Source organism: Nelumbo nucifera, chromosome 5 (genome assembly GCF_055504915.1).
Source record: "Nelumbo nucifera cultivar China Antique chromosome 5, China Antique-T2T, whole genome shotgun sequence".
In the NCBI taxonomy this organism is placed as follows: domain Eukaryota; kingdom Viridiplantae; phylum Streptophyta; class Magnoliopsida; order Proteales; family Nelumbonaceae; genus Nelumbo; species Nelumbo nucifera.
Window position 1 is genome coordinate 36,052,795 of NC_142653.1, and position 71,910 is coordinate 36,124,704.

A 71,910-nucleotide genomic window follows, 5' to 3' on the forward strand; every position below is an offset into this window, starting at 1 on the left:
TAATTACACAGAAATACGCCAAATATAACATGAATTAATTATGTATTTTTATTCATTTACAATAAATGCATATGTACATCAATCTGATTGGAGCTAAGGGCATACAACTATCTAACATATGATTCTAGTGGATAGAGATGAGGTTGTATATAAGCAATTGGGCGTGGCATGATAGGAACCATATCCCTAGATTGATAGATAGTGTGGACATTTCTGATGATCAAGGCGCCAATTCAACAATGAGTACTCATGAATCATATGGGAAGGAAAAGAAAAAATATTGTTAGCACTTAGCACTTGAAGAGGTGGTACGTAGACAATTGACCAAGAGATTCATCATTGCTGCAACTAAATTCTATAATTTTATTATTTTTTTGGCACTGTTTTAAGTACTAATATTATGAAATCAAAGTTGCAAAATGAGTTTGAAAGAAATTAATAATTTTGTTGAGCATGAGTATATAATTATTATTATTGTTATTATTATTATTATTATTATTATTATTATTATTATTATTATTATTATTTTTATTATTATTATTATTTTCTTTTGAGCAAAAAATTAAACAAAGGATAACATGTTAAATGTTTTGGAGAGGAAGTGAAGATGTATAGAAGAAAAATGTTCTGCAATTTTAGCTTTAGCAGAAACTAGGTTTAGCTTAATTTACATTTGAACAATATTTGGCATATACTAATGGTTTCTGATGAGGGCGGATTTTGCTCTCCAATGACATTGTGACACATGACACCTCAGAACAATTAGCTGACACCTGGAAGCACTTGGGCAACAACTTGCCAAGTTAATGGTGTCTAGCCTGGCGGTCTGGCATAGGCGCGATCTGGTGGTCTGGCACATGCGCCGACTTGGCGACTTGCAAGACGTGCTCGCCGACGAATTCGGCATACATATCCAAACACTCCCACGATCATTGGAAGTTGGCCCACGTGCCGAACGATTTGGAGGGTGGTCAACGTGCATGGCGGTTACCTCCAGGAATCTCGAACCAGTTAGACACGACCTCTCGGAAATCTCGGGGGCGGTAAAGAGCCACAAAGCGCATCAATTAAGCTCGGCACCTGGTCAACCCGGCACCTCACAGGCAGCCCAGCACCTCCCAGGCAGCCCAGCACCTCCCAGGCAGCTTGGCACCTGGTCAGCTCGACACCTCACAGGTAGCTCGGCACCTCACAAGCAGCTTGCCACCTAGTCAGCTCGGAACCTTATAGGCAGTTCGACACTATAGTTAGCTCGCCACCTAGCCTGCCCAGCTCGACTCAGCTCAGAAGCCAAAGTTCACTTCGGCCTGAGCCATCGGCTGCTTAGAAGCAGACCAAATGACGAGGTATTTAGCAAAAAAGTCGATACTTAACGAAAAATTGATTCATCACTTTCCAATATAGAAATTAGATATACAATTATTAATTACAGCATTTAATAGTTATATTCTATAGCCATTCACAAGACTTTTTTTTTATTTCTTGAATAATTATAATAATTAACTTAAGAGAATTTACTATCATCGAATTATGGTGCATTTCAAATATTTACTGCAGGTTAAATCAAAATTTCAAGCAATCACATTAAAACTGCAATAGTATGTCTTACCATGTTAAGAATTCGCTAGTGAAAGTGATTTTGATGCATGCTTTATACACAAAAACTTAAAAACTGAATAGTTTGAATTATTTTTAATAGTTCTATCTAGGGTTACAACATGGGCGGGTAAAATGGGCTTTTGTCAAAATTTAAATGAACTTGACACAGGCCTGAGCCCAAAGAAGTGTAAAATGTTAACTTGGGCCAGCAAGTTGCACCTCTAATTCCATCCTATTAACATGTTGGGAATGTTATTAAAGAAATCTATTCTCCAATCTCCATTTTTCTTGGAGATAACAACGAATTATATTTACTCAAAAAGGGGAGTACAAAGAATAATACACTGAAAGTGCAAGCGAAAAGCACAACAAAAAACTCGAAGAGATATACTGCAACATAAGTGCAGTCTTTGTATTCCCGCTTGTGGTAAAGAATCTGATGTTGTGTTCATCTATTGGAGTCTTAACAAAAGAGGCCCTTAGTGCAATTACAACGTCTCTAGATTCATCCAAAAAGAAGTCGCCAAGGGCCTCTCTCTTCATTTAATGGATTTTTAGATTTATGAGGGTTTCAGCAAAATTTTTTTCCTGAATAAATGATACCCATCTTCTAAATAGATAAGTGTGGGGAGGGGAGAGGGAACCATCATTGACTTTTATCTTTTAAGTGACTTTCATCCCATTTAATCTTCAAGGTGGGAACCATTGATTGGTGAATTTAGGTCATTGCCGCGATGAGCACAGAAGAATGTGGGCCTAAGGATAGATGCCAATGGGTTAGGTTAAACATTAAACCCTGCTTGACCCCATCTTATATGGTTGGGTTAGGGTCAAGCATATTAAGCTTTAGGGTCAGGTTTGGGTTTTGATTCTTTGACCCAAGTCTAATTGGGTTTTGGCTGATCCATCCCAGTCATGATACCCCTGTATATAAACATAGTATTCTTTATATGTTGATTCTCGTTTATATTAAGTGAAACAATGCTAATGGGAGATCACATTGGCGCCCCACAGAACCGTGTCCCATGGGCGCCGGCCCCACAGCATATCTGAATCGTGAGTTGACTGAACTCTGCTAATGGTGGGGTCAAAGTGTTGGAAGCCAAAAGTTTAAAGAGTCTCTATCACAAAACAAAGTTCTGGGGCCAGTGAATGCATGGCATTAAAATAATTCTTTTTTGGATAAATTACAGACAGGTCAAACTTATTATGTCAGATCTGATTCTATATGGTTTTGTTCCGATTAGTAATCGGATTAATAATTGGATCTGGACTGGTTCTTTTTATCCAAATAATTCAGTCCCAAAATAATTATATAATTAATAATAAATAAAGATTTGTAATTTTTATTATATTTTATGTCAATAATAAATTTCATAAATAGGATACAAGATGCTTATGGTTAAAAACACATCTTATTAACATATAAACAACTTACTATTTTACTTTCAATATTATTAAGTTTTTATTATCAAAATAATGTTCTAAATTGTTATTATCATTCGCAATTATAGGTGTCTATTATCATTCGCAATCATTCTATCTAATTGGTTCTGGGTATGGTCCCGTTTAAAAATAGGAATGGAATTGGTATACACTATCCCAAACCAAACCTGATCCATAACAGCTCTAACAGCCACTTTACTTAGGGGGCAATGACACGTAGGTAGGGTTATCAATGGGCAGAATATTGGCCCAATCCAACCCGGTCCAATATGATTTTATTACAAATGGACTGTCCAATCCAATGCGATGAATAATTTAAATTATTCTGAAAAAATTCAATTTAATATCTGGACCATTCAATCTTTTCAATTTTTTTTAATCTAGAATGGGTCCAACCCAAGAACCCAGGTTTTTCTATTCACTTTTTCAATATATCGACACTTTACTTACCGTAAATTACAGCCACACATCTCACAATTCAAGATGGCGATGTGTGGCTGCAATGCGCGATGAATAGAGGGCGGACATCCATATGCTTTATCTTCTGTTATATTAGTTCAATCTGGCAATTCAGTATAAATCTATTATAGATGGATCAGGTCCAATCCAATCCTCCAATGAGTACTTTAGAGTTTGGACCATTAAATCTGGACCAGTCCAATTCAATAGTCTTATTACACCATCAAACCCGTTAAAATTGATTTTGATTCGGATGGAATCCAATCCAAACTTGATTTTGAACTAAAGTCAACAGGATTGAGTGACTTTTATTACATTTTTGTTTTAATTAAAAATACAATAATTTTTCGTTAATTGTAAACATCTACCATACTAAGAACCAACTGGTTAACATAGTAGTGGGGGGAGAGACTGGAGAGAGTACTAATTAAAATGGTAAATCCTTGCTCATCCAGATTATATGCATTCAGTTAATGGACAAAACCATGTCAAAGAAATCTATTGAATGAAAAAAAAAAAAAGGAAAAGAAGAACCCTGGATTGATCAAGTCGTCGGTCGTTGTATAAAACTAAGGTGGTGTTCGTTCGCCAATATACGTGGCAACGTTTTTCATATTTTGCTGATGTGGCAATTATTTTTGTGCAATAAAGCAAAGGTAAAAAAATCATACAATAAACAAACCATACGACCAAGTCACCTATGAATTAAGTGCTTTAAGTTCAACGGGGTCAGGCTTCATATTGGTCAAGCTCTTGGTCATTCTGGTGGCTCCCTTAGCCTGGTTTTGATTCCATTCTATAATGGTTAATCAGGGAATGCCCAGTCATTGTCAACTTTGCACAGCTGAGCACAATTTTATATAATTACCATCTGTTCGGTCAAATGTCTGAAAGGATAATCAAATAGCGATGCACGACTTGACTTTTGTTGCCGCCCTTCAAAAGTTTCTTCATTCTTCCATCCTTCTGCAAGCATGGAGATTGAAGAAGTTTCGACGACTGAGAGCGTCTATGGTGTGCCAATAACAGTTGGACCCCTCGGTGACAATTATGCCAGGAAAATGTTTCAAGCCCTGGTAAGAAATCCATCTGTTCGAAGATATGCATCAGACACCGATGATGCTGTCAGCCAAACGCAGCCCATTAAGATGCTTCAGATGGGCGTGGATAGAAATGCCCCCGCTCAGGCAAAATTCGCATGGTTGCGCTCACAGTTGGTAGGAGGTGATGCGGAATTCGACACCCCATACGGAAAACGTCTCCTTACCTATGCTGACCACACTGCTTCTGGGAGGGGTCTTCTCTACATTGAAGATTACATCATGAATGATGTTCTTCCTTTCTACGGTATGTTTTTTGCTTCATTTTTGTCTCTCTTTTCTCCTTTTAATTTGCTTCCTAGTATTGTTGATCTTCGCAAATTGGAATGCAACTGTTTTATTTATTTTTTTGTTTACTTTGTTATAATTAATGTTTTGTTGCTTGCAAGACTAATACGTATTCATCAATTATATATATGTGCAGGAAATACTCACACAAGTGACAGTTTCGTGGGATACAAAACAACCAAGTTGGTACATGAGGCAATGCAATATATCAAGAGTTGCTTGGGAGGCCGAACTGATGATGCACTCATCTTCTGTGGCTCTGGCACCACAGCCGCAATCAAGCGTCTCCAAGAGGTGATGGGAATTGCAGTTCCGTCAATCATGAGAGAGAGAATGCTGAAGATCCTGAAGAATGAGGAGAGATGGGTGGTATTCGTTGGCCCATTCGAGCACCACTCCAATGTCTTATCATGGCGCCAGAGCTTAGCGGAGGTGATCGAGATTGGGATTAATGAAGAAGGGTTGCTAGATATGGAAGCTCTGAAACATCTACTTGAGACTTATAAATCCTCCAATCGTCCTATGTTGGGTTCATTCTCAGCTTGTAGTAATGTCACCGGCGTGTACTCAGACACTCGTGCCATTGCTCGGCTCCTTCACCAACATGGTGCCTTTGCATGCTTTGACTTCGCTGCTAGGTATGTGTTTGTGCTCATTTGTTGGGTCCCCATTTGTCACCTTGTTCTTAGACTTTTAGTATTGATGTTCATATATATAAATTGGTGCAGCGGTCCATATGTGGAGATCGAGATGCGATCAGGAGAGCTGGATGGCTATGATGCTCTCTTTCTTAGCCCACATAAGTTCCTTGGTGGGCCTGGAACTCCTGGTCTTCTCCTGATGAGCACGGCCTTGTATCAGTTGAGATTTTCTCCCCCATCAACTTGCGGAGGAGGGACTGTCAGCTTTGTCAATGGCTTCTCTGAAAGGGTAAGTGGAATTACTTGATCACACCGCACCCAGTCAGTTCCTTGTATATAATTTGGTTTCATTTGGTAATATACGAACATGGCTTAGATAATATACGAACATGATGTGTAGGATACCTTATATTACGAGGACATAGAAGAGAGAGAAGACGCCGGGACCCCACCCATCATCCAAAAGATCCGAGCAGCCCTAGCTTTCTGGGTGAAGGAGTATATTGGTTACACTGTGATTGAAGAACAGGAACATGTATATGTAAATGCAGCCCTCAGAAGGCTTCTCCCAAATCCAAACATATGGGTTTTAGGAAATACAAAAGCCAAGAGACTATCAATCATCTCTTTCCTTATTTTAACCACTTCAAATTCTCCGTCAGACGAGGGTGAAGAGGGCAGAAGGATCAGAGACAGAGGACTTAATATGTGGAGGGAGTCGGGGAACAGGAAAGATAAGCCTCTACATGGGCCTTTCGTGGCTAAGCTACTCAACGATCTCTTTGGCATACAGGCTAGAGGTGGGTGTTCTTGTGCCGGCCCTTACGGTCACCTTTTGCTTGATGTCAAGGAGTCTCTCTCGCTTGCCTTCCGATCTGCCATCCAGAAGGTAATTTGCTTATAAATGCTACTATACAGTTAAGAATTACAGTCCTAATGAGCCTACTTCTGCCCACATATATTTATCTCAGCTAAAGTATTTCACAAAGGAGATTAAACTTGCTGTCTTTGTCATTATTTTGCAGGGCTATGCTGGAGTAAAACCTGGATGGACGAGAGTGAGCTTCCCCTACTACATGTCCATGGAAGAGTTTGAGTTCATCTTAGCTGCCATGGAATTCATAGCTTTATATGGCCAACGCTTCCTTCCGCTCTATCATTTCAATTGGAAAACTGGCAACTGGACCTTCAAAAAGAAAGCATTCATGGATATTCAAACAGGGGAGGAGCGTGAGCTCGACTTCAGCAAATTGTCGTTGAACAATAGGAAGGCTTCTGGGTTGGTTAATAAGTATGCATCATACTTAGAGGCTGCTAAGCAGATAGCAAGTTCGCTACCCAAGTTCCCTGCCCCACGTAAGGTGCCAAAAGACATAGATCCGAGTCTCGTTCATTTCAGGGCCTAGATCCTCTATAGTGTCTTTTTTTTTTCTACGTATTTTTCTATTCTTTTATTCCTTTTGTGGGGTGTATAATATACTGGAGTTTGTGGAGCTGGCCCTAGAGCCATAGACTATACATAGTCAAGAGAAAAATAAGAAGAGATTACATCCCGTAATCCCAAGACCGAGAAGAACATGGAAGACAATATATATAGTAATGAAGGATTACATCTTGTAATCCTCTTGTTCATGGGTAAATCTCATATCATATCCAATTAAACTAGGTGATAGAGGGGAATGTGTCTTTTATTTCTTCCTATTTATTTTGTACTCGTAGTTTGAATAAAATATAATAAAATTCAATTGTATCACACATGGGTTTTAATGTGGTATAAAGTAGATTTATTTCACTTTATTATTTTATTGTTTCCATTTATCTCTTTACTGGGAATTTCAACTACTTGTTTGACTTGTGTTGGCCAATCTATACGAATGAAAGTTTTACCAAAAAAAAGAAGAATGAAAGTTGTTTTATCACCCATTTCACCATCTTGGGTAGGAATATAAACTGATGGAATTTGAGTATTTACCTATACCTAGATGCATTTAATCCTTTAATATTCTGATTTGAATTGAATATACACATGGGATTTGCATCTCTCATAACATTAACCAACTGTAATAAAAAAACCAGAATATTATCTATTATTACTTAATAAATTGACCTATAGAAACGATACTTTTATTATGTCATAAAATATGAGTTAACATAGCTTATATTACTCGAACTCATTAATAAAAATACAACATCCAAACCAACTCTACAAATAAATTCATATTTTGTAATATGTGTATACATAAATCACATAAATGGATCGATGTATATATGAACCATTTTAACTATATTTTTCCACTATTCTAAACACAACTTTATTTAAATTAATTAAGGATACGATTATAATGCCTGAAAGACATGATACTGGAAAGGATGGTTTTCATCAAATTCATGGGGGTTGTGATTGTTTAGAGCCTATCCGACATCATAGACTTTCTCATTAACTAAGTGCTTAATTTGTTACTTTATCTGATAATTTCTACGTGTAAATAGATTTTCCCATTGCTTATTTGTATTAGTGCAAATAAAATTACACTAAAATCAAATTCATCCTTAGCCCAAATCTTAGAAACAGACCTGAATTGACCATAAATCCGACAGAACCCGCTCGACTTAGACTTACACCCTAAACTGCATATTATAGCCGAATAAGCAATGGCTTTAATTTCGTGCGCTAGCGCTCAAGCGCGCAAAGGCGGAGTGCACTCAAGCATACAAATGGACCACGTCATTCTCGAGAAGTTCTGATAAAAGCATTGACTTTTTGCAGGGAAATTATCCTATTGACGAGGAGGACAATATTATCGAATTTTACATATAAACATATTTTACGTAGTAGTTCACATATTAATAGTTTAATTGGAAGAAAATTGCAATACAGAAAATAAAAGCCTGCATAGTTATTGTGATTTGTGACATAAAAATTAAGCCGAGAGTTGCAAAATTTATGAAACAAAGTTGGTTCATTTTTGGGAAAAAATAATTCATAACCCTATATATTTGCTTCACCTAACCGGTGGGGGTGGAAGTTTTACATGCGTGAGGGTCTCTTTCTGTGTAAGGCTTTTTATCTCCACGGGAGGGTTTTTCCCCGCGTGAAGGTCTCATTTTTTGTGGGAGGGTTTCTCTTTTACATCTATGGATGTGAGTTTTCATTTATTCCTCTTCATATTGGTGTTTGTTGGAGAGGTTCTTCAACAGATATGAAAGACGATGGCTTTGATCTAGGTCTATGGAGTAGACTTGGGATCTATGGATCTATTCATTCTAATTTTTATTTTCCCTCTGCCTTTTTTCTTATTTTTGTTGGGCCTTGGTCGAATTTGTGTGTGGTGTGCCTTTGGGGTCTGCCATGGGTATCCATTTGTTTTGTAACGATGTTATCGTTCCTAGCAAGTGTCTTTCTGGTGATCTTCAATTTCTCTCCGGTGACATTCATGCTCCAACTGTTTCGGTTTCGACAATGACATGGATGGGTGGTTTTTTTGCACATTTTACGTCCCTATAGTTACAAGTTACAACTTCTTTTGTGCACTTTTGGCTTTTTGTGGGGCCCATTCCTTGAATGTTTGGACGGTGGAGCATTAGGGAGAGTTTTGTAACAAGAGGCGATCTTGGGCCTCTCTCGCTTTCACGTTTTCAATATTGCCATGGATTGGGTGCCATGGTACTATTTTCTTTATATCCCTTGAGAGTTTTGCCTAGTTGATCCAAACCCATTTGGTAGGGAGACACTTGTTGGCTTCATTAAAATTGAAGGCATTTAGCCGACCTTTTTGGCATTTCTTAAATTTGCATCAGTTGTAGAGATTTCTCAAGTCGTTTTTCTCCTAGTGCTCGTGGTTACCTGCTTTTGTCTCACATGCTTAACATGCTTTTTTTGTTGTATTTTTCATCGTTGATACTTTTTCTACTTTGTAACCTGAGCATTTATGAATGAATTTGCTTTTAAGTGTCAAAAAAAAATCCATAACCCTATATAAAACAAATATATTCAAAATTTATCTTCTCATATTTCATCTACTTTATCTAAAACCAAAGGTTTCCATATTTTGACTACATTAATTATATTGGAAATATTTAATTAATTTCGAACCAATGCAATAAAAATTCTTTTTGAAATATGAATGATATATTCAACAGTTGGGTGCTCTGGAGTAAGACTAGGAGTGTCAATGGACTGGTTTTTGGTTAAAACCTCAAACAAATCAAAATCATTTTGAACAGATTGAATGGACCAATAAGATATATTATACTGGACCAGTCGAGATTTAGTTGTCTAGAGTATTAATTGGATTGGATAGGACTTGGAACATCCATAATAATTTATATTGGATTGGGTCAGATACTCGAATTGAACCAATATCTAATCCATTGATAAAAAAAATTAAGAACAGAGGTGTCAATAAACCAGGTTTGGATTGGAACCAATTTAAATTAAAATCAATTTGAACAGATTGAATGGTCCAAGCAGTGAATTAAATCAGTGCAAAATGATCAAAAGTATTCATCAGATTAGATCGAACCTGATCTATCTGTAATGGATTCATATTGGACCAAATCGGATTGAATAAAATCCAGTTCAATTGACACCCCTAATCTGGACTAAAAATATATTATCCAGTTGTATGAATTATCAATCCATCATTAACAACCAGTCTCGTTTAAAGTCATTAGTCATCATTGGGATGCAACAAAAAGAAAGTAAATGAAAGATGAAACAGTCATCACAAGACCATGTCACCAGTAAATGAAGAAGCAGTTCTACTTCTCCCTTGGTCAGGCCTTAATAGTCAAGCCCTGTGGTCATTCGGAATTTCCAACTGAACCCCGAAATGTCTTTGGCTTGCTTGTATTTACAAGGAACGGAACGAGAGAGTCGGGGACGACTCCTCTACGCGGTCAGTAATCAGATTGTGACCTGTAGGGTAATTTTTAAATAGCACAGAGTGAGCACACAGTTCTACTGATTAGTTAAACTTAAACCACTATCAGTTCGTTGTGATTTCTTACATCTCATAATATGCGGTTTGATTCTCCTTCCCTCAAGCCAAACCCATCCCATCGCTGGAAGAACACATCTTTCTATGATCGTTTTCAATGGCTTATCCCTTCAGTCTTCTCACAAGCATACAAGTTGAATAACTGAACATAGAAGACATTTACGGTAATGAGATTAAATAGGGGTGCTCCGAACCATGGGGTGCTTTTTTGAACCGAATTGGTATTATCGGTTTTTAGAAAATCGGTAACTCAAATCGAATCGAAGCCAGTCGATTAATTGATTGACCGATTTGATTAACCGTTGGTTTAGTTTGTTAGTTAGTTGGTTTTTTAATTTTTATAATATTTATTATAAAAATATATAATAAAAAATTATAAATATATAAAAAATATTATATTTTAAATAATAAATAATATATAATACATTATAAATATGTATATTTACATATATAATGCATATTTATTAATTTATAATATATAAAATATATAAATATATAAATATATATAATATATAATATACATAAATATATACAAAATATATAGAAATATATGTATATCAGTCGGTTCGATTAATCACCGATTTTTTATATTGATTAACCAAAATTGAACCGGTACCTTTGATTTTTTAAAAATACCGAACCAACCGATTTGATTAACCAATTTTTCGGTTCGATTTTGGTCAGTTCAGTATTTCAATTTTTTTGCTCACCCCTAAGATTAACCCTTGAATCTTTGGTGATGAGTTATATTAGCATAATTTCCCTACCACTCTTACTAATGATGTGGGGATTTACTTTCATTAGCTTTTAATCGTCAGAGTTTATTTTTGAATCAGTTGAATCTGTTGCACCATCTGTTCTAAAGGGTACTCTCGTCACTTACACAAAATGAAACCTTGTAAAACCTACTCAAAGAGAGCTAAATAAAATTTTAGTTTTATGGATCTTAAGGTTATAAGCGGATTGGATTCAGATAGAAGAATCCCGTGACACCTACATCCGATTTGATTATTAAACCTTTGGATTAAAATCTGATCTGAAAACCAATATGTTCGATTATTCCCATTTAAACCACATCCAAGTTATTGTGCTAAAAATGACAAAAGAAAAATTATAAATTAAAACATAGTTAATTTTGATTTATACATGCATATATATACATAAAATAATAATATTTAATCAGATTTAGATTTTAATCAATTAAATTCGTATCCAATTAATTATTAAGCAAATGCAAATCTGATCTGGAATAATCGGATTCGTTATTGAATTGGGAATTGGGCTTTCAGAGTCCATTAACTATCTATCCTCCGGGTAATTTGGTGGAAAGCAAAAAAGACTTGCTTTTCGATGTTCCTTCGTCTCAATTTGGAAGGAGTAGAAATACAAATATGTAGAGTGTAAAATCTTGCATTTTGTATTATTTTGTATGCATTTGCACTGTACATATTTGTATTTCTACTTCTTTCAAACTGTGCCTTCGTGGCAAAACATAACAACCTATTTGGTATACAAGCTCTAAGCTGGTGCGCTTCTGTTATGGGCACCCTCTGCTAGGCGTTAAGGACCTTTTGATCTGCCATCCATAAGGTATCTAGCTTGTCAATGGCTGACAATCTTCAGTTGGCACGAATGGACAGAGTTCAAGTTGAGGCCAACACAGACATCAGCATTCCGCGTCTTTTCTGCACTGGCCCAAAATAATCTGGGCTTTACATTGGCCTTAAGAACAAATTCTAGCCTGTAATTAGAAGCCCAGTAGCAATTTATCGCCTCATCTTCACTGACTTAAGCCCATTTTTATTACAATATATCCAGGGGTCCAGGACTATCCACAACTACACAAGCCTATAGTCAATTGTAAATTGGGCCCATTTTTGAGACCACATAGATGGTTTTTAAAACATTGCTAGAGTATTGCAGTATGGTGTCCTTCAGACAAAAGGATAAACAGCTAAATACTTTTGGACCTTCACACCTTGTCTATCCACAATATATACAAATTACAAAAAATGTACCAATGCAATCATATTTTAAGCTGAATTTTGATTTGGTTAATCTCTTATGTGGGACACATCCAATGGGTAGGTTCCAAACTTCCAATCCTCAAAAACACTGATGGAAGATCCCTTAGTCGCGAGACTCTTGATCAGGTGCACCCTATCCCTACGATTAACGGTGTCAATGGATTGGTTAAAATCAATTTGGACTGATTGAATGGATCAACAAGATATATTGAATTGAACCAGTGCAGACTTAATGGTCCAAATATTTATTGCATTGGATTGGACCGGATCTATTTGTAATGAATTTATATTGGCTTGGATTGGATTGAGCAAATATCTAGTCCATTGAGAGAAGATGAAAATATAGGTGTCAATAGACCAGAGGTTAGAATCAATCTAAATTAAAACAAAATTGAACAGATTGAACCGTCCAAAATGGTTTAAATATTCATTACATTGCATTTGGACACGGTCCATTTGTAATGGACTCACATTTCGGATTGAACTAAACCCAATCTAATTGACACCCCTACCTACCATACCTGGACCTGGATAGAGGTTCTACGGTTTAAGTTGGGTTGCGCCCATGTTAGTAGTGAGCTTTGGCATCCCCTTACTTGGACGGTTGGACTCAGCCTAGCGCGGGGGCCCAGTGTTAGGGTTAGGCATGGGTTGCCCCTTAACCCAATCTAATCTTTCCAACTTGATACCATCCTAATTCTAGTAGAAATACTAAAATAGATACTCTGGGTTTATTGTCTTATGGACAATTGTGTTTGCAAATGATTCCAGACTAGCTCAACTGATTCTTTGGGAATTTTTAAATGAGCAAGTTATTGTTTTCTAAACTGGGCTCAATTTGGTCTAAGCTTAGATTCGAAATTGTGGGCCTTCGTATATGGGCTTTTATGTTACTTACAACTGGTGGGATGAATGTACCAAATATGATGAGCCAGGCTAAACCCAAGAGGCAAATACAACTTATACAAGAGCTTGGGCCAAGTTTGACCTCAACTTACGGTTTATACTTTGTAATTTTGATTGTATTTACAGTGAAAATACGTATATTTTTTATATTTTTCAAAGGTAGTGTGATATGTTCCGGTTGCAACATGTGCTATATATACAAGGGTCGGTATGATTAAGGTCCCTCATTTATAAGCTACGTTATTTATGTGGCTCATTTCGGCTCAAAATTTGCTACAATCTTACAACACTATTGGGCTCGTGCATTCAAGGCCAACTGGCCAATTGAATACATTTTAGCTCTTTTGACGTGTCTTTCTGTGTGGTCTTTCGGTTGTTTATAAGTTAGAAAAACTGATTTTTGGTCTATTCCCATTTGATTCATGGAGAATCTAGTCGCCAAAAGATGGTGCACCGAAAAGGCACAAAAAGCCCATTTCGGGCTGATTTCTGGAAGCTTCAAATGAAGCTTCCCACATCTTTAACATTTTAATTTTGTGCAGAAAAATGCGGGCAGCACACGAAAAGACACGCATCTACCAAATTGTCTTTGGGCTGCCCAGATCTTATGTCAAAAGCTCAATACATCTTTTAACTGTCAGAACTACAAAAAAATCTTCTAAAAAATACGCATGACCATGGTGAGATATTGTGAATCTCTGAAGCAGGAGATTCAGTGCGAATTGCGAAACACTTGCAGAGTATATATAGAGTTTTTGCTTGCAGAAGATCTCGTCCCCTAGCTGAATGGCTAATGCCAAATTGTGGCTGGGTGTCTCATGTTTTTTCTCATGGGTTTCACCATATCCATGGCAAAGTTGTTTTACTTTTACAGCATTCCTCTGTGTGCAAACTTGAAACCCTTGAAGAGATTTTATGAAGAGAAATAGATCAACGAAAGTAAGATTTATTTTCTTAATAGATGGTGACAATTAAGCCACATAAACATGTACATAAGATAAGCATGCAGATAAACGGTGAGTGATGACTATAGGACAACAACTTACTACGTGAAAAGTAAAGAGGAAATTGCTTGATAGGGATTTGGACGTGACAAACCATTAGGTCCTTTAAGGGATTTGGCCATGTCCCCCGCCGTAACCTGACCCATAGCCGGACCCATATCCAGAGCCACTGCCGTGGCCAGCACCATTTCCGGAACCCCCGCCCCCTCCTCCTCCATTGCCTCCACCGCTGCCATACCCTCCACCATTGGCTCCTCCCCCGGCACCATAACCACTGCCACCTCCAGAACCATAACCACTGCCGCTGCCAGATCCATGTCCACCTCCACCACCAGCACCACCACCACTTCCATACCCGCCTCCTGAAGCTACTCCGGATCCATAACCAGAGCCACTACCACTCCCAGAGCCATAACCAGAGCCACTACCAGACCCTGACCCAGAGCCACCTCCACCTCCACCACCCCCACCGCTTCCATAACCTCCCCCTTGTGCCCCACTATGACCACCTCCGCTCCCGGAACCATTGCCTGAGCCATAGCCAGACCCACCACCTAAACCTTCCCCACCACCACCACCAACACCACTACCACCACCTCCTCCCTTACCGTGTATTACGGTCCTTGCAGAAGAGGAGAGCCCAATACTAAGTAAAACTATGAAAGCAACCGCTACAACTTTTGATTTGACCATCTTCTACTCAGATAGAATAGCTTGGAATTGGATTTAAGCAAATGATGCGAGAGCTGAATGCATAAGACGTTTCAGGTATGTTTGGGTATTTATAAACAGCATTGTGGAGGCAACCATTCGTGGTGGGTTGGTAGGAAATGGCGGTGGGTGTGTATTCGATCCCAAATTCCCCTTGTTTGAGACTTTGTTGGTGTGGTTACAGATGCATCTGGTGACAACTGATGACTCACTTCGTGCACTCGGATGCCACTTTGTTATCTTCTGGCTTCTGCCATGAAGTCAAAAGAACACAGAAAGAAAGAAAGAAAGAACGATAATAATAAATAAAGGATAAAAATCCTGAAAAGAATGGAACAAAGAAAACGAGTCACTGCTGCTTCCAGTTCAGGATGATTTGATTTGCCTCCACTAGATTAAAAGCTGTGGTCGTTTTAATTTCTAGATTAAGTCTGAAACTCTGAAACTGATTTGATCTGCACACTTCATTTTCATATTGGCCGGATTATTGACTTACAAACACCCACAAGCGGTATGGCTATTATTTAATGCCTTAAAGCTAGTTAGTGACATTCGCTCTCACTCTCTTTCGGAAGGCATGAATAATTCAAAATCGGGCAAAGGTTTGTATTAGAAGAATATATAATATATATGGTTCAAATGTCTTACTAGGTGTCCAGTTCTTGGTCACAAATATAAGTACAATTTTGAACTTAATCAACATCGTCATATCATTGTTGTTATATATTTTTTGTTAAGTGTATACAGGCTCGCCCATTATGCTCAGTTTGGAAGGAGTACAATGCTTTGGGACGTTTTCATCTTGTAAAGAGTTATACAAAGCTTGAAGTTGAAGCCCCAACAATACAAATCAAACAATGAAACAAGGACTTGACAATTTGACTGATCATCTATGCTAATATAATTTTTATAATCAATACGAACCGTCGATGATTTTCTAATATCTTAACATTAATTCCTTCTTTCCTCCAGTTCAATCTCCTTCAGTACCAAACACCATAGCCATAGGGCACGCATCCCTCCATTAAAGGGTTGGGTGTATCCATAATCCTGCTCATTGCTATAACTATTTTTGCTATATGGGTTAGGAGTTAACCTACGAATAAGCTCAGAACTCGGCTAGCTATGGTCCAGCTTGACCTGAAACATAATTCGTAGAATGAGTTAATGGCTGGCTAGCTTGTCAAGTCCGGATAACTAGTCAAGACATGACTCAATTTCTTGGCTAGCAGACCTGAATTTTATGGGTTTCAAAGCACTAATAAATTAATTAAGCCTCTTTCTTTATCTTCATTTTCAAGTGGGATATATGAGCAGATAGTGAGATAGGGCTTTAGTCTCAGTTTGGAAAGGATACAAATACAAATATGTACAGTACAAATACACACAAAATGATACAAAATACAAGGCTTTACACTCAACATATTTGTTTGTACTCCTTCCAAACTGAGCATTAGTGGAAATGCAAAGTGTAGGCTTGCAGCACCCCCTTTAAGACTTTGAGCATTCCCACTTAAACTAAGAAGTAATTTGGACAAGGACTTTTCGAACCATCCAGACTTTGAAATTAAAGCAAGTGGTCTGGTGTCGACTTTTTCTTGGCCTTTTTTCATGCTTTTATATAGTTTTGATCAAGTGTTTTTGTGACTCTGTAGTCAATAATATCATGAAAATGCATGGAAGCAGATTGTTACTACACGTCAAGGTCTACATAATTAATAAGCATGGATGAGGACATAAAAGTATACAACACGGCCAGATGAATAAGGCAGAGACGTTGCGCACTTGGTTTCTCCTACTCCTTAGTGTGTCAGGCTATTTTCCGGTAGGTTAGGAGGGGAGATGGAGAAAGGGTGGTAATTGGCCTAGCCGAGTGGTGCACAATCTGAACTGAAGAAAAATATTGCATGAAGATGGGAAAGTAAGCACTAACTAGGATAATCATAGACAATAAACACTTTATTTTTTCTCTATACGGTCTTGTGACAAGTAAAAGACTTGGTGGGGTTTGGTGAGGCGGTGTATATGAATCCCATTGGACGCGGAAATGCAATAGGGAAAGTGGGGAGCACACTTATGGCATAGAAAATTAGGTTCATATGTTGTTTTCTAGTTTCATTAATCACTCAAGTTCGTTTCTTTATGTGGAGTTTTGACTTTGAGTCAACAAAAGAAAGCGATAGAGAATTGTCCAGAAGCTCCAATGAGAACACTGAGATGCCACTACACCGCGAGGTCATAAACAATGGGACACTAATAAGTCTTGAAAATTGAAATGAGATGAGACCGTGGGCAATTTTCCTTCAGTGTCCAGTTCACTCACAGCCTCGATGTGCTCTTCAAGTTCTGTCTATAAATACCTGGTCCTTTGCAATGGCTACAGCCGCTACACATCAATCGTTCTCAGCTTTCTCAAATTCTTTGCTTTTAGTTTGAGCCGGTGATAAACCAACCCGGTCCTATCTTAGGTAAAAGATGATGAGATCCAAAGTTCTAGCTCTTGCGTTGTTGGTTTTAGTTAGTCTTGAGCTCTCCTCTGCTGCTAGGTTTATGGCCTATGGCAGTGGAGGGGGAGGTGGGGGAGGTAGTGGAAGTGGTGGTAGGGGTGGATCGGGCCATGGTTCTGGCTACGGTTCAGGCTATGGGTCTGGGAGTGGTGCCGGTTATGGTGGGGCACAAGGAGGAGGGTATGGAAGTGGTAGGGGTGGTGGAGGTGGTGGTGGATCCGGATATGGGTCTGGATCTGGTAGCGGCTCTGGATATGGTTCCGGAGGTGGCAGTGGCTCAGGTTATGGATCTGGAGTAGCTGCAGGAGGTGGATATGGAAGTGGAGGTGGTGGAGGTGGAGGTGAAGGCTCTGGACATGGAGCTGGAAATGGTAGTGGATATGGTTCTGGGGGCGGAAGTGGATATGGTGCTGGAGGAGCAGGTGGACATGGTTATGGAAGCGGTGGAGGAGGTGGTGGTGGAGGCGGCTCAGGCAGTGGAAATGGGAGTGGATCTGGCTATGGCTCAGGTAGTGGAAGCGGGTCTGGCTATGGTGTTGGTGGAGGTGCCAGTGGAGGAGGTTATGGGAGTGGTCAAGGAGGAGGTGGTGGTTCTGGAAAAGGCTCCGGCAATGGTAGTGGCTCTGGATACGGTTCTGGTTATGGGTCTGGCAATGGTGGTGGACATGCATAGAATGCTTATGCAAGTCTCATACAAAATAATATATCAAGGTCTGAACAATGGTGCTTTTTCTTTACTTACATTACATGTAATAAGATCACTGTCGAATGTTCGCTCCCCTCCATTTCTACCACTATGATCGAATTGGAGAAGACCATTTGACCTGTGATATGCTTGTGCACTCAGTTCAGTTGTATAGAAGGTTCCTCTTCTTATGTATTATCTAAATAAACTAGTTCATGCCTCTTTTGCAATTTTTTTACACCCCAAATGAAAAGGCAAATTCTTCTCAAATATTAATTAGTATTAAACATGCAAATAACAGCCATCAGTTCCAAAATTAAAGTATTAACGGCATTCATCTTTTCTTTTACACAGAAATAAACAAATAAATAAATATGACCCGCTCAAAGCTTACCCAAGCTAAAACCTAATACAACTAGGCCAAGCTCGTGGGCTAGATGGGTCATTCATGTTCTAGGGTTTTCTTTCTCCTATTCTAAGGCTCATTTTTCTTTACGTTGTGTGCTTTTAAAAATTAATTAAATGTTAATAAAAGAGAAAGCTCTGGTGGATATATATGCTCAACTTCCTAGGCCACGCTCAACTGGGGTTAGTGGTTCTGTGTTTAATCGTAATTGTCTTCTCAACCGTAATCAATGTGAAAGAATTAATTATATAGCTAATCTATATCAAGTTATCAACCACGTTGTCAAACACTCTCTTGGGCAAAAACAAAAACAACACTGCCACATCCCACATCAACAATCTAAGTTGCTTTTGTTTTTTTGTTTTCAAAAGCAAAACTAACTAAATTGTCAACACCTCCTTAGAAAACAGCGATCCAATTCATGGGTTTTGCTTCCTGTCAAGATCTCATATCGATTCATAGGCCACTAGTTCTTGTTTTAGATCATATTTCCCCATAGTAAACAATTGTTCGATAGAAACACGATACGGGAATGGTTTGTGTATGATTAGGAACCAAGTAAAGAATTTGTCATAATTTATGTTTATCAATTATCATATATTAAACATTTGCACATATATATATATATGTAAAATTATAAATGTTTTAAAACTATATAAGTTTGTAATATTAAAAATTAACAAATTTCTGGTTCCATATTTTTAAAATAAGAACCATTCATGTATTATATGCAAACTTTCTAGCTATAATTTCTTCTTTCAAGGTTTTCAATGCAGGTTCGCGAAGTTACAGAATCCACCAATAGGCCTTAGGTTCAGCTACAACTGGCTTGAGTTTGATCTGATGCTGGATCTAACACCGTGTTGATCCAAATCTGAATCTGGGACTTCTGCACCAAATGAACATGACTAACCATAGTCAAGGAAAGAATATTGTCCATAAACTATTTTTGATCACAGATGACTGCAGAAATAATGATGTTTGCAGAGGTGATAAATAGATTAAAATTCATGGACATTTTGCTTCAGAAAGCAAAATTTACGTGCAACAATTTCAGAGAAAGCTTAAACCCAACAAAGCACAATAAGATTAGATGGGTGTTGTGGGTGCAGCAATTATCCACAAATTATTTTTGACAAATAGATAATCAGAAATCAAATTTAAAGCAAAATTAACTAGAATTTACACTCAGAATATTTCAACTCTCATTCATTTACACTAGTGGAAATCCTTACACCAGAATTTAAAGCAAAAATGTCCTACCTAGATGCATGGCATATGCTCCAATATCCTAAAATAAATCATTTGCTTAGTCAAATTAGATAAATATGAACATTTTGTAAATCAAATAAATTAATTGTAGACCATTTGTCATAACTTACATGTTCAATTAGTGTCAACTGTGGAAGCCACACATACAGGAGAGGTAGCAATTGTTTCAAGATCCAATTCTAAAACATAATAATGCACAACCAAAAACACTTATTAGAAATAAAAACATAAACAAACAGAAACATATAGGAGAGAGAGCAACTATTTCAAGATTCATTTTTTAACTTGCTTTTTGTAGTTGGAGCTTCTAATCAGTCTTGCCCACAAACTATCCTCCACTGTTTCTGGAAGTAATGAAATACGATATTAATCCACTAGTTTACCCCCAATTCTGAATGTTCTCTCAAATGATATAGTAGATATTAGAATTGCCAAAATATCGCATACCAATCTAGAGAGTTATGGAAACTTGGGACCATTAATTTCTCTAGAATATCAAAATATGAAACTCTTCACCTCTAGGAAACAATTTTTCTTCAAGATAAAAATCAAACTTTGACTTTTGAGTTCGTAAACAACATTCTACATGCTCTTCGGTCTACCACCAATCAAAACCGTACAAAAAATCAACACCACGAATCCTCAATGGTTGAGATGCATTACTAGAGCCTGCAAATGATTTATCCTTTGTATCAAAACCCACATACTCTAAATATAGGTCATTCATTGCCTTTATAACACTTATGGCATGTCTCTCAATAGTCTCTCCATAAATGAGATTATAGTAATATGTTACAATCTCCATCTTGAACCCGGGATCAAATACAACTACAATCGCAAGCACCAAAGAACAATCATCCCAATATTTATCAAATTTTTGCTTAATTATATTTGTCATTGAATGAACATACTCATGTTCATTATCTAGCCACAGAAGCATCAGAAGATTGATTGTACAAATATCAAGAAAAAAAACATTTGAGGTTGGAGAAGTAGTACTAGAAAAGTGTTTTGTGGAAATGTAAAAAACTTGCAAATATTCCCATACCATTGAACCCATCTCCCATTTCTCATCAGATGATAGAATCTTATAATCATGGTTGATCTCGACTAGTCAACTAAATGCTTCTTTCAACTCTAAAGCTATGTCCAACATGTCATATGTGGAGTTCCATCCCGTTGGACAACCAACAACCACCCCTCTCTTATGTTGTGCTTTTGCTTGGATTCTTGCATTGTCAATTTTTTTCTTCTTATGGGGTGTTAGTTACATATTTAGCACTTTTTCGAATCTTATGCAACAATGGTGATATTTCTCTCAATCCATCTTGCACAATAAGATTGAAGATATGAGCAACACATCTCACATGAAATAGGTCACCATTTAATGGAAGTAAACCCTTAACACAAAACCGATTCCTAAGCTCCCTACTGTAACATCATTGTTAGAGGCATTGTCAACTATTATAGAACATATTTTTTTATCAATGTTCCAAGTCAACAACCTCTCCATAACAACTTCATACAGAGTGTTTCCACCATGAGGATACTCAACTGCCATAAACGCAATAACATTCTTCTTCAACTCACACCCATCATCTATAAAATGTGTTGTTAAACAGCAATACCCTAAATTCTATTCCGAAGTCCACATATTAGTGGTTAAGCTAATCCGACAATCCAAACCATCAAAGTATTTGTACTTCTCCTTTTCATCCAAGTAAATCTTTATGACATTATTCTTTATTATATTTTTAGAAACAAACCTAAATGATGGCTGAAGATTATTAAAAAATATTTGAAAAATTCTACTTCAACTATGCTAAATGGATGCCCATGTCTCATTATCATCTTTGCTAATTCCATTTTGCTCCTATCTTGGTTAAATTTAAACTCCACTTAAGCTTGTTGTTCACTAGCACACATTTCCTTCATTTTAGGACATCTTGGTAAATGACTCAACAAGTGGCTTGTCTCTTTACTACTCCCAAATATTGTTTTCCACAATATATACAAACAGTTTTCTCCTCCCCGGAATCCAATCTTATTCTTATAAAGTATTTCCAAGCTTTAGATCTAGTCCTCCTTCGACTAGAACTTGATGCCACAGATGTTTCATTGACATCTTTAGAATTGCTTGCATTTTCAATGTCACATCAAATCAAATAGAACATTAAATATCTGGAACAATAAGAGACGTCAAATGGTCCACTTCAAATCCAAATAAAACAACTAAAACATGAAAATAAACGATATAGCCAACGAATCAATAAACAAATTAAATGAAATAACAATAAGTAAAACAAATAAACAAAAATTATATCACCAAACCGCAAATGCACGGGAATAGAGAGGGAGTTGGAAAGGATCTGACAATGAGTTTCAATATTGAGTGGTAAATCCAGCAAATGCATAGAGGCATGAGTGACATTAGAAGAATATTTGAATCTATCAAAAGAAACCCAAAAATAGAACCAAAAAAAAATCAGAGAGAGAGAGAAACCTGAAGCAAAGGAGAAAATGCTTGCTAGAGAGCGAAGGATCCTGGTTCTAGTCTTCTAGATTTCCAGAGTTTCTTCAAATTGATGAACAGAAGAGCTGCCAAAGAGAATGATTGCCAGAGGCTGAGACAATCCTGGTTCCAGTCTTCTAGATTTACAGAGTTACTTCAGATCGTCGAAGAGAAGATCTGCCTGACAGTTTCAGTTTCGAATTTCGATGGTTTCAAATCGGTAGGGTTTGGCAATCAAACTATTTGGGTTTTGGTTTAGGGCCAACTCAAACCAATAAAAGTACTGACAATTTATTTTGGATTTAGTTCAATCCAGCAATTATAATGCACCCTCCAAAACTAATTTGATAAGGCTTGGATCAGATTGGATCAAACCCAAAACTGGTCCATTGACACCCCTATTTGTGGGTAGGAGAGGCCGAGTCAAGCCTGATTTTATAATTTTATTGACTGAAGTTCCACTAACAAACTATATATAGATTCAGATAGAGCTTTGGTGTAATCGAAACTTAATTACTCTACCAACTTAAGATTGGGTAAGTTAACGTGGTACCTATTAGTTGAATGATGAATATCCATAGTTAATTATCTCATAACACGCGGAAGAGAGAAGATTAAATTAATAAAGATGAAGTTGGGTGGTGGATTTTGAAGATCCAGGATATACATATAAATGGAAAGAAGTGATATCCTCTTTTTCTAACCTATTTCCTTGTTTTCATAGTGTAAGCTACTTTAAAGTTTAAACTTTTTTACTGAGTCAAGTCAACAGAATAATCAGATAAAAATATTAACCGAATGCAAAAAGATGACCATGCATAAGACAGTCATATCATGGTTACAAGTTACAAGCATTGACTAGGGGCCGGAAAAGATGACCGTGCATAAGATGGTATCGTTGCTACACTCTTGGCTTTATTGAGCTATGAGCTAGCTATTGTTTGCTAGACTAGAGAGAGAGAGAGTAGGATTACAGCGGTAGGACTGGTTTCTGACCAGGCTATACAAGTCTTTTAGGAACAATGGGTTGGTTCAGTTCTAGCCGAACTGAGTACTAAGTCTGAAATGGAGGCAATAAGATTTGTGATAATAATCGGTGGAGTGATGGAGTCAGTAACCATTCATAGTTAGACTTAGACACTTTGTTTTTTCAACACGACCAAGCCATCTGTAACAAGCATTAACATGGTGGGAGTTGGTGAATCCCATGAGACGTAGGAATGCAAGCACCCAACATCGGAAGCGGCGAATCTCCCGGTGGCAACCTAGAACTAAAAATTTATTAGCCCTCCTTCGTTTTCTTTTCTCCAAGGTTCGCTGGGGTTTTTTCTTTGGGGTTCTGTTTGACCTTCTAGCGATCACTATAATAAAACAAAAGAAAGCAATAGAAAATTGAAGAGGTAACATGTAGGCTATCGAGTTGCTACTAGCTATAAGGAAAAGTCGTAAACAACGGGACACCATCGAATCAAGGATAGAGATAGAGACTGCGGGAACTCCACTCTGTCATTCGCCACCTTGACGTGCTTCCAAATTTTGTCTATAAATACCATCTCATTACATTGGCAATGCATCGATCTCACCTTTCTCAAGTTTACTGTCTAAGCTTGAAGTAGTTTACCGAGTGATCCCAATTCCCTTCTTAGATACAAAGATGGCTAGGTCCAAGGCGGTTGCTGTTGCTTTCTTGGTTCTACTCAGTCTTGGGCTCTCCTCTGCTGCTAGGTCTATATCCTATGGTAGTGGAGGGGGAGGAGGTGGAGGTAGTGGAGGTGGTGGAGGGGCCGGCTCGGGCAATGGCTCTGGATATGGTTCCGGCTATGGTTCAGGCAGCGGTTCTGGTTATGGTGGGGCACAAGGGGGAGGGTACGGAAGTGGTGGGGGTGGGGGTAGTGGAGGTGGAGGTGGAGGTGGTTCCGGGTATGGATCAGGATCTGGTAGTGGTTCTGGCTATGGATCCGGAAGTGGAAGTGGTTCCGGTTATGGATCTGGAGTAGTTGCAGGTGGTGGGTATGGAAGTGGAGGTGGTGGCGGCGGAGGTGGAGGTTCTGGACGTGGATCCGGAAATGGTAGTGGGTATGGTTCGGGGAGTGGAAGTGGATACGGTGCCGGAGGAGCTGCCGGTGGAAGTGGTTATGGAAGTGGTGGGGGAGGAGGTGGTGGAGGCGGCTATGGTAGTGGGAATGGGAGTGGGTCTGGCTATGGTTCAGGAAGCGGTAGTGGATCTGGCCATGGTGTTGGTGGAGGTGCAAATGGTGGAGGTTATGGTAGTGGTCAAGGAGGAGGAGGAGGTGGTGGTGGAGGTTCAGGAAATGGTTCCGGCTATGGTAGTGGTTCTGGTTATGGATCTGGCTATGGTGGTGGTCGTGGCCAATACCCGTAAAGGACCTAGCTATCAGATGCTATACAAATACAACCCTCTCTCTTCTCTCTCTCTCTCTAAGATGGACTAACTTTGTCTTCTACCTATAATAAAACAACCGTTGCTTTTCTTCTCTTGCCCTATTGGCGTATCATGTATGAAAGGAAGAAGACAACAACGGATTGTGATTATATGCATGTAATCCTGCATGTACTTGTGTTTCCAATGTGTATTAAGAATAAATTAAGTAAGATCTCTTTCGGTTCTCATTTCTTTGTTCTTATGATGCATATAAGATTGTGTACAAATTGGCTGTGCTGAATGGAGAGAACAAAAGTAAAGAAAACTCATGAACGATACTCCTTTATTACTGTTTCTTGTAATGGAGTGAAGGGAAGAAAAGAAAACATACTCGGACTCAACATGTTTGGGATAAGCTCTAAGAAGCCTTAATTTCCCGTGTAAGAATTGAGTTAATGTCCAAGCTCAAACTTTTATCTGAACAGATTCAGTTGACTCGAATAGAGAATGCTTATCCAAGCTCCATTGTTATTAATTACACCTTGAATTTTAACTATCATATTTATCATTATCAATAAATTCTTGATATAACTTTGTTGAGAGGATGGATTGGTAGGTGGATGTTGTGCTCCCAGAAAAAGTAATTAATGCCTCAAAAGAAAGGCGTGTAGGATCCTAATATAAACCTAACAAAGAATCCACAGTCATAGACTAGAGCTAAATTTCTTACTCACCCACATTTTACTGCCCTTCCTATTAACTCAATGACATGGCAACGTCTGTCCCATGTCTGTTTGACATCCCTCCTCATGTAATATGCTCTCTCGTTTTCTTTTTCTCCATTGCAGAAATTTGGTGAAAGTTGAAACCCTAAATATGCAATAAATCCCATCGTTTTCTCTTAAATCAAAAGGAAGCACGATTGACAAATTTTGTATGCAAATCATTTTTTGGATAAAATTTATTTTTTTTTCTCTGTTTCGATGTCACGGTGAGTGATTCTGTGTGAAAATATGTACTTTTTTTCTCTTGTTAATCTCAACCAGTTTATATTCTTTTGAAAGATAGTTTTAACATTTTAAATAAATAATTGAACAATCGATTAAGATAGGGACCAATTTAACATTTTTTGAAAGTTTAAATACTGCAATGACACCTTTAAAGGTCGGATACTAACTTAACACTATCGCAAAGTTCAAGGTATTAAATTGAAATATTCCCTTTATTTATTATAATAAACGAGTGCGAGTAAATAAAGAGGTCAGTCAATTCTATAATAATTCCAAGTTGCATGAAATGCGGAATTTTACGTATTAAACAAATTAAGAGTCAAAGACATGTACTCAATATCATGTACTTATGACCGTCATTCTCCCATTTTAATATGGTTGATTGGTGAATCGGTGTGAGTCCAATTTGTGCGTAATGTGACGAGATAGGTGAAGTGAAGAGTGGTCGTTATCACGCAACAAAGTCTAAATCTCCAGCATCTCAAATTGTTATTCTAGACTATCCTAGATATATACTCAATTTTCTCTACCCATTATCGATCATTTAGGTTTCCGCGACACCACGTTGAACTAGATTTGGGTCAGATAACTTGGAACTTGGAAGTCTATATGTTGAATGATCAGTTTCAGAGCTATCCCATCGGACGCGGAAGTTGTAGAATGAAGATTAAGCAAGATGAGATAGGTGGGTGTCTTTTAAGTGTTTTGAAGGAACTCAGGTCCTCTACGGGATATTCCCCACTAACCTCATGCTACATCTGTGTATTGAGAGAGAATCTCTTCAATGATAGTAATTGGTAATCGGTTCCATTTTATCTCATAACTGTTATTTCGCTACAACCTGTTGATTTGGTAAGAAAACCGTAGATCCGGGCGATCGAATTGTTCAAACCGTTCAAACCATCCAACGGTTTGGCCGTTCTTTATTTTTTTCAAAACAGGCTGTCCATTCGATTCAAACAATCGGACCGTTCGACCCGGGAACCAGACACCCTAACCGGTTTGTTGTCCGATTCAGATTTATAAACCTTCCATACAAGCATGAAAGATGTTTAAGATGTACATCAGAAATGTGTTGGGATTGATACGTATGAAGAGTGCTCTGTGGGGAGCATTGAAAATCATTTGGAAGTAATTGGGATCTCCTTCCAACAAAGCACATGCCAACACCCTTCCGACATGATCTTGCACATCTTAGTATGAGATTAGGACCCACCATACAACTGGGACCAGCCATGTATGAAATGTGCAATGTTAGATCTGGTTGGAAGGATGTGAGAACGTAATTGTTGACACGAGATCCAGACTCAAAATAGAGGATTAAAATCCAAATGGAAAGCCAATGTACTCTAAATCTTTTTGTCAAGTCCTATCAACAGAAGAATCGGATAGAATGTCATCCAAATGAATAGAAAGCCAATGTAGAAGTCATGGTCCCAACCATGGGTCGAGAAGTCATATACATATATATATAATATCAAATAAATTGATATTATATATATAAAATATTTTTAGTAGATTTATTATAATCGGACCCATCAAATTATACCCAATTGTGCTATGAACCGACTGGTTTGGTTATGGGTCTAAAATTACGGACCCTCAGGTCCAGTTTTTATTCAGGGTCCTTGGTAGATTTATTCTAACTATAGGCTATTGTTTCATAGGGCTGACAGGGCAGTAAAATAGAAGAGAATATATTTGATGCTAGTGTTGGAAGAATCAACCGGATTGGATGGTTGAACCATTAAATCCAAGAATGTGGGTTTCAGTTAAATGACATTTTTTACAAGTTGAGCAAATTAATTGCATGATTAAGCCAAAAACTCTGATTCATGGAGCAACATTTTGGTTTTTAGTCCAACCGTAGTCTCACAACATTGTCTGAAAGGATCAAAAGGGGCTTGAGTTGGATTATGTGTCCAATGGGCATTAGATCAGTTCAGGCCTGGTCGGACTCTCAAATCTCAATAGACATATTTTCATTGATCAAACTCAACTTTTGTCAAAATTTTAGTGTTTTAGAATCTTCATTGACCTAGACACTTAGATCATTTGGCATGGAAATCGTTTAGACAATCAGTTCTGTTTTACCTTTGGCCATTTGGCCAAAAACCATTATAACTTGGCCAACGACCCATTGACCGAAACAATTGAATCGTTGACTCATTCGACGTGAACAATAATTTTTGGCCTTTAAATTTAATTATTTGATATTTTTTAAATTTAAAATGAATTAACTATACAAATCAAACGGTAGAACCACTGACCCCAAAACCAATCCGATTCCATATCAATTTTTAAAACATTGCATAATTTTAATTAAACTGACCTGAAACCTGAACCCAATACAATGTAAAGTTGAATCCGAAGCCCACGCGAGCAGTTCTAACTCTCGGTACAAGGCCCGAAATTGGCGCCATGAGACTTAGAACAGGAACCAACAACCACTAACCTTATAATATAATGGTGAACTGGTGAATCGATATCTGTGCATTAATTCTGAGAGACGTCGTCGTCGTTTGAGATATATGTGTGGTTGGTGAATTGGTGTGCGTGCAATATTATCGTGTACTTTGATACGATGAGACCAGAGAAGCGGCGAATCTGGTGGTGACAGAAAATTGACCTCGTAACCATACTTTTTTATTTTGATATCGATCGTTGATTTGATTGATAGTCAACAAAGCAAATGGATAGTAAACTCTCCATATGCAAATGAATGTTATCATTCAACAAAGTCAAATTCCATTTACATGGTCCACCTTGGCTCGCAAACTGGGCCCTAACAAATCTAATCCTAATTGGTTTGGGGTTGAACCGCTAAATTATTAGTTCAGTTGCTTTCGCTGAGCTGCTCCCGCCTCCCGAGAAATTACTGAAAGAAGTTATCACAAGAGTGTCATTCAATGCACTGTTTAGAAATCAGACCGGACCAGGCTGTCAGACCATTTGACCCGGGAGCCGGTCAGTTGTTCAGTTCTATTTTATGTTTAACCCAGAAATTTATAGAAACCTTTGATTTGGTAGGTGAATCACTAATAAGATGGTTGAACAACTAAACCGTTCGATCCGGTGAAAGATTTTTCATTTTCTAACCTATTTCCGTGTTTTTGATAGTGTAAGCTAGTTTAAATTAACTTTTTTTGTGAGTATAGTATAGACATAGACACATAGTCAACAAAAGAATGTGGTAGAATATCATTCAAGAGCCAGCTGTCAATACATTTCATGGTTACAAGCATGGACAGGGGAAAAACATGACCAAGCACAGAAGTGTATAGTTGCAGCATTCTTGGGTCTATCCAGTTATGAAGCTAAGCTAGAAATTGTTTTCTAGGCTAGAGAGTAAGCCTGGTTTTTGACCAGGATACATACGTGGAGGTGGTTAAGGAACCAATGGGTTCGTCCAGGCTTGGCCGGACTAGCTACTAAGCCTGAAATAGCGGCCATAAGCTTTGGAATGGTAACCAGTGGAGTACTCAGGAACCACTCGAAGTATAGCATTTCATCAGACTCAGACTGCTTTATACATGGTCGGACACTTTGTTTAAATTTCAACACGGCCAAGCCATCTGTAACGAGCATGGAGACATGGAGTTGGTGAGGCCCATGAGAGAGGCGAAGGAATTACTCTCATGCATGCTGTTTCCATCTTTCATAATCATATATGGTTTGCCGGGGTTTCTAATCTTCTTCTTCTTCTGGATTCTGTTGACCCGCTAGCGGCTAGCCATCACCAAAATAAAACAAAACAAAAATGGATATTGGATAGATATAGTTCGCATCCACACGGCAAAGTCGTAAACAATTAATATTTGGACACCTTCGAGTCAAGGATAGACGTGCTATTCCATTCTGTCCTTGGCCACCTTGACGTGCTTCCAAACTTTGTCTATAAATACCTTGTCATTACAATGGCTATGCATCGTTCTCAGCTCTCTCAAGTTTGCTCTTTGAGCTTCAAGTGGTTTACTGAGTTATCCCATTTCTCCATATATATCTTGTATAGTACAAGATGGCTAGATCAAAAGTTGTTGCTGTTGCATTCTTGGTTCTACTCAGCCTCGGGCTCTCCTCTGCTGCTAGGTCTATAGCCTATGGTAGTGGAGGTGGAGGAGGTGGAGGTAGTGGAGGAGGGGGAGGGGCTGGAGGTTCTGGATATGGTTCCGGCTATGGTTCAGGAAGTGGTTCTGGTTATGGAGGGGCACAAGGGGGAGGATACGGAAGTGGTGGGGGTGGTGGCTCTGGATATGGGTCAGGATCTGGTAGTGGTTCAGGCTACGGATCCGGAAGTGGAAGCGGCTCCGGCTATGGATCTGGAGTAGCTTCAGGTGGTGGGTATGGAAGCGGTGGTGGTGGAGGTTCTGGACGTGGATCTGGAAATGGTAGTGGATATGGTTCCGGTTATGGTTCGGGTAGTGGAAGTGGATACGGTGCCGGAGGAGCTGCCGGTGGAAGTGGTGGGGGAGGAGGTGGTGGAGGCGGGTATGGTAACGGGAATGGGAGTGGATCTGGATATGGTTCAGGGAGTGGCAGCGGATCTGGCCATGGTGTTGGTGGAGGTTATGGCAGTGGTCAAGGTGGAGGAGGAGGAGGCGGTGAAGGTTCTGGAAATGGTTCCGGTTATGGCAGTGGCTCTGGATATGGTTCTGGCTATGGCGGTGGACGTGGCCAATACCCATAAAGAACATTAGATGCCATACTAATTAATCGTCTCTCTCTCTCTCTCCTTAATTTTGACTTTACCTTCTATTATATCTGTAATAAAACAACCGTTGATGTTCTTCCTTCGCTATGAAGGGTAGAAGACAACGGTGGCTTGTGATGTTCATGTATTCGTGTATGTACTAGTCTTTTTTACGTGTTTAAGAATAAAAACTAAGGTTTCTTTTGATTCTCATTTCTTTCTTACGAAGACTGTGTACGAGTGGCCATGCTAAATGGACCATCAATGTGATAACGAAACCCTGTGAATTTGCTAAGGCTCAGTTTAGAAGGAGTATAAATGCAAAATTGTAGAGTGTAAAATTTTGTATTTTGTATGTATTTGCACCGTACATATTTGTATTTGTATTCCTCCTAACTGAGCCTAGAGTAAAGAAACTGAGTGTAGAGAGAACAAAAGTGAAGAAAACTATTGCACAAGACTCCACTATTATTATTTCTTTTAGGCTATGTTTGGTTTGAAGGAAAAGGTAGGGAGAAGAAGGAAAAGACAGAGAAACCAATACAAGGTTTATAAAGGTTTTCCTACCAAACATAGCCTTAACGGATTGAAGCTCTACTGCATTCATTATTTCAGTACAAGTGAAACTAAAACATAGGAATTAAGCTTTTGTATCTCCAATAAGGAAAAATAAGAAAATACAAACCATGAAGTTTCCTGTACCAAAGAATTGAGTTCATGCCAGAGGTTTATCTGGGCAGATTCAGTTGACTCGAGCAGGGAATACTAATCCAATAAGTTCCATTATTAATTCACCTTGAATTTGTTCATTTTTTCTCCTTTTTCTCATAGGCTTCGAATAGGATAATTAACTCATCCCCCAAACCCTGGTCATGGTGTGATTTGATCCCTGACTCTCCTACGACCAACCAGAACCTTATCAATGAGTTCATGATGCAACTTTATTGAGGTCTTCCTTTTCTTCTTTTTTTTCTCTATCCCTCATCGTGAGCTCCATTCAAGAAAATTTATGAAAGAGAAACTATACAACTCGGAATTTATTTTTATTATTTTGTTTATTTTTCTCTTTGAGGGGATGGATTGCGAGGTGGATGTTGTCTTGGGTCGTACCCAGGAAAAAGAAAATGCCTTAAAAGATACAGAGGCTTAAGCTATATGTTAAAACCACATTCCAAATAACTATAAATCCTTACCTGACTCTAAGGCTGGTATGTATGTTTTGTAATTTGAATAGACATTAACTCTTAAAAATAAATCAACGTTTTTAAATGTTGATCAAAAGCATAATTTATAAACCTAAATAACACTTAAATTAGAAGTGCAGACTAAATATTTAAAAAACGTAACATATGATCAAAAGCCTTGATTAGAAGGTATATTCAAGTAGATCGAAATCATTTAACTTGGTATAGGTTGAAGGCGATTACGGCACCAAGAAGAGCCAATTAAGGCGCACACCGTGCTAATAAGAAACTTGAGTAATTTGATTTTGGCCAAAAATGCAACCAAAAAAGTTGGCTTTTGCAAGAAGATTACGGAGAGGAGGGTGCGATGCATAATACAGTTCACAGTTGGCTAATTCCGAGGAAAATTGCTGTCTGACTGAGTGATGGAGGAAGGCAACCATTGTTCTCTCTTCTTCATTCTACTGAAGCCAAATATATTTTGATAGATCTGAAAATCAAACCTTAATTATTTCTCTCTCTACATGCTGGATGTGAAGCTTAAGGGGTACTTTTGGAATACAAAAAGTATGGTTTCATGCCTTCAAAAATTTTTGACTCTGTTTATATTGATCCCGTTACCATTTAAGACAAAAAAGTATTCTTAACAAAAGGTCAATTAAGTAAATTGTAAAGGATGTTTTAGTATAGGGTAGGTTTTAGTAAATGTACAAAACTGTGAGAGATGTTCTAATAAATGACCCATTAAAAAATATATGTTAACAAATGCCACAAGGCCATTGGTTAATTATGAGCGGTGGTTCTATACCACTGTTGACAATGACGATGATGATGCAAACACGGGCAATGATTCTTAACAAAAAGGGTCACCACCGACGGTGCCAACGCTAACAAACAACAAACAACAGTTCATGGATTCATATAAGAAGAAATCGGTAACCGAGCCCTGATGCAAGAAATAGTCTAGTGCTGGCCAGTCCTCACTAGCCCTAAGTGAAATGAACTGAAATGAAAAGGGCATTTTTAACCATAAAATAGTATTTTAAGAATTTTACACAAAATTATCAGCAGTCACATGGTGTGTTACATGCAAACTGTGTATGATGGTTAAATTAACTGTAAGGGAAAGAAAACTTAAAAGTAGTTTAAGATTATATAAACAATAAGAATATAGTTAGTTAATTTTGCAAAAAGTAGGGATAGTTTAAAAAATTTGTCAAATAAACTATTGGATTCAGAAGCGTTCAACACTTGTATGTTTTCACAAGTAAGAGATTTTAATATGGCTGCTGGGGATGACTCGATATATGTACATTAATTGAGTGAGCCGAGTGAACCTGATGACTAAATTAAAAGGGCTAATCTCTGGTACGTACAGTGCTGTCGTTGTTTACTCGCATCTCAGTGCCACTCATTTTTGGTTTGTGCTTGGGCTGGAGGAACACTGAAGGGAGTCTACGTGATAAAACAATGTGCAATCCCTGTTTTAATCCACGTACATAATATCAAATTCTTTTCACATTCTATTCGGAATCGTCGAGAAGGAGCGTACAGCTGAAGTACTTAAAAAGAATATAGATAGAAAGTTCGTTCTGACCCCAATTTTAATACGACTGATTGGGGAATGGTGTGCGTTCAATTTGTAATAAGACGAGAAGAGGGAAGCAGCCAGTGCCGATCATGGGGTTGAAAACTTGTAGCAGTCAACAAAGCAAATAGATAGAAAATTGTCCAAATGCACTCACAGTGACAGTGGTTGTTATCACACAACAAAGTCTAATCTCTCCAGCAATATCGTCGACCTGTTATCCTGGACTATTAATTAAACTATTTTTCAAGTTTGGTTGAATGAAGTTTACAAGTTTTATCCTAGCTAGATGATCGATTTGCTCTACCCATTTAACATTTCGGTCAGCGGGACTCCGAGTCGAACAGATTTAGCCTTTAGGTAAGGTAACGTGGAAGTCCATAAGTTGAATGATCAGTTCCCATGTTAATCCCATCATACGCGGAAACGTGAAGATTAAAGAAGATGAAGATGGGTAATGGGTTTTGAATATCAAGGATTAAAATCCAAATGGAAAGCAAGTTATGTCTCCTTCTTCCCCTATTTCTGCGTTTCAATACTGTAGGCTACATTAAATTTTTCGAGTCTAGTCAACAAAAGAATCGGATAGAATTTCATCCAAATGCATAGAGAACCAGTTGTCATACACTTCATGGACTCAACTATAGACAGGGGAAAAGATAACAAGAGTATATAGAGATAAAGAGAAAGAAGAAACAGAATATATAGATTTATATGAGTCGACTTATAACCTACATCCACAGGCAGAGGAGCAAAATGGAGATTATAGAGTTTTACACAACATCTTTCACAAAAGCTCTAAACCCCAAATAACCCAAGCATCTCGACTTATCTCTCAAACCAAAAAGATGTATATAAGAGAAAACCCCCAACTATACTCTTTGGTCCAAACCCTATGTTTTCACCCAAACCTCTCGACTTTAAATTTTGACTTTACGGATTGAATAATAAATTCAAGGTACAATCATATCAACCGCAAAGGGCTTGAACTGGACTAGACTGAAGAAAATATGCATCTAGTAAAGAGCACTGGATCAATCCAGGTCTGACCGGACTGAGTATTGCTTGCATAATTAAATAAATCCCATAAGATAATATGATGAAGTCAGAACCTTTCTCTTTCAACACGGCCAAGCCATCTGTAGTGTAACCAGCACTATTCTAAGACGGTGGGGGTTGGTGAATCCCATGAGACGTGGGAACGAAGTAGGCAACAACGGAAATGGCGAATCTTGCGGAGACAACGTCACACTAAGTGTCGTTTTCTTCTTTCATGGATCACTGGTTTAGTGATTCTTTTTTTTTTTTCTACTTGTGGGGTTGTTGACCTCGTAGTGATCAACAAAACAAAACAAAGGGATAGAAAACTGCCCAGTAAATCGAGTTGTCACTACACTGAAAAGTCGAAAACAATGGGACACCATTGGAGTCTTAGTGTTGAAGCGAAATGAAATGGTGGAGGCTCCACTATCAGTCCTTCCCGTTCTGTCTATAAATACCAACTCACTACAAATGGCCAGGCACCGTTCTCAGATTTCTGAGCTTCATTGTTTGAGGTTGAAGTGCTTTAACAAGCTATTCTATTTCGTTTTCGCATCTTATACAAGATGGCTAGATCGAAAGTTGTTGCTGTTGCATTCTTGGCTCTGCTCTGCCTCAAGCTCTCTGCTGCTAGGTCTATAGCCTATGGTAGTGGAGGAGGAGGAGGTGGAGGCAGCGGAGGGGGAGGGGGAGGAGGCTTGGGCAATGGCTCTGGATATGGTTCCGGCTATGGCTCAGGTTACGGTTCAGGGAGTGGTTCTGACTACGGTGGAGCACAAGGAAGAGGATATGGAAGTGGTGGGGGTGGGGGTGGTGGAGGTGGCTCTGGATATGGGTTGGGATCAGGTAGTGGTTCAGGCTACGGATCCGGAAGTGGAAGCGGCTCCGGTTATGGATCTGGAGTAGCTGCAGGTGGTGGTGGATTTGGAAGAGGGGGTGGTGGTGGTGGAGGTGGGGGTTCTGGGCGTGGAACTGGAAATGGTAGTGGTTACGGTTCTGGTTATGGTTCTGGAGGTGGAAGTGGATATGGTGTTGGAGGAGCTACAGGTGGAAGTGGTTATGGAAGGGGTGGAGGAGGTGGTGGTGGAGGTGGCTATGGCAATGGAAATGGTAGTGGATCTGGCTATGGTTCGGGAAGTGGTAGTGGATCTGGCTATGGCGTTGGCGGAGGTGCAGATGGAGGCTATGGCAGTGGTCAGGGAGGAGGAGGTGGTGGTGGTGGAGGTTCTGGAAATGGTTCGGGCTATGGGAGTGGTTCTGGATACGGTTCTGGTTATGGGTCTGGCTATGGTGGTGGACGTGGCCAATACCCTTAGAGGACCTATCCTATCCATGCAAAATGGCTCTCTCTCTCTCTCTAAAACCGTTACCTTGCCACCTGTATCCTTTGATGTACCTCTGCTAGCTTCTTTATGTACATCAGAATAAAATAATGTCTTGTTTAAATTTCATTTCTATATATTGCTCCTTTGGATATATAGCATGTATATGGTTGGGCACCTTGACATGTCTCAACGTGACAATGAGCCCAAGAATGGAATGGTCTATTTTTATAGTTTATTCGGTTCATACAGGAATATCAGAATCCGAATTAAAATCAGTTGCAGTGGGGATTTCTTTCATATCATTCTCTCAAATGGGAACGTCATTATCTGAATGACCCATTCTGATTCTGATTTTAGGCCCTTATTCTCACGAACCAAATAAGTCCTAAATGTTTTCATTAATATTTTTAATTTTCTGCTAAATTACTGTAAATTATTGCTGTTAAAATTTATGTTACATTAATTAACATTGTTTTATTTTTATTTCTTTTAATGGAGTGAGGTGGTACTAGTGTACCTAAGGCTGCAACTTGGGCTGGGTTGTCCGAATTCAACCTAACACAACCCAAAAAAGTTGGATTGGGTTGGGTCGGGTTGATGTTCGGGTTAGGGTTAGGGTTGAAATTCATGAACCTAACTTTACTTCAGCTTGGGTTAGGGTGGACTCCTTAGGCAACCTAACCCAACCCAAACCCGACTCTATAGTACATGTCATATATAAATATATGTTATATGCAATATATAACATGCATTGATTTGTTTAGATGCATGATATTTGTATAGCCCCCACCACATAGTATCATATATTTCTTTTAAGATAATCACTTCACTTAATTCTAATCAGAAAGACTAAAACCTAAATAATATTATTTTATGTTTTTTAAAAATTTTATTCTTCATCTCCTCTCTATTGTTTGTCTCATAAAAGATTTATCATAAGTCATAACTCATAATAAACTATAGTCATTTCTAGCACTTATTTTTCTGAATTTTGTACCAAAATAACAAAAAAAACGTCAACCAACAAATACTAATGAAACATAGGATTAATATATATAGTGAAAGTTGAGTTAAGATCTAAAATCAAGAAATTTTATGAGGTTTTATAAGGAATGGGAAGAAGGTTGGGTTGGGCTAGCGTTGAAGGAATTTAGTTAGGGTTAGGTAGGGCTGCAAGTCGGACCGGGTTAGATCAGGTTAAGGCCAACCCTAAGTTCTAAACCCCCAACCCAACCTTCAATTTCACAAACCCAACCCCAATTTCTATGTGACTTTTGGGTCTTTCTTCATTGAAGATCGTGATCATGTTTTTTCTACGCTCCCCACTTAATGAATCTTAATGAATTGGAGCATCACTCCTTACCTCATTTATTCTACAAGAATTAATTGTAGATAGGGATGGAAATTTTTATCCTACTAGTAATTCAACACGTGCATTGCATGTGAGATTTTTTTTTATATTAATTACTTGAACAATATGATTAAAAATAAATTTAAACGCTTGTACCAAATGAGCACATGCACTGTACATGGAAATTTTAAATTAAAAATCAATTATTTATCATATTTATTATTTATTACTTATCATATTTATTATTGTTTAACATGTCAAACTAAATGTTCCCATTTTTTTTTAATTTCTACAATTTTTGCATTTTATCTATTTCTAAATTTTATTATTTAACTGTGGCAATATGGATTGGCCCATTTGACCCCAAAGGGTATAATTTTCTACCATCACTTAGATGAAAACACTATTTTTTTTCTAATAGATTTTAAAAGTATAAGTTTATATGTTATTGGAATTATTAATTTATTATGTATGAATTTAATTAATAAAATTTAATAATAAAAAGAAACAAATATGACTTAAGTATATGATTCAATGAAGGTGGGTGCAAGTTAATACCTTAAGTGTTGGATTTAATGAGGAGGAAATGAATGCATTGAATGTCTTAAAATTACCTCTTTTCACTCATTTAATATCAATTTGATTACCTTATTTGCCCTCATTTGTTATTAATATATTTAAACATAGAAGGATAAATTTTGTTATTTGAAAATTCCAAAAATATTCTTGAGGTTATTCATACTTTTTAAAGTAGTATAGATCTGATGGGTATACACTTGTTCCTACCTATTGGTGTTTTTTTGCTTGAAGGACGGGTATTGGGGCAGGGATAGGTTTTGGGATTCTACAATCCATATAGGTACGAATAGGCTACGGTATTAAGTGTTGAATTTAAATAATATTTTGGAATTTTATGTGAAAGATAATTGATAGTTCATGTGGTTTTACATGTTTTAAGAAATAATTGAAAACATTGTTATTTACTTGTGCTATTTATTGTTTATATATAACAAGAAATAATAGGAAATCAAATGCAGGTTTTAAACCCAATCCACCCTACCCTTGAATGTGAAAAGGGTAGGGTCAGGGAGGTTTTGCAATTTCATGAGAAGGGTTTCAATTCTCATTATCCAACCTGCTATGAGTTTTGGGGCATGTATGATTTGGGAGATTTAGAGAATTAGATAACGTCTAAAATTTACAAAAGCCACTCCAAACCCGCCCTATTGCCATCTCTAATTGCAGATAATTTTGATTTCATCCCAAAATCCGATTACTTAACATATATGTATGGAAGTTGTAACCAACATTTTTTTTATATATTTTGTACTTTATACTTTACCCTATAAGAATTGTAAAACCAATGTATTCACGAAAGAAAAAAAAAAAAAGTCAAAATGTATCCTTTTAGACATAAAATATAATAAAAAATATAAAAAACTTTAGGAAACCTTTATATCTTATTAACTCAATAATAGTAAAAATTAGAACTAACCTAATCATTAATGGGAACAAACCGATCAATCGGCACCTTTCATGTTCCGACTCTGTCCATTTTTGCTTTTTCAATTTTTTTTTTTTCTTTAAAGTGTTTGGTTGGTGAAATGGTGTGGTTGCAACGTTGATATGATAAGACGAGGGAAGTGGCGAATCTGGTGATGACAGAGAAAAATGACCTCGTAAGCATATTTTTTTTGTTTTTTTAATCTGATGTTGATTATTTTGACTTGATAGTCAACAAATTAAAGCAAATGGATAGAAATTTGTCCACATGTACATACAATGGGATGTCATCACGCTAACAAAGTCAAACAACAGATCACCCTTCGACATATTTTTAGCTAACATTATCCTTCAATATCCAATTATCCCAATGTCCAAGTCCAGCATCCTTGAAGAATAAGACTGCAACTCTTTAAGAAGGGTAATGTAATAATGGGCTGGGCTGAGCTGGGCCGGGCTGCGCCTAGCACAAGGTACAGCGGCGTTCATGTAAGCCAGCTGGGTCACTAATGCCTGAGACATAGGGCCCATAAACAAAACTCAATATACTTCAATAGTTTCATGGCCGAACAATAGAACTGTACCAATCTATCAGATTGGGCTTTGCTCAACCCATTTAATAATATTGCCCTCCGGGACTCCACGTTAAATTAGATTTGGGTAAGGTAACGAAGTAGGCCGTAAGTTGAATGATCAGTATCCTAGTAAATTATCGCATCAGACGCGGAAGCGTGAAGACTAAAGAAGATGGTGGCATTGGTGGGTACGTAGTGCGTATAGGTTTTGATGAAGATACAAAATTAAAATCCAACTGGGAAGCAAGCAAGGATTCCTTGTTTCCCTATTCCCGTGTTCTAATAGTACTGTAAATTACTTTCCTCACTTCAATCAACAAAACAATGGGATAGAATATCATCCATATGCATACAGACTAAAGGGCCAGTTCTCAATACACTTCATGATCCCAACCCTGAACGCCAAAGTAAAAAAGAGGTAAAATACAAAAAGCTCCCTAAAGTTTTTGGCAATCATAAAAACTTTTCCTGTAATTTTGCTTTAGCAAATATCTCCTTTCGGTCAATAATTAAGACGGAAAATGTTAAACCGGTGAATCAACTTTTCCTGTAAGTTTGCATCTGTTTTTACTGAAATACTCCTATCGACATGTTATCCTCTTCTCCTTCCCCCCTGTCGACCTCTTCACCCTCTTTTCCTATCCCAATTTACCTGGTAAGAGGAGGAACACAAGACGCAATCTCTCATCCAAACTCCATCCATTCAAGGAGGAACCTCTTTATCCTCTTTTCCTTTCCGTTTTTTTTTCATATTATTTCTTTGTCAATTTCTTCCTCTTCTTTTAATTTTTCATCTTCGATTGCTGAATCAATCCATCAAACTTTAACAATTTGCCGTTCGAGATCTGAGATGTGGGTTGTGTACAACTTTGTAATGAGCTGTGTAGCTTTCTCATCTATATCTGGTTCACCCATCCAATGCAGCCCCCCCTGTTTCTTGCTTCAACACCTACATCATCCTTGTTGTGCATTTTTGAAGAGGAGACTTTTCCTTTAAGCAACCCATAAATTAAGAATACTAGTTGGCGAGCTAGATTGATGAGCTTCGTTGCTCTTTAGAGACCTGCAAGGAACCAAATGTCAGAGGATCCAGGGTGTCTAACCCGGCGAGGTCGTTCCGATGCTTAAGTCAGTACTCTCATACTACACTGCGAGCAAAAAATCACACAGTATGAGAGATAGAATTTTCTTACTTGCTTGCCTCCTTGCCTCTGGGGTTGGTGCCTTTATATAAGCATTGTTTGACGTGGGCTTCACGCACCATATCCGAGATTTCTGCAAGGTCGTCTAAGTGGTTCGAGATTCCTGGAGGTAACCGCCATGCACGTTGACCACCCTCCAGATTGTTCGGCACGTGAGCCAACTTCCAAGGATCGCGGGAGTGTTAGGATATGCATGCCGAATTTGTTGGTGAGCACGTCTTACAAGTTGTCAGGTCGGTGCATGTGCCAGGTCGCCAGGTCACGCCTGGGCCAGGCTGCCAGGTCGGTGCCTATGCTAGGCCGCCAGGTCAGTGCCTGTGCCAGGCCGCTAGGTCGGTGCCTGTGCCAGGCCGCCAGGTCGGTGCCTGTGCCAGGCCGCCAGGTCGGTGCCTGTGCCAGGCCGCCAGGTCGTGCCTGTGCTAGGTTGCCAGCTCGGTGCCTGTGCTGGGCTGCCAGCTCGCGCCAGGGCCAGGCCGCCAGGCCACGCCTGTGCCAGGCCGCGCCTGTGCCAAGCCGCGCCAGGGCTAGACCACACCTGTGCCAGGCCGTGCCAGGGCCAGGCCGCGCCTGGGCAGCTAGGTGGGACACCATCAACTTGGCTAAGGCAAGTTGTTGCCAAAGTGGTTTTGGGTGTCACCTAGTTGTTCTGAGGTGCCATGTGTCACAATATCATTAGAGGGCCAAATCCGCCCTCATCATTTGCCCCCCACTCCCGAGCTGAGAGTAACTCGGCGAAGGGAGTAAATTTCTCCTTTTGGCCCGGAATGAATAATTCGATGAGCTCGTAAGCGTCGATTCAATTTCTTAGGCTCTAGGAGCGACTCACAGTTCACTCCTTGATTTTGCCCATGCCGAAGAGACGACTGGGTCTTATGTGGTGAGGAAGTCTTCGCTAGTTCGGTATTTTGGCCCTTAGGCTCTAGGAGCGACTCGTGGTCCACTCTCTTTGATCTTGCCCATGCCGAAGAGGCGATTGGGACTTGTATGCCCATGCCGAAGAGGTGACTGGGACTTATCGTAGTGCTGAGGTCTTTTATCAGTTTGCCAGTTCGCACCTGGGCCAGGCCGCCAGGTCGCACTAGGGCCAGGCTGTCGGGCTGCTGCATCAGCCGCGTTAGTGACGTCGGTTACCCACTGCTACAAGAAGCTACTACGAGCTCAACCTACGGGGGCAACACTATTGACTTTAGGTCACCAGCTCGCACGGGAGTCTTGGAAGGCTCGACTGGCAAGGGCGTCCATGCAGTCAGTTGGCCGACTACTCCCGCGGAAGCCACGAAGAGCTCATCTTTGTAGAGGGTACCTCGCGAAGAGGACTGATGAGGCTTTATCCGAGTTGAAATAAAGTTGGTAAAGCTGCTTAGTCTGTTAGCCATCAACTTCCTGCATAGTCTTTGAGTTCATAAAAAAAATGGAAACTAGAAAGTGAGAGCTTTTAGTTTCTAAAAGGTGAGAACTTAGCTTTTTGGAAGAAGAGGACTTAGCCTTTCGGAAGATGAGAACTTAGCTTTTTGTAGCGTTTCCCACAGACGACGCCAATTGATGAATCAATTTTTGTTGATGTATCGATTTTTTGGCTAAGTACCTCGTCATTTGGTCTGCTTCCAAGTGGCCGATGACTCAGAGGCCGAAGTGGAGCTGCCTAGGTGCCGAGCTGATTAGGTGGTGAGCTGCTTGTAAGGCACCAGGCTGACCAAGTGCAGGGCTGCCTGTGAGGTGCCGAGCTGACCAGGTGCAGGGCTGCCTGTGAGGTGCCGAGCTCTCTATGAGGTGTTGGGCTTACCAGGTGGCGAGCTGCCTGTGAGACGTCGGGCTGACCAAGTGCAGGGCTGGTTGTGAGGTGCCGAGTTGACCAAGTGTCGAGCTGTCTAGGTGCCGAGCTGCCCAACTGGCGAGCTGGATTGATGAGCTTCGTTCGTCTTTAGAGACCTACAAGAAAACAAATGTCAGAGGACCCGAGGTGGCTAACCCGGCGAGGTCGCTCCGATGCTTAAGTCAGTACTCTCATAGTAGACTGTGAGCTAAAAATCACATAGTATGAGAGCTAAAATTTTCTTACTTGCTTGCCTCCTTGCCTCTGGGGTTGGTGCCTTTATATAGGCATTGTTTGGCGTGGGCTTTACGCACCATATCCGAGATTTCTACGAGGTCCTATAAGTGGTTCAAGATTCCTGGAGGTAACCACCATGCACGTTGACCACTCTCCAGATCGTTCGGCACGTGGGCCAACTTCCAAGGATCGTGGGAGTGTTAGGATATGCATGCCGAATTTGTCGGCGAGCACGTCTTACAAGTCGCCAGGTCACGCCTGGGCCAGGCCGCCAAGTCATGCCTGTGCCAGGCTGCCAGGTCGTGCCTGGGCCAGGTCACGCCTGCGCCAGGCTGCCAGGTCGTGCCTGGGCCAGGCCGCCAGGTCGTGCCTGTGCTAGGCTTCTAGCTCGGTGCCTGTGCCAGGCTGCCAGGTCGTGCCTGTGCTGGGCTGCCAGCTCGCGCCAGGGCCAGGTCGCAAGGCCGCGCTTGGGCAGCCAGGTGGGACACCATCAACTTGGCTAAAGCAAGTTGTTGCCAAAGTGGTTCTTGGTGTCACCTAGTTGTTCTGAGGTGCCATGTGTCACAATATCATTGGAGGGCCAAATCCGCCCTCATCAATTGGAAATCATTGAAGATGCAGGAGATGTTCATGCCTCCACCAAGGCTAGCGAGGTCGACGTCGATAGTTGATTTCTTGTTGTTCCAGCCAAGGATTATGGAATTGATCTGTATGTAGTTTTCAAAGTCTTTGCCTTGGAGCTTGGTGAGGCTGGCCTCAACACATCTCTAAAAAATTAGAGAAGGAAGAAGGTTGAAAGAAAGAGGGACACCGCCACACAGGAGGAATGGTCTACATACTTTTCAGATTGCCAACATGAGAAACTTGCATTGCAAGTGCTTTTGCCTATTGGTGCTATTGCCTATAGTCTACATACTTCAAATCTTTAATTTGTGGGGATGACGCTTTCGCTCACTAACATAAGGGAGGTATGTGTACGATTTTCTAAAAGTTCAGATGAGGTTTTTAATTTGTTAAAGTAAAGGGAAAATTTACGATCAATACCCTGTAATTTGGCTTGAGTGACAATTTGGTCCCCAAACTTTAAAATGCGACAATCCAGTATTTGAACTTTCAAAATGTGACAATCTAGTACCCGAACTTTTAAAATGTTGCAATCTAGTACCTATTATTAACCAATCTGTTAATCATCCGTTAAGTGACATTTGAAAAGTCAAAAATGCCCTTCGAAAGCCATCTAATTCTTTTTATCAACCATCTAAACGTTGACAAAAAATTGAATAATAGTTCTAAATCCTAGCCTCTTCTATTCAAAAAAGTTGGTGGTTGTTTAAAAGAATCTAGAATTTGGGACTGTTCATTTTATTGTCAATGTTTGGATGGTTGATAAAGAGAATTAGATGGCATTCTTAGAGCATTTTTGACTTTTCAAATGTCACTTAATGGCTGATTACGAACTGGTTAACAGCAGGTATTGGATTGTCACATTTTGAAATCTTGGGTACTGGATTATCACATATTAAATGTTCGGATACTAAATTATCGCATTTTAAAGTTCAAGGTCACTCGAGCTAAAGTACGAGATATTGATCAAGAATTTTCCCTAAAGTAAAACTTGAGGGGAGGTTCTATGATTGTCATAAACCATAGGGGAGGTTTTTGTATTTTACCCAAAAAAAAAAGATAATTAGGCAAAAGAGGGGAGTTCGGATCAGCTACCAACACACAGTGCCAACAATGTCCCAACCGGACATTGCAGCCGTACATAGGGAACACCTTCCCATGAATGAGAAGGGTGATGTTCCCAATGTGAGACTGCAGTGGCCTGTTCGGACAGGGTTGGTAGCAGATCCCTATCCAAAGGAGGGTAATTATTGCATTGTTAGATTTATTTCACTGACAGGCTATTGTTTGCTAGGGTAGAGAGGGCTTTAGCTGGACTAGATTGAAGAATAGAGGTGTCTAATTAAGGATCATGGGACCGGTTCAGACCTGGCTGAATTGGGTTCTCGCTAGGTCTGAAGTTGCGGCCATGAAACTTGAGATAAGATAATAACCAGTAACCACTAACAAGAACTATCATCCAATCCCATGAGGTTCAGACCTGGCTGAATTGGGTTCTAGGTCTGAAGTTGCGGCCATGAAACTTAATTGAGATAAGATAATAACCAGTAACCACTAACAAGAACTGTCATCCAATCCCATGAGACATAATAATATCAGAAGCTTTCCTTTTCAACACGGCCAAGCCATCTGTTAACAAGCTTTAAGATGGTGGGGTGGTTGGTGAGACTCATGAGAGGTGGGAACGCAATTATATATGCAACAATGGAAGTGGCGAATCTTGTGGGGGCAACCTCGCACTAAAAAATCAGCATCACCTAATCTCGTCGTCGTTTTCTTCTTTCATGGATCACTGGTTTTTATTATTCTTGTGGGGTTGTGTTGACCTCGTAGTGATAAACAAATCAATAGAAAGGGATAGAAATTTGTCTGGTAGCACGTAGGCGAAGTCTTAAACAATGGGACACCATCTGGGGCACTCCACTATATCATGAGTCCTTCGCCATCTTGATCTGCTCTCAAATGCTGTCTATAAATACCTACTCGGTACAATGGCCAGGCACCATACTCAGCTTTCTCAGTTTAATTAATTGTTTGAGTTTGAAGTGGTTCACTTAGTGATACCATTTCCATCTTACATACAAGATGGCTAGATCAAGAGTGGTGGCTGTTGCATTCTTGGTTCTGCTCTGCCTTGAGCTTTCGTCTGCTGCTAGGTCCAGAGCTTATGGTAGTGGAAGTGGAGGGGGAGGGGGAGGGGGAGGAGGCTCGGGCAGTGGCTCTGGCTATGGTTCGGGTTATGGTTCAGGGAGTGGTTCTGGCTATGGTGGGGCATAAGGGGAAGGATATGGAAGTGGTGGTAGGGGTGGTGGTGGTGGCTCTGGATATGGATCAGGATCTGGTAGTGGTTCTGGCTATGGATCCGGAAGTGGAAGCGGCTCAGGCTATGGATCAGGAGTAAGTGTTGTAGGCGATGGATATGGAAGCGGTGGTGGCGGCGGTGGGGCTGGAGGTGGTGGACGTGGATCTGGAAATGGTGGAGGTTATGGCAGTGGTTGTTGGAAAATGGGGTCAGTTTTATCAAGTTTGCTGTTGGGTTATAATCAAATCCATTCCCACTGTTAACTTTGAATTGTGCATCTTGATCACACCCAATCGAATTGTGACCGTTGATCTCATCAACGTTGACCAACGGTCAGCATCGCACCAAAACCAAAGACGCCCTTTGCGAGCCACGCAGGTGAGAGCAAAGTGCACCTCATTGCGCTGCACACACGCGTATGCATGCGTTGCGCGGTATCAAACCCCCATACTCTCCTCTACTATTTCTAATGAGTGTAAATCAATCATATTAAAATACTAAAAACAAAGTTTATAATTTTCTAATATGGGACAAGTTCAAAACTGGGTTTTATAAGAGAAAAGCTAATTTTTCAATCAAGTGTGCAGGTACAATTTCTCATGTAATTGACCAATCAAACCCATTAAATTTTAATCTCTTATGAGATTAAAATCCAACAGTGGTCAAGGAGGTAGAGGAGGTGGGGGTAGTGGTTCTGGAAATGGTTCCAGCTATGGGAGTGATTCTGGATACGGTTCTGGTTATGGGTCCGGCTATGGCGGTGGCCAATACCCTTAAAGGACCTATCTATCATGTGCCTTACAAAATAATTCTCTCTCTCTCAATAAAACAACCGTTACATTGCCTGATCTGCCGGAAGGCAACTTGTGATATGCATGTATGAGTTCGTGTTCATGTGTTTATATCATGTATTTTCAGAAGAGATTAAGATTTCTACTTATAATTTTTGCATGTATGTTCATATGGACGTACGAAAGAAAAATAAGCAACTTTTGGCATTTCTTAAAGCAGTAAATAAAAGTAAAAGATTTTTACAAGTTATTGGGAAAAATTCTAGGGATCAGTAGTGAAGATCCAATGATATATTTATGAAAAATGTAGGTGATGGCCTCAACATGGAAATGTTAGATACGTTGAAGCATTAATTGTAGATAGTTTTTGGAACCGAAAGTAAAGGGATTTGAAGGTATCTATGTACATGTCTCATGCATATAATTGTGGCTAAGGGGTTTATTCTGAAGAAAGGCCTTTTTAGAAGTTTCTTATACATGGAACACTTGGGCTCAGTTTGGAAGTACAAATATAAAAATGCAGAGTGCTTCTATTTTGCATTATTGTTATGCATTTGTATTTGTATTCTTTCTAAATTGAGCCTTACTTCTTTATTGCATCAAGACCAACAAATAAGTCAATCTGCCTTCATGATAATTATTATGAAGTATATAGAAAATTGGCAAGAGGTCTATGAGCACCTTAGGCTGTGTTTGGAAACGATGCAAAAGGAGTGTAAATCACAGTTCAAGGTAAATTTGTACTCTGTTTCACTTTTGCCTGTGTTGGCAACATTGTATTTATGCATTGGCAAATGACAGACAAATGCATATTTACATAAGATGTAAAAGTACATCAATAAAAAAGAAGTAAATTTGTATTCAAGTGGGCTTTTGATAAAAAAAAAAAAAAAAAAAAAAAAGCATATGCTTTATTGGAATTCATGTTTACATCCATTACAGCTAAAAGCCTGTTTGGTAAGAAGATAAATTTACCAGTGCAAAACTGACCCAATTTTACAATTTATATATACCGTTTTATACTCTACATATTTACATTCACACTTATTTGCATTGTTTCCAAACACAGCCTTAAGTCCTTTGCCCTAATGGATGGATGTGATTGAAGATAAACCCCTTACACACTCTTTACAAAGAAGATCAGGCATTGCTTGATATCTATGTTACATCAATGTCACAACTCACAATTTAGCAAAGTTGAGGCCAAGCATAATGTTAGGACAAAATAGACATGAATGACTTAAGCTTTTTTTTTTTTTTTTAATTTTCCTTTTGCTGACATATGGAACCTTATTTACCTTAATTTCAAGATTACTCAATGGTTTTACTTAATTTCAACATCTTTGCTGACTTGGAATTGTTCTCTTAACAGGATGAACCTGATCTGGACATGGAATCACTTGTTGTTGTTTTTTTTTTTTTTTTTTTGTAGTAATTCAACCAATAGATCAATTCCCCAAATCATTCAAGTTTCCTCTAAACTAAGGGCACCTCATGTGTATGTTGCTTTGCATATTACTAGACCCTGATTTCGTTTGAGGATATGGTGCTACCTTCATGTGCATTTAGTTTTGGGATGAAATCACACTCGCAGTTCAGGAAGCAAAATGAAAGACTACTAATGAGAACCATGATTGGTAAATGGTGCATTGTGTCTTCTATGTTCTTATGTTATGTCAAGGTTATGCTCCAACTGTCTTCTATGTTTTTATTTTGCAGCTCAAGGTGCATATTTCAATGTGTATCATAAAAATTGCATAGTTGTTGTTATTGTCATTATCATAAGTGATAGATAAATAAATAAATAAGCAGAAACAATCTAGGAGTTTCAATATCTTAAAAAAAAATATATATAAATTTTCTTGATGAAAACCCCTGTAATTGAAAACTCCTTAATTAGCTCAGTAAACTTATTCTGAACTCGTTCCAAAAGTTACCATCTTATCTCTTGGGAATTGTCATATACTTTCTTAGATTAATGAATGCCATGTGATGAACTGATAAAAAAATATGAATACCATGCTTTTGTTTTTTTTTTTCTGGAAAATAAAAAATGAGTGCCATGTTGATCTCTCTTCTCTTCAAAATTTTCTATTAATCACTTGTTGGTTTTAGCTTTGTTTTCCTGCTTGCTGGTATGTTCCGATACTTGATGCTTACAAAAAATAGGCATGGCTATTTGGCCTCTTATTATCAGAAGGATGATAATGGCAAACGTCAACCCAATTCTTCCCTTTGTGATATGACTTATATAGAATAGAATGGATTGCATTAGGATTCAATTGATTTCTAATGGTTTTAAAAACAGGTTCCCCCCTATGGGTCTATTCTACCCTCTGCTTTTGGTTCAAGATGAGTACCCACCACCACCTCGTTCTTGGTGATCAGTTATATATGTTTATAACTATTTTACTTTACCACCAGGTTTCATGACTACGAGGATATGTTGGAAGATACATGGCATATTGATTTCGCTAGAAGATCGAACATGTCAAAGGGTTTATATCTTGGGGTTAATGGTGGAATGCCCATGTGGGATAACTACCCGGTTTTCCCAACCATACTGAAGAAGGAAGACAATCTCGGTCTTGTAGAGGCAATAACTAGTTTAGCATTCTTTCAACAGGTAGGTTTCTGTGTGTGTGTATGTGTGTATTCTACTGGGAGATGGTGTGCCTTGACATAATCATTAACACTGTTTCTTTCTAAATTGGCAGGGCGTATAGATCTTCAGAGGAAGCTCTTCTGTAGCATATAATTGGTGAGTATTGGAGATGTAGGATAAACAATTCAATACTGTGCTACCGAATTGTATTTTAAGTACTACATTTTTGCTTCAGATTGGCGGGGTGGCTTTGACAAGTGGGCTTGTTCCAGGAGTTAACATTAAGTACTAACTTGATGCAGGAGTTAACATTATATTATTAAGTAGATTGCAACCTTTAGTCTAGGCCCATTTAGCTGCGCAACTGATACAGGTGGTGAAGGACAAAAATGTTAATAACCAATAGACTGGAGCCAATGACCCAATGTTCAGTTTGTCACGGGTTTAAATCCATGGAAGGACAGATTTTCAGCATCATGAATCCTAATGTGAATGGTCGTACCCCTTCTCTGGCTATGGAATCAACTAGAGTTGTTTATACTTAAAAACAAGGATCTTGCCTCTAATAATTTGACATTGTGTTCATCATCTCATCCCCCTGCATCGTCAATGTTGCCTTCGCTGCTTTTTTCTACAGATTTTGAAGGGTCAACTTTTTGTAGATGAGTTTTGTGAGAAATTGTTGTACATTTTTTTATAGTGGAGAATGATTGTTTTTTGTGATTTTTGTTTGTTATGTGTTTTTCTTTTCTTTTTTTTTTCATATTTTCTCTATATATGCACTTGGTAGCAGGTTGCCAATGTGTGTATTTGTTGAAAATATATAATTAGTGGATGTTTTTGAAGTTCTTTTAACAAGGGAAGAATTGGAAACTTTGGCCGATTCCAATTCTAGCTTCTAGTTGAACCAAGCAACAACAATTGGAAGCCGAATCCGATTCCTAACTGAACCAAACAGATGCTAAGAATAGGTGATTCCGATTCCGATTCCTGTGGATTCTGATTCTGGTCTTGTCCGCGAACCAAATGCACCCTAAGAGTAGAAGTTTCAAGACCACTAGATCCATCCACTAAGCACCAAGAGCAAGAAGTCGTGGAAAAATCGATTTTAGCACTAAGAGAAAAAAAAATCATAGAATCACCAAATTCATCCATCGCAACTCAAAGCGCACTAAGAAGAAAAGATAACTTATGCTTATCGACAAGAAAACTCTTATCAAAACGTAGGGGAGCTGGGTACTCTGCTAGCTAAGCACCCATGCAACACTCCCCCACTCATACAGGGGAACGACAAAGATAGCACACCTAGAAAACCACACTTAAGTACTTTTTTGATAGAAGACATTCTATCAAGATACAGGGGAGGGGGTGAACATTAAAGTAACCAGCTATTTATTTTACTTGTTTCTTGATACAATGACTTCTATCAAAAAACAAGGCATTGTAAACTTAAAATGACATGTCATAGCAGACATGTTTCTTGACAGAAGGCCTTCCATCAAGAAACAGGGGGGTTAAAGTAGAGAAAATATTGAGCTATACCTTCCAATAAGCAGGCCTAACCATGCCTTTCATTCCAACAAAGTATAAAATCACTAGGTTTCTTTCCTTTCGTGACACCCATTAAGCTACAATCTATAACAAATCAATTAGCTCCCTCATTATCAATCATCTAATCACAATTACACGACACCAGACAAGCAAAACAAACCACAAAGGATGCTTATTGACAAGAATACTCTTATCAATAAATAGGGGAGCTAATTATAAGTATATGTAGTTTTTTATCACCCCGATTACATTGTAGATATCAAGATAAAATTATGAGCACAAATCTAACAACACGTGGAATCTCCTAGAACCCTTGATGGGCTTAATAACCATCACAGACTTGTGTTGAGCTTAATAACCATCGCAAACTTGCAATGAGCTTAACAACCATCGCAAACTTGTGATGAGCTTAATATCCATTGCAGAAATTGCGATGAGCTTAAAAGCTACCTGGGATTTATGATAAGCACAGAAGGCCATCCAAGACTTGCGATGAACATAAAACATCTCTTGTGACCCACGGTGAACAATGGGCATCACTTGAGACTTGTGATAACATCGTCAGTTAGATCTTGTCCTTTAACACGTGACTACTAGGAAACCCGTAAGGGGACGTAGGGTACACGTGCCACGTGAGAATCTTTAAGAGAAAGGAAACCATGTCTTTGAAGGATCTCACTAGACACGTGGTGAAATCTCAATGGTTCTTCCATAATAAATAACATAAAAATCCCCTTTCCTAATAGGAAATGTCTCCTTTTAGATCTTTCTCCCATAGCCGTGGAGTCATCTCTATAAAAAGGGGAATAACTCTCCCCCACGTCGGACAATGCCATATAACCCTAACCTAGGGGTTCTCATAGGAGCTCACTCACTCACTCACTCTCTCTCCTCCTTTTCCTATCTTTTCCACTGCCCTCTATAATTAGTAATCTTCCCGGGACTCTCTCTTTCCTTTTGTCTTCTCCGGACCTTCAGAGACTTGACCAACCTCCATCGCCTTACCACTGCACCAACAACAAGCTACTCAACTCGAAAGCTATTTAGGCTCGACTTTCTAAATACTCAAACTCAAACTCAACTTTAATCAAGTGGAGTACTTAGTTGAACCATTGTTCTAACTCCATAATACTTGGCTCAAGTAGCTTGCAAGTTTAATCGAGATTCTAATAAAATATTAGAAGTTGATCCTAACTCCTGACATGACTAGTCTAGATTGTCATTACTAGTTACTAGTGAGAAAATCTACAAGGGTTTTTAGATTTTTAGCATTGAAATGTTTTACTATTATCTCAACTAAAGTTGGTTTTTGGTTTATGATGACTCCCTATCCATTTCGGACACACTTGGCCTTTACTAGAAGACAATCCTTTTTAGTTTTTTAAACCATGTGTAGAATGTTCTTTTAGTGTCTAAAACCTATAACAAATTATAGCATAACTTATAGACTGTAAAACTAAAATATTTAGCTCAAAGATAGAAACAGGACCTAGGATCCTCAATAAAGATTATTTCAATATACATTCTATTTTATGGAGAATAAAGTAGAGGATTCATGGTGCTATAGGAAATATCAAGGAATGGAAATCTTACTATTAATAAAGGTTCATGCTAATTAGATGGTCAAAGGTTTAATTTTGGTTGTCGAATAAGATACTTCCAAGCTTATGCACCACTTTCTTTGAATGAGATAGCAATGCTTAGAAAAGGACAGAGCTTGACCAAACTAAAGGGGCATTCTTTTTTTGGATTTTGAGAGGGGGAAAAGTTGGTCAATGGGATTTTGGTTCCTATTGACCAGAAATCCCATATTCCTTTTTTAGATTTATGTTGGGAACAAGAAAAGTTTATTTTCCTACATATCACTTACTTGGGTAAGTGATACCCATCTCTCAGGTGGATAATAACTTTCTCACCTAGGGGGAAAGTTTCTAACACTTGAGTCGAACAAAAATGCACCTTTTAATAATGGATTTTTATGGCTAAAATGATCATTGCCTTATTTACGTAAGAAATAAAAGAACATGGGTAAATACACTTACTCGTTGTAGGCGCGGTAAGGCTGGGATGAGGAGCGGTCTCTTTGAAAGATAGAAAAGGGTCTCGTGGACTGGAAAGTGAGGATCTTTTGGGTTAAGGATGCGGGAAATGGAGATAACTCGGGGGGTACTAGGTGATAGATTGCTTGGGATCGAATGATTTCTAATACGAGGAGGATCCCTATTTATGGAAGGGATCCCAAGATCCTCAAAGGTAGTAGATGGGGATATTCGCTCCATATCGGGGAAGAGAATATTTGATTCGCTGTCAATTATTGAATGCACTATTGGGGTATCGTCACATGTTTCATGAGAATCTTCTCAGGGATTGGATTTCCTTATCCTCGAGATCCCTCATTATTCACGTGTGCTACTACCTTTTATACGCGTTATAACTAATCTTATGTGGCAATGGTGATGTTACCGTTCGGCAGTTGGTACTTTGCTGATTCCATGTGGCGGCTTGCAGGGTTCTTTACTTGTCGTGGGTCCATGTGCGTCTAGACATACGTGAGCCTCGCCATGGATTCGACTTGTTGTCCCTTCTAGCCCATCGTCAAGAGTGGGTGATGAACCTACAATTTATCTATAATTTTTTAGGACTTTAGTATGGATCTTTATGCCGATTTTATTAATTTTTGCCTTAATTTAGCTTAATGCTAAGAATAAGTTTCAGGGGTAATTAATCCAAAAAAATGAAGGAAAAAGGCAAGGAAAGAAGGTTCAAAAAGACCAAATTCAGCCCAAGCAAGAAAGAGCACTTCGGCCCAAGAATAATAAGTGGATTCCTTGAGAAAACCCAAGAAAAGAAAGCCTAGCCAAGAGTAGAATTCGGCCCAGCAAAGAAGGCCCATTCTCAGCCCAAAAGAGCAGCTCAAAGCATAGCTGTCATGTGCTAAGAGAGAGCCTAAGTGCAGCCCAAATAGCAGCCCTTATGAGGCTTTCAAGAGAGCTCTAGAAAGTTCAAGAAAGGGGTGTAATACACCCCATTCTAAAGGCTTCAAGAAGGGGCAAGAGCCCCCTTGAAAAACAGTCTCTAGGAGGGGGGAGAGGTGTTCAATTGCTTGAGATGAAGGCTCTCCCACTCTTAGAGGTTCGGCCACCTTGAGAGAAGAGAAGAGAAGAAGGCTAGGCGCAAGGAAGAAGAAGAAGAAGGGCTGAAGGAAGTTCAAGTCAAGCAAGCAAGAAGAGAAGGTGAGTTCGAAATTGGGGGTTTGTGATTCAGAGATCCTTTGTAATAACTCAATTGTAGTTTCATTCTCCTTTAATTCGAATTCAGTTTCTTTGTTATATTTTCTTTCTTCTTTCTCCTTCTTCCATTCTTTCTTGATGTATTTCAACTTGTAAAATTCCAGTTCAACAATCAAATTCTTTTTTATTCATTCGAATGGTTATGAATTGTACTTGAAGTTTCTTGAATAAGGGTATTATTGTAGATTAATTCGGCCAATTAACCTTCAAAACTCAGATCTGAATTCTCAGATTGCAAGATCTGAATTGCTTGAAAGAGAATTCAGATCTGCAAAATTCAGATTGGTCGAAAGGATCTAAAGCTTGGAATTCCTAGAGTGCTTGAGAGAGACTCTAGGAATTCAGATCTACTATTCAAGAACTGAATTGGATGCAAGATTAGAGATAACTTGCACAATTCAGTTGATGATCAATTCGGTTTTGAATTGATACCTTAGATGTGTTTGAAGAAATGCATGCATGGGGATTAGATCCTTGATAGAGATATGGGGATCATCACTCATGCATAGATTGAACATGCACTTGAAAGAGGTTGTTCATGAGCTTGGGGTCTAACCAAACCAGGGCTCAATCATGATTTATTCGAATGATCCAAATTGATAGATTGCTGAATTCTGAGATTGACATTTACTGCTACTCTTCTAACCTGATTTGAAGGCAATTGAGCCAATGATTTAGATAGATGTTAGTTTAGGATTTTTAGCTTTCATTAAAGTTTTGATTTATTTGTTAATCAAATAAGAAGTACTCAATTTAGTATTGATACTTGTTTCCTAAATCCTTGTGGGAATGATACTTGATTCATTACTTTACTACTTGAACGGTTAGTGCACTTTTTAGTGTCACAATGAGCCACATCAGTGGGTTCGCGGGCTGTGAATTCATCGCACGTTGTAACGGGTGTAGCTTCATCACACGTTCAGGTGGGCTTGGGTCCTTTGGACGGGTCCCTGTGGGGTTTCTTTAGGTTCGAGCGCTGATTGTGCTCGGTGGACCATGGGTTTATCGTAGTTTTGCTTCATGTATTGGGAGTTCATCACAGAGGTGACAGTGTGTCGCAAGTTCATCGCAACGTAGGAGTCAATTGCAAGTTGTTTGCATGTACTTCTGTGGTGTTAATCCTGATATCTTAGTGTTTTTTGAGGGTCTGAGTGAGCGGTATATAGCTACACTTGGGTAAGTGTTTACCACGAAAAACTTATCCAAATAATTACATTTACTTGGATAAGTAACTTACGAAAAGCGAACGGGCATAAAGAAAGATCTCCTTGCTATGATATATGATACCCAACGTTGTATTGTGTTGGATACTTCAAATTTAATATAAATGATTCAATGGTTCTAAACCATCTAAGTGATGCACCCGATTCCATTGGTCCACTTGTTTTAATCATTTCCTCCAATCTCAACCATCGAAAAGACCTCCTAGGGTTATTTTGTTAAACTTAATGGCATACCAAGATTTCAGGTACTACCACCATACCAATGTTGCCTCCACCCTGATCTCCTCTACCTCCACCATTACCCATGAACCCCCATCTCCACCAGTCTCATCAACACCTTCTGCATCATTTCCATTCTCTTAACAATATTAATGTTAAATTGTTCCTATAAAGCAAGATAATGACATTGTAGAGGTGAGTGACAGAATATCAACCAAATAGAATAAAAGTTAATATTGTCCAGTTTGAGGTTGAGGCAATCGATGAAATAAGCTTAAAAAACCCCACTTAACTATGATGCAAAATTTGTCAGAACTCCTCATCCTTTGAGCTAAACTAGATCATCATCATTATTGCATATATACTATACATTCAAGTAGACTGGACCCACCATTCAAAGAGACTGACCAATAAGTGAAAGACCAATTTAATTTGATCATCATAAGAATCAAAATATAGAGTTTGAAAATTCTGCTGGTACATCACTTGAATGAGCAATATTAATTCACTACTCTTGGATACTGTTTTAATGGCCTGAGGCTTTAGCAAACTACTGAATAATTGTTTGTTTTCGTAGTTTTTCTTTTATCTGTTTTCTTTTATTTTTATACTCAACCTCTTGCTGTGATTTGATCATAAAGATCTATACTTATCAACTTTGTTTTTAGTACCAGATTTAATTTACTGGACTACATTGTCTGAATGTTCTTCAAATCTTATCAGGGTTTGATATAGGATGTATCTGTTCTTGTTAGTGTTTGCATGCTTACAAACATTTTATTTTAATTTCTAGAACAACTACTACTAAGATACTAGTTTTATAAAAATGTATGGCTAGGAATTAAAAATGCCTTCTTAGAAACTAGCGCTAGAGATCAAAGTTACAGATTCAAAGGCAAAAGAAATGCAACTAGAATACCTATTTACTGTCTTTCTTTCTTTTCAAGGGTTTTAGAGAAAACATTCGAAATTGATGCAACAAGAACACCTATTTACTTCGACCAACCATCAGAGAAAATTTTCTTTTGTTTTCTAAAAGCAATATTTACTCTTGTTTATTATACAAACCCTAGTCTATACACTATTTTGCACCAAAACCTCATGAATTTTTGCAGCCTTACCAAATGAATGCAAATTTGAATTGGAACACAAATTTGCAACAGTTCATCATTTGCACTCCAACCAAGCGCAGCTTAGGCTTAGTTTGGAAAGAGTAAAAACACTACAACAAAGTCTAGATTTAGTGGCATTTTTTATAATGACATTTATTTAATTGTCACTGAATATGAGATTTAGGGGCAAATGTTAAAAATGCCACTACATGTATATTAGAAACGCCACTATATGTATTATTATAGCAACAAATATTAAATTGCATGTCATTAAAAAGTATCAAATCGCCACCGTATGGCTTATCAAAAAAAAAAAAAAAGATAAAGTCGCCACCCTATGTATTTTTTAAGTGGCAATTATTAAGGGTCCGTTTGGCATATCTTTTGAGAAGATCTTTTGGTAGATCTAACAATCAAAAAACGCATTGAGCTTTTGCATGAAGATCTGAGCAGTCTGAAGCTACTTTGGCAGTATCACGTCTTTCTGTGCATCTTTCTGTGTCTTTTCGCGTGAGAATAAAACACGAAAGACATGAAAAACTTCATTTGGAGCTTCTCAAAATCAGCCCAAAATAGGTTCTCGCGTCTTTTGGCGGTTAGATCTTCCATGAACCAAACAGAAATAGACCGAAAATTGATCTACCCGGCTTGTAAATAACTGAAAGACCAATCAGAAAGATGTGTCAAACGGGCCCTAAATTTCCATTGAAAATGTGTTAGAAGCACCACTTTATTTGCAGTTTAATATTAACATTCAAGATTTCTATTGAAAATTCGTGTGGATATAGATCTTTAGTTCCCTATTCTCTACTTCTTATTGCTGGCAAAAAGAGTTGTTCGTCCAAACCCTAGAGGAATTCTGAGAAGGCATGCTTCTCTCTTTCTCAGAGGTAATTAAAGGCAAAGGCACCAGTTTTAATCTCTTGCTTCAATTAGAGCTCAAGAGAAAGACTAACAGGGAATACAAATATGTAGAGTACAAAATTTTGTATTTTATATTATTTTGTATATATTTTTGCATTCTTTTCAAACGGAGCCTTTACAGCCCATCTGTATTGGGTTTAATCCAATTCTTAGGAGGGGATTTTTAAAACAAAGACTACCAAATCCTAAAATCACTTGATAATTAAAGGGTTGACATCAGAGTATGTAAGAAAAATGTATGGGATTTACAAATATTACTCCATATCTCATGCAATAAAATTGTTTTCTTTGTAAACACATAGTATAACAGGTCATAGATAAATGAGCTTGGTCCATAGTTTTCAACTTTCCACTGAAGAAGTAACTAGTAAACCATTCATGAAAACCAATTGGCCTTAAACCTAACACAACCTGCCCCGGTTGCATCTCTAATCTTTCTAAACGATTCAATTAACCCTCTATTTTGTTGGGCAAATAAACAAATTCATGTTAACCCTCTATTTCAATATTCACTTAAGTAAAACGTGAAGCCGTCTGAGCTCAGCCGGTAGAGCGCGTGGTTTTAACCACAGACGGCGCTTTGAAATTAGAGGAACTAATAAGGCAAAATGTTTTTAGTTTTCAAAAACAAAACGGACTGTGGAACACCCTTAAGCAAGCCGATTTACAAGTTACCCCTTCTGTTTTTTAAAACATTATCTCTGTTTATAGGTTCGTCGTATGCGTTGTAACTTGTATCTAACGTAATGTGAAAACCGCATCTTCTCAGTTCTCCACTCCCAACTCCCAAGGTTCCAGGTTGGCCAGAGTCCATAAACTGCTTAAATTAGGAGAATTATTGATGTAGCTTTCCCCTTCTCGGTTCTAGTCTAATAAGAAGAGTGTACGTAGTCAACATGTTCTGTTGCTTAGCAATCCAATCAAACCAAATGCACGATGGGAGGAAGAGGAAACAAGAAAATTAGCTGTAGAGAAGGACCATCTTATTTTTTATTTGAGGTTCAAAACAGATTTAAATTTCTTTTCTCTTCCTTTTTTTGGTTACCCATGAAGAATTATGACTAGTGAGGTCCCTCTACCACTAATACTCATAAAAGAATAAAAGAATATGGAGATTATGACTCTAGCAAGTGATGCAATTATTATGGAACTTGTGTGGATCTCAAAAAAAAAAATGTTTGCTTAATACTTAATTAATACCTATATTTTGAACTTAAAAGTATTTTTAATTAGACGAGTAATGTTACAAGAAGAATTTGAGATGAAAAATGAGATTTAAACAATTGAATGGTATGTTGTCATCATCTCTGGCACAATAATATTTCTTATAATTAGAAGTTTAGAACGTGATGCATGGGCTTTAAAAGAATTTGATCAAAGATTATGAAAAATAATATTACCAAGGGGCCAAAGACCACAGAGAGATAGCCGAGACCAACATTGCGTAATGACATTTTAGAGAATTATAGAAAGATTTTGTCTTAATCAGGGAGGGAGTCAGCTAGCTGCAGGAAGGATCTAGAGAGAATTAAGAGTGATTTCATCTGTGGTATTTTACTTGTTTAATTTGAATCGTAGGTCTGAGAAAGGAGATAAGATAGGTCTATTCAAGCACTGAGGTAATAGGACTTATCGTCTCACCTTCAACTCTAAGAAGCTTGATTACCAAAAAAAACTGAAATTGCCTTTGTTTTACTGTTTCTAATATTGTTAGTAACCTAACAAATGGCACATGCTATCTACTATTCTATATAATAACTCAAGTAATATCTCACCTAGCTACCCACTTCAAATCTCAGTAATCTGTATAATTGAGCATAGATGTATATATTCACTCTTGAATGCCTTACGTGGCCCATTAAGTCTTGTTTGTAGCAGATCCATAAAATCCATAAAACAATCCCTATATTTTGAAGTTATGGTCGATCGTCGCCGTCTGTATTTTGAAGTTTCAGACGAGAAAGCCAACACAGTGAGTAAACCCAACTATTTTTCCAAGCAAGCAAGCAAGCAAATCATACAATAATAAAGTAGTTCATTAGTTACTTTTGTAGCAATCCATAGGCACATTGTTTCCCACTTTTTTTCTTTATAGAGTTTCCCTGATTCGTAATTAAGGCTCATTTTGGAAGGAGTACAGATATTTGTACAGCGCAAAACCCTATATTTTGTATTATTTTGTATTTATTTGTGCTCTACGTATTTATATTTGTATTCCTTCCCTAACCAACAAAAGAATGGTGCAGAAAATGAGGAAAATCCCCCTGCATTTAAAACAGAGTACAAAAAAAAACTTAAGATTTTATAATATCGCAGTTTGGTGAATCAGAAGTAACTATGTCGCTCGTTAATCTTGATGACGGGTAATTTGGCAAAAGTCACGTGGACTTGATCTGCATGTAGTATGACAATTCAGCAAGGGGAGTTTAGTCAGCGGTATGCGGAGCTTGTCGTGAAGTCACTTCGGCATAAAGTCACTTCTGTATAAGGTCACATCGGCGTAATACCACCTCGGCGGCTAATCGAGTTTGGGGCCCAAGAACCGAAGTGACAGGTAATAAATCCCAATAGCTTCCGAGTAGACTTCGAATATTGCGGGATGATACCACATAACAACAAGCCTTATCTTTGCCCCATCCAAATCAGGCGACGATAATGAAGTCCATTGACTGATACGTTACTCCCCGTCTAAAGCGAAATCAGATCTCATTCATTCAGGCCGCAAATCTCGGAACTGTTCCGGGAAACCCACAATAACTCAGCTATATAAAGGCATCAACCCCTCCATGGTCCAGGTACGCGCGATTACTTGCATCCAAGCTCTCTATCACTCAGATTCTATCTCGCAATCACGACACAGTACTGACTTAAGCATCAGAGCAACCTCGCCAAGTTAACTGCCCCAGGTGCTCTAATCCTTTGTCTTGCAACTTGGTCCAACTCGCTACATGACTAAGGTCCAAGTCATCCTCCAGCTAAGAGTTTCCAGATCGCGCATCATCAATTGGCGTTGTCTGTGGGAACACAATCGAAAGGGCATCCCAATTTCTTTACAGTTTCAAACTCAGTCTCAACCTCAACGACATCTTCCAGCCACAACGGTAAGGGTAACATGAACATCACTAGGGGGCAAGAGCAGAAGATAGTCGCTCCCAAGGACCCTCGGTGACAATCAGTCAGTTCACCCTCGGTGACAATCAGTCACTGTCCGCACCCCACACTGCCCAACAGGTGAGTGTCCCACTCCCCCAAGTGAGCGCCACATTATCGGAGCCTTTTGTGATTCCCCCTGGGATTGGACACTCCCAGTTCAGCGACCTTGTCCACAATGTCGGAACGATGCAGATTCACATGCAGCAGATTCATCAGTTCCAGCAATATTACTTTTATCAACAGTATCAGTAGCAGTTCCCACCAGTGCAACCAAACCAGTCGGTGAACAACCAGCGCCAGTCCCCGCCCCGCAGGGAGAGAACTTCACAAGTACTGGCTCCCAATTCGGGGTGAACCCCGCCCCAGGGTGTTGTAGGTGACTGATGTACTCCCCCTTCTTCTCGAAGAGAAAGTCCGAGGAATAGACTCGAACCCAGCCAGCCCGAGAGGCACAGCCATCAAATTTCCCATGTGGTGCACCGATCTGAGGTCCGAGGTGCGGGCTCCAAGAGAGACCCCTCGGTTCCTCGCAGCAGCCAGCATCAAACACATGATGAAGAGGAGGCGGCGAGAAGAATCTCAGAACCAGCTCGCCCTACTATTCGAAGTAAAATCGAAGTGCCTAACAACACGGAGGCCAGCAGTACAAATGCCACTCCACCGAAAAAGCAGCAGCGGCGACGTCGCAAGACTCGTCGTTCATCAACAAGAAATGATCCAGTAGCAAAGCCCAACCATCCGGCTGACCAAGGTCGGGAAAGAGAGGAGGTAAGCTCGGTGGCCATAGGAACAACACCTGCTCTTTTGAGCCGGCCTTCTCCCCTGACACCCGAGCTCCTAGCAGCCCCGATGTCGAAAGATTTCAAGGTCCCACCGCTAGACAAGTACGATGGGTCCTTTAATCCCAATGATCATGTTGACACATTCCAGTCCCAAATGCACCTCGCTGGGGCCGATGAGGCTTGTATGTGTGTGGCTTTCTCCACCACGTTCAAAGGAGTAGCTCCGACCTGGTACAAAAACCTGGCGTCGGGTACCATCGAAAGTTAGGTGCAGTTCGCAAATATGTTCACAACCCACTTCATCACTAGTAAGAAGTGTCCGAAGTCATAGGAGAGCCTTCTAAACGTGGTGCAGAGGGAGGGAGAGTCAATCAACAGCTATATCAAACGCTTCAATGAGACATGCCTGCAAATATCGGACCTTGACCCAGCAGTACGTCTCACCGCAGCACACAAGGCATCACCCATAAAGTGTTCAAGTGGCACGTTGTAGCCAACAAATCAAAAAACATCACCGAGTTCCTCCAGTTGGCAGACCAGTTTATCAGCACTGAAGAGGAAATAAACCAGAAAACTGACAACCAGCCAGGAAAAAAAAGGAAGAGGGGACGACCAACAAGAAAATAAAGAAAAGTAAGTCCCCCAAGCAAAGAAGCAAATCCCCCTCGCGAAGTTATAGGTCGGGTCGGCGTTCCAGGACCCCTCTAGAGGAAAGGACGAACTACTGCCCTTTGAACACGAAGCGAGGAGAGATCTTAATGGAAATAAAGGATTCCCCTATCGTCAGATGGCCACCTAGACTCCGCGGAGACCCAACGACCAGGAACCTGAACGTCTATTGTCACTTTCATCGGGACCATGATCACAACATAAAAAACTGTAGAAACCTCCGCGACGAAATTGAAGAGTTGATCCGTCGTGGGTACTTGAAAAAGTACATTCTACATGAAGAAAAGGAACAGGGGAACCGATAGGGAGATCGGAAAAAAGATGTCCCAGAGAGTAGTAGATAGAACGAACAACCACCTCGCCCACTACCAAAAGAGAGACCGATCCGCAGAGTGATTAATATGATTACCAGGGGATCTATTGTAGCGGGGTGCACAGTGGCAACTGGGAGAACATCATTCCGATAGCTAAAGCACGAAGCAGAGAACCCACCCAAACAACCTCGGATCGAAAAACCGATATACTTTACCGAGGACGATGCCCTAGTCATGAAGGTGGTCATCAATGACTTTGAAGTAAGGTGGATCTTGGTGAACTCAGGTAGTTTGGCAGATATCCTCTTCAAGGAAACCTTTGACAAGCTACAATTACAACAGAGCGACCTAACGCTGGTAGATGCCCCACTAGTAGGGTTCAGCGGAGAAGAAGTTAGGCCTATAGGTCGTGTCACAGTACTAGTGGAGGCGGGCACACGGCCAAATATTGTCCAGTTCGAGCACACATTCCTGGTGGTCACTACCCCATCCCCATACAACGCAATCATAGGTCGGCCTATTACGCATGTTTTACACGCAGTAGTGTCAACCTACTACCTTGCAATGAAGTTCCCAACGGATTACGGAGTGGGAGTAGTATGAGGCGACCAGCTCGAGTCTCGAAGGTGTTATGTGGCTACTCTCAAAAGAAAAGCAAAGATAGCAGAGGATGCCGAACTAGAACGACCGGCAAACTACATCGAGGAGGGAGCTGCCCCAATGGAAGAGATGGTCCACATACCAATGTCTGAGACTGAACCAACTAAGACTCTCCAGATCGGAGCACTCGTAAGCAAACCGCTTCAAAATCAACTATTAGGCCAGTCTGACAAAGAAAATGCCAGGTAGATGCGATCTTAGGGCACGAGTTGCTGAGTTTCATGGACGCCTAGTCTGGCTATAATCAGATTAGGATGGACACGACTGACCAAAACAAAACTGTTTTTGTAACCGAACTAGGGCTATACTACTATAAAGTTATGCCCTTTGATTGAAAAACGCTGGAGCAACCTTCCAGCGACTTATAAATAAAATTTTTGAGCATTTGATTGGCAATAAAGTGGAGTGTTATGTTGACGACATGGTTGTAAAGACACAGTTCCCTGAATCTTTAATTAATGATTTAGACGTTGTTTTCCAAATTTTAAGAAAATATAATATGAAATTAAATCCGAATAAATGTGTTTTCGGAATCACTTCGAGAAAATTTAGGCTACATAGTCAACCGGCGTGGTATCAAAGCCAACCTAGAAAAGATGAAGACAATTATGGACATGAGTCCACCTCGAAAAATAAAAGAAGTCCAAAGGCTGACTGGCCGGGTAGCAGCCCTAAGCCGTTTCATGTCCAAGTCGGCAGGTCAATGCCTCCCCTTCTTTAAAGCCATTAAAAATAATGAGACTTTCGAATGGATTGAAGAATGTCAGCTCGCATTTGACGAGCTCAAAAGGAATCTAAGTACCGCCCCGGTATTAACCCGACCTAAGGAAGGTGATGTTTTGAAGTTGTACCTCTCCGTGAGTGACGAGGTAGTCATCTCGGTACTAATTAGGGAGGTAGACCGGGTTCAATGGCTCATCTACTATGTAAGTAAGGTACTGCATAACGTAGAGACCAGATACCCCGACATCGAGAAGTTGGCGTATGCGCTAGTGATAGCAGCTTTAAAATTACGCCCCTACTTCCAAGCCCATACCATTGTTGTCCTTACGGATAGACCTCTGAGGCACATCCTACTTAAACCTGAGGTGTCCGGGAGGTTGATGAAGTGGTCCATCGAGCTCAGTGAATACGACCTCCGGTTCGAACCACGACCAACGATCAAAGCCCAAGTCTTGATAGACTTCATAGCAGAATGCACGTTTAGCACACCGACCCCTGAACTGACTGAGCCCACTCGTATGTTAGAAGCATCAACCAGTGTGGCACCGGTCCCGGTCGTAGCATTACCAACCTGGGATAAAAAGCCCTGGATCCTCTATGTCGATGGCTCGTCTAACCAGCGAGGAAGTAGAGCGGGACTGATACTGTACGACCGGAGTGAGGTGAAGTTGGAGTATGCTCTCCGGTTCGGATTCGAGGCATCGAACAACGAGGCGGAGTATGAGGCGCTAATTGTCGGGCTCAACTTAGCAAAGGAGATGGGAACGAAGCACATCATCGTCTGCAGTGACTCTTAACTGGTAGTTAACCAAGTTAGCGGTGACTACGAAACTCGTGACTCGACCATGGCACCCTACTTAACTAGAGTCAGAGAGATCCTGTCGAGCTTCCGCTCCTGCTTCATTAGACAAATCCCGAGGTCCGAGAATTCCAAGGCCGACGCCCTGTCACGGCTAGCAAGTACGAGCGACAACACTATGCGGACCGTGTATAGCATTCTCAAGGGGGCAGAAGAGGCCACTCCCGTGTTGCAAGCAGAATCGAGCTGGATTGACCTGCTCGTTGATTATCTGCTCTACAGGACCCTACCTGTAGAACACAATGTAGCTCAGAGGGTAGTGCGACAATCAGCCAAGTATGTCCTCATAGACGGACAACTGTATAGGAGATCATTCACGCTCCCCTACCTACGTTGCCAGTGACCCACATAAGCTGAGATTGTACTTCGCGATATCCATGAAGGTTTATGCAGAGGAAACCTGGGGGGTAGGGCCCTTGCCCAAAAGGCATTAAGGTAGGGCTACTATTGGCCCACAATAAAAGCAGACGCATTCGAACTTGTCAAGAAATGTGACAGATGTCAGAGTCATGCCAACATCCTCCATGAACCTACTACCGATTTAAAGTATCTTACTAGCACGTGGCCCTTCGTGCAGTAGGGAATCGACATCCTCGGTCAATCTTCGCCAGCAACCGGACAGAGGAAGTTTTTAGTCGTGGCGGTATACTACTTCACGAAGTGGGTGGAAGCCGAACTGCTAGTAAGCATTACAACCCGGAACATGCAAAATTTCTTTTCGAAAAACATCGTATGCCGTTTCGGGCTCCCCAAAATCTTGATTTCGAATAACGGGAAGCAACTTGAAGATATTAAATTCTAGAACTGGTGCGCTGAGATGGGGATTCAGTAGAACTTCACTTTGGTAGCACATCCACAAGCAAATGAGCAGGCCGAAGTAACGAACAGAGCTATCCTCCGCAGGCTGAAAGCTCATCTTGCACGAGCTACCAACATTCTTTGAGCCTACCGAACTACCATCAAGACAACGATGGGTGAGACCCCCTTTAACCTCACATATGGTACAGAGGCGGTGATCCCGAAAGAAATCGAAGTGCCCACATTGCGACTTAAGGCTTATGATGAGGAAGCAAATAATGACGAGCTTCGTACCATTCTAGACCTTGTAGAGGAGGTACGAGACCTGGCCTACATCCGAACTATAGCATACCAGCAGAAAGTAGCTCGGTACTATAACGCCCGGGTCAAGAAGCAGTAGTTTCCTGTCGGCGATCTAGTCCTACGGAAAGTTATGGTACCTGAGTCCGGCGTGGGTAAGCTTGGATCGAACTGGGAAGGTTCGTACCGTATAAGACGGGTGTACGGGGAAGGCACGTATGAGCTGGAGACTTTGGAAGGGAAGCTGGTACCTCGAGCATGGAACATCGACAACTTAAGAAAGTAATATGTATGAGTCCACAACTCAAAGTATAAGTCACTCATGAAATCACCAAACTGGTCAAATAGATGACGAGCTGGAGAGAGAACCATAAGTCACTCCCAGAAGCGTAAGGGCTATGGTGCCGAGCTAATAACAGACCTCAGCACGATAAAAGTCCTAGTCGCGTCTTCAGCATAGGTAGCTTAAAACCCAATCGCTTTGGCATGGGCAAAGCAAAGTGACCCAGGCACAGACAGGTCGGGTATGTACCCTACAGTGTCTATTCGCCTTGGCATACAATGACGATTCGATTATTCCTACTAGTATCGAGCTCGCCAGCTTGGGAGTAATCTATACTTAGAAAAAATTTCACTACTATTTGATTTATCTCGCCAGCTCGAGAGTAATTTACACTTAGAAAAATTTGCACACAAAGATTGCAAAACACTTGTATTTCATTGAAAAAGAAATTCAAATACAACAAAAGAGAAAAAAAAAAAGAATTAACCGAGCTCGGAGGCTCAAAACATTGAGCATTACAAAATGGGGGGTCCAAGAAAAGAGGCTTCAATCTATTTGGGGCTCTTCATACTTAGTGGAGACATCAGTAGGAGGATCTATCTCCATATGGTCCTCGGCAGCACCAATCTCCTCTCCCTCATTATCAAGCAAGTCGTCATCACTCTCCGCTTTGGAGTCCGAATCCTTGGCAGCTCCAATGGCCATCTCCTTGGTGATCTTTGACGTGGTGATGGCACTAAGATCGAGGTGGGGAAATTCACGACGTATCAACCACCTGCGCCTGAACCCCTTGTGGTAGCCCGCTGTCCCTGCCTCGACCAACCTTTCCCGAAGCTCCATCGAGGACTTGTACTCCTCAACTGCCTTAACCTTGGCCTCCTCCATCGCCTGAAGCAGGAGTTCGGTTCGTTCCTTCATGTGGATCGAAAGGTTCTCGATCTCCCACTTCAATGTCGTTTCACGCTCTTCGAGCTCCTTCTTCTCTGACATCAGCAGAATTAGTAGCTCCTTCTTAGCTTGTGCCTCGTTCTTCAGTTGGTTGATTTTGTTGCGAGCTAAGTTCAGTTCAGCGTGGGCATTTCGGGAAGACTCCTCGGCTTTGAGAGCCTGCTTTAGGTTCACCTCGGACTGATAAGCCAAGGCATGGATGGAGGAGTTCACCTGCCAAGAGAAGAAAACGAGTATCAGTATACGAAAAATCTAAGTACAAGACAATTTGAAAGATAAGTTCAAGAACATACCACCATACAATGTGTAGTTGCTCGGGCCCCGAGTTGAGCAACTAGCAAGTCGGCCCAACGAGCGATCTCCTCTGTAAACACCGCGTCCTTGCTCTTGAGAAGGCCGAACTTCGGAGTCAAAATGCTCCGAACTTCGGAGTCAAAATGCTCCGAACTGGAGCATCGTTACCCAAAGAAGTGGCGGTTGTTGGGACAGGCTCTGAAGACGTAGACTCCTCAAGTATGCGGGGTGGGGTGGCCTTGCCCGAGTCCTCCTTGACCAGATCGATTACGGGAGGCTGCTCGGCAATTGGTGGGTTCTCGGGCTCAAGAACGACAGCCTTAGTTGTGGCTGCTTCAGTCTCGACGCGAGCCTTTTTGGAGGCTCTCTTCTTCTTCTTCCCCTTCTTCATGCTCCCAAAGAGCTCATTGGCAGGGATGTCATCCATGGAAGTTGCGATAAAAAACAAGCTAAGTCAGATACAGTACCAAAATAAAATGAATAGAAAAAGTACAACAAGTAGCGACCTACTAGGGGGACTTAGGCCAGCTTGCACGAGCTTCTCCTCGGTCACAAAGTTTTCGAACTTCGGGCCGAGCTCCGCCCAAGATCAGACCTCCTCCCTTGTCTTCAGGTCCAGTCTAACGCCAGGGTCCTGGATGGCTACCCTCCAGTAAGTCGGGAAGGGCCACCCCTCGGTGTTGTGGACCACAAAGTAATGCCTCTTCCAGGCTGGGACCTTATTAGGGAGCTCGTGCAATAGTTTGTACTCGGGACGAGGAGACCAAGTAGTAAGTTCGCATGTGTTCGGGCAGAATGCAGGACGAGTTTTTCTTAATGGAAAGGATCGAAGAGAAGACGTCGAGGTCAAGGGGGCGGTTGTAATCATGGAAAAGAGAAATGGTCCCTACGATATTACAGATAGAGTTCGGGTGTAGCTGGTCTATGGTAATGTTAAAGAATTTAACGATCTCGATTATAAGAGGGTGAAGTGAAAGACGCAGACTGGCTACAAGCTACTCCTCGAAGACTACGATCTCGTTGTGATCATGATCCCAAGGAAAGTTGCCTAAGGGGATGCTATACACAAGGGTGTTAGGGAGTATGTATCGGGCTACTAAGGCTATGAGCCTATCCGCGGTCATTATCGATGGTCCGAAGTTGTCTGGCAGCCGACCTCGGTGTGAGGTGGAAGCTGATTTACCAGAAGCTTCTTGCTCCCCCCGAGGTGAGTCCACCTCGGGCGGACTGAGGACCATGTCCTGTCCTGATGTGACCACCTCGGTAGGACGAGGATCCATGGTCTGAGCCAAGGTACCCACATTGGCCCCAACGGACTCGCCGCTCCCGTCTAGAAGACTATCTAAGCTAAGACTAGACATATTAAAGGAAATGACAATGGAATCAAAAGGAAAAAAGCAAAGGAAGGTGGACTCACCAAAAGGAAGACCGAAGAAAAGGAGGCGACCTCGGACCCAAAAACGACTGATACCGAACTAGAAGAGTTGAGCGCGACCTCAAAGATTGTGGACTTGTGGACTTGTGGTGAAGAAAATGGGCCCTTTGGCTCCTATTTATAGCCAGTATATCTGGGAATCAACGGTCAAGTTCAACACGATCCGACGGCTCCTAGGAAAATCGGTTGCACGCCCCCCCCCCCCCCCCCCGAGGTTGAAATTGATTTAGCGCGTGTTTTGACGTCTGCGAAGTCAATAATCGACTTCACGTCCGCACGTACTGGGTACACGATCTAGGTCACTTCCTGGTTGAACCGGACGGTCAAACAGGTCTGACCAACGACTCCCCCTCCACATTACCTATATTTCGTGCCAAATCCACCTAAGCTCGTCGTGAACTCCCCGCGTTGGGTTAGGACCCCTGCCACGAGGAGTGGGGGCAATTGATGAGGAGTAATTTGGCATGACCTAGTAAATAAAAGTCATGTGGACACGATCTGCCTGTAGGATGACAACTCAGCAAGGGAAACCCGCAATAACTTAGCTATATAAAGGCATCAACCCCTCCATGGTCCAGGTACGCGGGATTACTTGCACCCAAGCTCTCTAGCACTCAAATTCTAGCTCGCAATCACGACACAGTACTGACTTAAGCATCAAAGCGATCTCGTCGGGTTAACCGCCCCGGGTGCTCTAATCCTCTATCTTGCAGCTTGGTCCATCTCGCTACACGACTAAGGTCTAGGTCATCCTCCAGCTAGGAGCTTCCAGATCGCGCATCATCAAATCTCGTACAGAGCCGTGGGGCTATTGTTTTCTTCATCTATGAAGGCAACGCAGACGAGATACCACTGTACCGCAGGGGGACGGGCGGAGGGCTTCTGTGTTGATTCAATTGCGTTGACAGATCTGTTTCTAAGAAACTACTAAAGATAGTTTTACTAGAAAGTTAATTTTTTTTGGCTCATGCCTCATGTAAACCTATTTTTGACTCTGGAGTTTTTTATCAAATATGGTTATGGGTTTTGTTCGGTTATGTTTGAGTTGACCCTGGATGCCATGTGTTGTTTATGTGGCCGCCTTATCTCTTTGGCTCTGTCAATGTCGTGTCACCTTTGCTACCTCGCTTATCTGCCCGGCCATGTCAGCACCATGCCATGTGGATAAACGCGACCAAGACAGGAGATCATCACGCAGATGGGGATAACTCCGTTGGAGATTAGGTCTTATCTCGAAGACCTCGGCAGTTAACCTTATCCTAACAACCCCGGAAGCCTCATCCGATCAGGACACAAATCATCGGCTATAAAAAGGTACCTCTCGCTTAAGGTAAAAGATCCAACTTTTGACTCCCATACTGTTATTCTACTCGGACCAGCATCGATCTCTAACTGCTTGGCCCGACCACCCATTACTTTCTACTGACGAGCATCGAAGTATCTACTCGGGGATGATTCCCCAGGCCTCTGACCTTTTCTTGGTTTCAAATCTCATTGCGCAGCATCGTCCTTCCACCTCGACTCCGCCCAATTGGCAAGGATTATCTGACTACGACCTCAATTCAAACACTACCTTGGAACAAGTAGCATCAGGTTTCTCAACTCATATAACACCAACTACAACAGCCATTGGCCACTTAGAGATCAAGAAAAAGACTAACAGAGAATACAAATATGTAGAGTGTAAAATCTTGTATTTTGTATCATTTTGCATGTATTTACACTCTTTATAGTTGTATTTGTAATCTTTTCAAACTGAGCCCTAACAGCCCCATCTCTATTGAGTTTAACTCCAATTCCTAGGAAGGGATTGCCAAAACCAACATAGACATCCTAGAATCACTTGATAAAGTGTTGGCATGGGAGTATGTAAGAAAAATGTATGGGATTTACAAATATTACTCTCATGTCTCATGCAAATAAAATTGTTTTCCTTGTAAACACATAGTATAACAGGGCAAAGATAAACGAGCTTGGTCAATAGTTTTCATTGAAGAGGTAAGCCATTCATGAAAGCTTAATATAACCTGCCCCGGTTGCATCTCTAATCTTTCTATACCATGTTCAATTTAATTAAATTCTAAGCCGTCTTAGCTCAGCTGGTAGAGCGCGTGGCTTTTAACCACGTGGTCGTGGGTTCGATTCCCACAGACGGCGTTTTGTAATTCATATGACAGTTCTTTTTCGTTTTCAAAAACAAACGGACTGTGGAAGTGGAATACTCCTTGAGCAAGCCATTTTACAAGTTATCCCTTCTGTTTCTTAAACGTAGTGCGAAAAACCTCATTTTCAGTTCTACAGTTCTACTCCACTCCCTATTCCCAAGATTCCAGGTTGGCCAGAGTCTATAAAGTATAAACTGCTTAAATAGTTAAATTAGAAGAATTATTGACGTAGCTTAATTTCTCCTTCTCGATTCTAGTCTAATAAGAAAGCCATTACCGCCTGAAGAGAAGTTCATCGCAGCTAGCTGCTACTCCAAAAATTTTTCAATTCAGAAAACGTTAAACCCCTCTACATATAAGACGCTTATCTCCATATTTTTTTTTTTGCTTTTCTTTCAACTTAATTCACTTATATACTCTCTTAGACGAGATGTCCTAATCAGTAGTCTCTCCTTAATTAACTTCCCCTTACTAGATCAAGAGTAGTCAATATGTTCCTAATCAGTAGTCTCTCCTTAATTAACTTTCCCTTACTAGATCAAGAGTAGTCAATATGTTCCTAATCAGTAGTCTCTCCTTAATTAACTTTCCCTTACTAGATCAAGAGTAGTCAATATGTTCCCAATCAGTAGTCTCTCCTTAATTAACTTTACCGTACTAGATCAAGATAGTCAATATGTTCGGTTACCCAGCAATCCAATTGAACCAAATGCAAGGGGAGGAAGAGTAAACAAGAATTTTGGTTGTAGAGAAGGATTTTTTTTTTTTTTTTGATTGACATTCAAAATAAATTTAATTTTTTTTTCTTCTTTTTTTGGTTACCCATGAAGAATTATGACTTAGTGAGATCCCTCTACCTGTAACAAGTTTTCCACTTTTTCTCTGAGATTATGACTCTAGCAAGTGATGCAACTATAAGTAGTGGATTTCAAAAAAGAGTGGCCTCAATAGTTAATATCTATATTTTGAATTTAAGATTTAATTAGAAGAGTAATATTACAAAAAAGAACTTGAGATTAGAGAGAGAGAGAAAAGGATTTTACCAAATTGAATGGTAGGTTCTCATCGTCTCTAGCACAACAAAATTTCTTATAATGATGCATGGGATATAAAAGAATTTGACCAAAGAATATGAACAATAATATAACCAAGTGACCAAAGACCCCAGATAGCCAAGACCAACATTACGTAATGGCGTTTTAGAGAGTTACCAGGGAGGGAGTCTGCTGGAAGGATCTAGAGAGAATTAATAGTGAATTCATCTGTGGTCTTTTTTGCATTTTTTAATTTGAAAAATAAATAGATCACATGTCTGAGAGGAGATAAGAAAGGTTTATATATTCAAAGCTTCAAGCACTGAGGTGATAGGACCCATCGTCTCACATTCTCCCCTCTCTGTTATAATATAGATACCTTCAACT

The 71,910-nt window shown here is 39.9% G+C and overlaps 6 protein-coding genes, 1 long non-coding RNA gene and 1 other non-coding gene across 8 annotated transcripts; 7 read left to right on the top strand and 1 right to left on the bottom strand.

The window, feature by feature from the left end:
• Positions 1-4,417: 4,417 nt before the first annotated feature.
• Positions 4,418-7,281, top strand: LOC104589280 (uncharacterized). Its single transcript, XM_010247543.3, has 5 exons — positions 4,418-4,851; positions 5,029-5,530; positions 5,621-5,822; positions 5,934-6,422; positions 6,559-7,281. Exons 1-5 carry the CDS (start codon positions 4,479-4,481, stop codon positions 6,937-6,939), a joined length of 1,947 nt encoding a protein of 648 aa, XP_010245845.1. The 5' UTR covers positions 4,418-4,478; the 3' UTR covers positions 6,940-7,281.
• Positions 7,282-14,396: 7,115 nt separating this feature from the next.
• LOC104589281 (uncharacterized) lies at positions 14,397-15,427 on the bottom strand. Its single transcript, XM_010247544.3, has one exon. The coding sequence runs from the start codon at positions 15,161-15,163 to the stop codon at positions 14,576-14,578; it is 588 nt and encodes a 195-aa protein (XP_010245846.1). The 5' UTR covers positions 15,164-15,427; the 3' UTR covers positions 14,397-14,575.
• Positions 15,428-17,493: 2,066 nt separating this feature from the next.
• On the top strand, positions 17,494-18,603 carry LOC104589288 (uncharacterized). Its single transcript, XM_010247548.2, has one exon. It carries the CDS (start codon positions 17,657-17,659, stop codon positions 18,359-18,361), a length of 705 nt encoding a protein of 234 aa, XP_010245850.1. The 5' UTR covers positions 17,494-17,656; the 3' UTR covers positions 18,362-18,603.
• A 5,542-nt stretch (positions 18,604-24,145) lies between these two features.
• On the top strand, positions 24,146-25,194 carry LOC148791414 (uncharacterized). Its single transcript, XM_088888803.1, has one exon. It carries the CDS (start codon positions 24,218-24,220, stop codon positions 24,944-24,946), a length of 729 nt encoding a protein of 242 aa, XP_088744929.1. The 5' UTR covers positions 24,146-24,217; the 3' UTR covers positions 24,947-25,194.
• A 4,686-nt stretch (positions 25,195-29,880) lies between these two features.
• On the top strand, positions 29,881-30,859 carry LOC104589289 (uncharacterized). Its single transcript, XM_010247550.3, has one exon. The coding sequence runs from the start codon at positions 29,975-29,977 to the stop codon at positions 30,641-30,643; it is 669 nt and encodes a 222-aa protein (XP_010245852.3). The 5' UTR covers positions 29,881-29,974; the 3' UTR covers positions 30,644-30,859.
• A 4,069-nt stretch (positions 30,860-34,928) lies between these two features.
• On the top strand, positions 34,929-36,081 carry LOC104589291 (uncharacterized). The gene has a single exon (XM_010247552.2). The coding sequence runs from the start codon at positions 35,026-35,028 to the stop codon at positions 35,773-35,775; it is 750 nt and encodes a 249-aa protein (XP_010245854.1). The 5' UTR covers positions 34,929-35,025; the 3' UTR covers positions 35,776-36,081.
• Positions 36,082-45,369: 9,288 nt separating this feature from the next.
• Positions 45,370-49,507, top strand: LOC148791415 (uncharacterized). Its single transcript, XR_016076734.1, has 2 exons — positions 45,370-45,769; positions 45,979-49,507. It is a non-coding gene; the product is annotated as an uncharacterized LOC148791415 (long non-coding RNA).
• A 20,901-nt stretch (positions 49,508-70,408) lies between these two features.
• On the top strand, positions 70,409-70,481 carry TRNAK-UUU (transfer RNA lysine (anticodon UUU)). Its single transcript has one exon. It is a non-coding gene; the product is annotated as a tRNA-Lys (tRNA).
• The last annotated feature ends 1,429 nt before the right edge of the window (positions 70,482-71,910 follow it).

What these genes read in the sequence shown, in the direction of transcription:
- LOC104589280 (XM_010247543.3), top strand. Translation starts at nt 4,479, where the DNA reads ATGGAGATTGAAGAAGTTTCGACGACTGAGAGCGTCTATGGTGTGCCA. An exon ending in TCAATGGCTTCTCTGAAAGG is followed by an intron (nt 5,823 to 5,933) that starts GTAAGTGGAATT and finishes CATGATGTGTAG; the next exon opens with GATACCTTATATTACGAGGA. An exon ending in TCCGATCTGCCATCCAGAAG is followed by an intron (nt 6,423 to 6,558) that starts GTAATTTGCTTA and finishes ATTATTTTGCAG; the next exon opens with GGCTATGCTGGAGTAAAACC.
- LOC104589281 (XM_010247544.3), bottom strand. Translation starts at nt 15,163, where the DNA reads ATGGTCAAATCAAAAGTTGTAGCGGTTGCTTTCATAGTTTTACTTAGT.
- LOC104589288 (XM_010247548.2), top strand. Translation starts at nt 17,657, where the DNA reads ATGATGAGATCCAAAGTTCTAGCTCTTGCGTTGTTGGTTTTAGTTAGT.
- LOC148791414 (XM_088888803.1), top strand. Translation starts at nt 24,218, where the DNA reads ATGGCTAGGTCCAAGGCGGTTGCTGTTGCTTTCTTGGTTCTACTCAGT.
- LOC104589289 (XM_010247550.3), top strand. Translation starts at nt 29,975, where the DNA reads ATGGCTAGATCAAAAGTTGTTGCTGTTGCATTCTTGGTTCTACTCAGC.
- LOC104589291 (XM_010247552.2), top strand. Translation starts at nt 35,026, where the DNA reads ATGGCTAGATCGAAAGTTGTTGCTGTTGCATTCTTGGCTCTGCTCTGC.